Source organism: Mirounga leonina, unplaced genomic scaffold (assembly GCF_011800145.1).
Source record: "Mirounga leonina isolate KUSES-001 unplaced genomic scaffold, KU_Mleo_1.0 Mir_126, whole genome shotgun sequence".
In the NCBI taxonomy this organism is placed as follows: domain Eukaryota; kingdom Metazoa; phylum Chordata; class Mammalia; order Carnivora; family Phocidae; genus Mirounga; species Mirounga leonina.
In genome coordinates this window covers 13714261-13786349 of record NW_023270314.1, presented here as the reverse complement: position 1 = coordinate 13786349, position 72089 = coordinate 13714261, and positions in this window count along the sequence as shown.

The window sequence follows — 72089 nt, the reverse complement described above, 5'->3', positions numbered from 1 at the left end:
ACAGAATCACTTCTGAGTAAGAAGACACAAGAGCCTCAGTCCTCTGTTATTTGCTCCAAGTCCTCACAAAGGGTTTCTCAAAACTCTTAGTGCAATTTAAAGCTTTAGTAATTTCAGAGTTATAATGCTACCAATTTAGTTAAATGTTTTTTACACAGATTTTGTTTAGTGCGTTGGAAAGAATAAATTTTTAATTTAAAATTTTTGCCTGCAAACTGTTTCCAGATGGATTGGTAGAGGAAGCCCGACGCTTGGCTACCTCAGTCACCACATCTGCCTCCATTAGATTTTTGGGTTTTGTAGGTAATATCCAAATTGTTGTGTATATGACAAAATTGTTTTTTAGTGATTTTAAAGCTAGGATTACAAATGTAACCTTTTCAGTCAATGAGCTGAGCTGGTGAAAGTTCTTACAAAAATCAACTAGAGTGGTGTATAGCATAAGGTGGTAATTATGTCGAATTGTAATAAGAAACATCAATATTTTTAAATGTTAAGTAATCAACCTTTCAAGTGTTTCCTTTAAGTAATTATACTAATATAATTCTTAGGTTATTTGTTTCACAGAGCAATTATGGTAAAAAAAAAAAACATGTGAATTAGGGATGCCTTCAGCTCAGGTCATGATCTCAGGGTCCTGGGATCAAGCCCCATACCAGGCTGGGCACTGCAAAACATTTTGCAAAGGAAGCTTTTAAATAACATGCACTGCTATATTGAAACTGTTCTTTAGAATGCCAGTGTAAGGTAGCTTCTGAGATTTACATGCAAAAATTGTCAAATTAGGGCGCCTGGGTGGCTCAGTTGGTTAAGCGACTGCCTTCGGCTCAGGTCATGATCCTGGAGTCCCGGGATCGAGTCCCGCATCGGGCTCCCTGCTCAGCAGGGAGTCTGCTTCTCCCTCTGGCCTTCCTCCCTCTCATGCTCTCTGTCTCTCATTCTCTCTCTCTCAAATAAATAAATAAAATCTTAAAAAAAATTGTCAAATTAAACTGATAATCTTCAATATTCACTGTCAAAATTCAACCTCATCTTATTCTAGCATTTACAGTTAACATTATCAACCTGGTAAAGGTGAGTAAAATGAGCTTTTACTTGACATTGCTTTTTTTTTTTTTAAAGATTTTTATTTATTTATTTATTTGAGAGACAGAGAGCATGAGAGGGAGGAGGGTCAGAGGGAGAAGCAGACTCCCTGCTGAGCAGGGAGCCCGACACGGGGCTTGATCCCGGGACTCCAGGATCATGACCTGAGCTGAAAGCAGCCGCTTAACCAACTGAGCCACCCAGGTGCCCCTGCTTTTAAAATTTATATAAGATAATGAGTACTATAAAAATAGTGCTCAAGATTTTGCATCTCAGCCAAAATACAGAAAGTTATAGGTAAATAAAGGTCAATGATCTTTTTTCTACATGGGTACCATGAGTCCTCAATTTGGAAGTACCATGACATGAATTACATGGCTTTCCCTTGACTTCTTGCTTTCTGACATAAGAAACAAGGGGTATTTGTTTAGATTATGTTAGTAATTTTCTATCGTAGGTTGAGAAAAAAAGTGCAACAAACGTCAGCCTACAGAAATAAAAATATTATCCGTGTCAATACAATTTAGCCTAAGTTATGTTTTAATTTTTATTGGTGCTAACCAGTCTCCCTAGGGAAATGGAGCCAATGGTAATTAGAAAAATCTCTTACACATATTCATTCTTCTGGGCTTTGGAAACAAACCACTGAGATCATTACCACCACCCCCCTTCCGAAGTAGTCTTGTGGAAGTAGATGACTTCTCATGGACATGAGTAAGACCGAGTACTGGATGTGGATCCCCATCACAATGAGGGGAACTCCCGTGTACATTCCATCAAGGAACAAAAAGGGGGAGGCTCTGCTGCAATCCACTGTGATCTAAGAGGGGCTGTGAACCATCACGTCCTAGGCCAAGCACATTCATTCCAGGAAGAACTCCCAGATGAGGAGCATGTTTTATCTTGCACAAGAAATAGAACAGTGACTAAGTGATGGTGCCACCTTTGTCTTTTATGTATATGTGCACAGCATCTAATTAATGGGCTCCTTTTCCTTTCAAATACTTGGTGTTAAGAAAGCGTCATGCAGTTGAAACATGTAGGTGGGCTAGGAAGAAATTAATTTGACTGTAAGTGACATAACAAAAGCCCAGAAGCAATCCTGCAACATAACTACCTTATTTTCACCCATCATGCTTTATGGCTAACAAAACCTTCCACTTTTCCAGCATACCTGTGAAAGGTTCCAAAGGGCAGTATGCCATTTCACTTATACAGCCAAAGCTAGAGATGCAAAAAGAGGTCTCCTCTTGAAAATAGACCTGGTTACTAGTTCCAGCAGAACCTGCTGACCACCCGCATGACCTTGGGCAAATGACTTCACCTCTCTAAACTTGTTTTCTCAACTGTGAAATGAGGGGACTGAGCAACATGATGGCTTATGTTTGGCGCCTCCAAAATTCTACAACAATCTGACGATCTACCCTCAGACATGTAAATATGAATACAAAAATTTCCTAGAAAATTAAGAGAGTATCGCAGACGTGTTGTTTACAGTTATGTGTTCTTTGGTATGTGTTGGTAAATGGTTCTCGAGTTGCTGCCTTTGTTTTCATTTGGGGGGATTAAAATTCCTTGAAGATGGAGATCTCTTGATTTCTATCTGGTTAATTACCCAATAATGTCTAGTAAAGTGCTTTGCACATTAACATGCTCACAATAAAAATGATCAATGATCATTTAAAGCTTCTCTTGCTAAAGTATTGGTTTATAAGAAAATTATACCTCCACTAAGATTCATTTTTTTCCTTCCTCGGTACTTAGTACATACTCTGGCACCTAACAACCATATATATCCATCTGGGCAGCAGACAAAATTAAGACTGTGTACTTTGACCAAAAAATTAGAGACGTGTAAAAGCAACAGCACTGGAAATCAAGTATTTACTGAGTAAGCAGCACCTTAATACTACGGAACCATTTCTCTGTACACTTTCCTATATCTGAGAATCATGGTACTAACTTATAGCCGTCATGAGGTGTTGGACTCCTGGGGAAGGAGTTCTGAAAGGATTTTGGGGCGACAGCACAAGCCTCCCTCTCTTCCTGGCCTTCCACATGCTTTTTAGTGCCATGTGTGAACTAAATTTCTCATCAGTTGGACAATACGTAAACAAGAAAATGCAATGCCATCCTTCCCTCTGAAACGGGGAGTCTGATAATTCCCCGGTATAACCAGTGCTCATTCTGCTGATAGGTCAGTCCTCTCCAGGAGAGTAGGTAGAAGTGGGCCCCAGCTGTCGTAAGAACATACGTTTCATTCTGTGTGCAAGCCTGACAAGTTTGCAAATGTTAATAACATTAGCAATGATTTCCATAATGTAACCATGGCCGAGGTGCCCAGAGTCTACCAGGATTTTAAAAAAGGTGGGTGGGGCACAATTCCTAAATGCTGAGATTCAAGAATAAGGTATTTTAATCATCAACCAGAAAATCAGACGCACACACAAACACACCTGAGGCGGGAAGTAAAGACACAAGAGTTACTGGTTGAAAGGTGCTCTCCAAGAGGTTGTTCTGGGGTTTGAAAAAGGTAATGTGAAATAGTGACCAGAAAGATGCATAAAGGCATAGCATGCACTGTTGGAGCTCCAGACCCAGGTAAGTAAGGCCTCTGCAACACGAGGACCGCCTCCTATGAATGGCACCAAACACTTACTGTGCACCTCTGAGTTTTTACTGAGTCTTTTTTTCATTTGATGGACCTCAGAGGATTCCACAAGGCTTTGGCATTGCAAGTGGCCTTAAAAGTCACGAAGTCCACACACTACCTCCCCCCCACCAAGCTGAATCCCCTTTGCATAATCTGGACATGCAGTTGTCCAGTTTCTCCTTCAATTCATCAGAATAAAATAACTGTGCTTTGTCTACAGGAAGCACAAGGGGACTCATTATTCAAGGATAATTGATACCAAGAAAAGGCCACCCAAAGAGAACCCACTTAACACAGAAGCTAAATTTCATAGTCTAGAGCAGAAATAAGAAGGCTTGGAAAATGAACCTCCCCCCACAAAAAAAAAAGTTCCAAATTTTGACTTCAATGGTTTGGGGAGGGTGCATAACTTGAAATATTTTACTGGGGATTTGTATGACAGTGTACATTTTATGATAGCAAAATTTAAATCCTTCTCTTCAAATTGGGACTTTCATAGCCCAGCCTGAAAAAAGAACTTTTTTTTTTTGAGAGAGAGCACCTGAGTGGGGGGAGGGGGTAGGAATGGGGAGTAGGCACAAAGGGAGAGGGAGAGGGAGACAGAAAATCTCAAGCAGGCTCCACGCCCAGGGCTCACGACCCTGAGATCATGATCTGAGCCGAAATCAAGTCAGATGCTTAACCAACTGAGCCACCCAGGCACCCCCTGAAGAAAGGTCATTTTTGTAAAAGTTTTTAAGACTTTTATTAATTTTCCCAAAGGCCTCTCTTAATCCCTTGATACACAAATCATTTTTTTTTAGAAGTGCCCACATTGCCACTATTGTCTATTTTTCATCTTCAATTTTTAACTAGTTCAATTCTATCTTTAGATTTGAGCCGGTTGTCCACATCCCCTTAGCAGTCTCATGAAACTCTGAGTTTTTGGCAAGATTTTGAAATTTACATTATCACTGTCAAGAAGAGTCATCGGGAACTGCATATGTTTGTGGAGCTCTTAAAAAGGAAGGGAGGCTGACTGAAAAAGACTAGAGACAAGGGTAGAGAGTAAACACAGGAGGAATGATCTCCTAAGGACAAACTTTAAAGGGGTCAGCTCATAAGTGAATGTTTTTCATGTTATCACAAGTTTTGCTTTATAAATCATTTAACTAAGATTTTTATAACATAATTCTTGCCTTTCTCTGTGTGACTTTACATACAATGCAGAAGTTAAACATAGAGTCTGCTTATAATATGCATGATCATACTACTGAGTTCAAAGGGCACTAGCTACCTCTTCTCCTGGGGCAGCTAGCTGGCTGGAGAAATGCCTCCATCCTTATTTTTAGGGATTCGTAAGTAGGAAGATCTTAGGTTCTGACATTCGTCTTGTTGCCATTCTACTCTTCCAACTGCTGCATCTGAGACCTTAGGGAAGGCATTTACCATCTTTATCCCACTTTCTCCCCATCTGCAAAATGGACACAATACTAGCATCTACTTCCCCAGCTGCCTGCAAGGACTGTTGCAAGTAATCAGTACCCAGCCCATGTCAGCCGTCCCTCTCCTGCTGCTGCTTGTAATGAAGTGAGGAGGATGCCCTCCAGATGACTCATAAATCTCTTTTCCCTTTTTCAAGGAATAAAATCAGGTTTTAAAAGAGGTGAAAAAGCATCCTGTGTCTATGGAATAAAAATCTTGATTAGGAATTAAGAATTAAATCTTCCACTAATATGTAGAGCTTTTATGATCCCAAAGTACTTGTAGAGAATGAGGCTAATTGAAATGAAAACTTAGTGAAATGTTATTTTATGATAATTGGATCTAAGTCCTCAGTTCTACTGCTACTTCCCATGCTACTGGGGTTGGAGATTTAAAATGCCAGTGAGAGAAATCTCTGCCCTGCACCTATTCAATGAAAATAAAATCACTGAAAAGAAAAACCAACAATGTATTAAATTCTATCCAGCAACAACAACAACAAAAAACCTTAAAAGTGAGGAAGGAATGATTTTCCTCTAAAGTTCAAAGCTTTAACTGCCACTAAACTAAATTAAAATTGGGGTGAAGGTGGGGAGAATTCTCATGTTCTGATTATACCCACCAGCTCGACTCCTTTCAAAATAGTCATGGGGTATGGTCTCTGGTTTTTTGAAAACACATAAAAGAGTATGAGTCGAGGGAAACCAATATATAGACAATATACATCCTAAATATATTTTATATTTTCCAAAATGATCAGCAGCTTGTTTAATGTCTATGGCCTGGACTCCTCTCTCTCCTCCTGGAGGCAAGCTTTTGGATGTAGAGAAAAATCTAAATTCATTTTATCAGCATCTGTCGTTAAATAACAGTATCACCCAAACTTAGTGGCTTACAATAACACACATTTACTGTCTCACAGTTTCTGAGGGTCAGGAGTTTTATCAAGGCTTAGCTGAGTCCTCTGCTTAGGGTCTTACAAGACTGCAATCAACATGGTTGGGTTCTCCTCTGAGAACCAAGCGGAAAAGTGTCCACTTTCAGGCTCACTCAAGTTGTTGGCAGAATTAGTTCCTTGCAGTTGTAAGACTGAGAGTGTCAGTTGTCAGCTGGCCATGCACTGGTGACTGCCTTCAGCTTGTACAGGCTGCCTGCAGCTCCTTCCCACACGGGGTTCCTCAAGGTGGCGGCCTGCCTCCTCAAGACCAGCAAAGGAGAGGGAGAAGGATTGGGAGACTCCAGAAAACAGACACGGAAATCTTAGGTAACATAATCACATGGTTATGTGCATGTAATCATGTATATCCCACCACTGTTGCCCTGTTCTATTGCTTGGAAGTAAGTCATAGGTCTCGTCTACACTCGAAGGATGGGAATCTCACAAGGGCAAGAATGACAATAGGCAAGGGACCTGGAGGCCATCTCAAGAGTGTCTGCTACACTCGTGTATTAAAATTCCTATTCATAGATTCATCTTCAGTGGAAGAATGACAACATTGATTTTCAAAGCCTGAAAAAGGCTCTAGTCTCCATTTCCTTTTTTGTCTTCCCTCAATAATTGAGAATTGGCTCTTTTGAGATATTATTTTGAAATGATTATGAAAACTAGCTAAATCTTTGCCTATATATCAAACTTCAAAATAGATTCCTTTTCATAAGGACACATCTTGCTTATTTGACGGAGTACAGAATAAGAGTGTCAGGTTCCAGTTTTCCTGGAGCTTAAGAGTTCTATTTTTCTTAGTGCTTGTTCAGTGGCTGGAGGCTGCTGAGAAGGAAAAAGTTATGATGGACTTTCCATGGATCTTTTGCTGGAAAACAGTTCAGCCTGGACCAGGAGGCAGAGACATCTCCGTGGAACAATTTACTTGCCCTGAATCTGGCATTCCTATGCCCCAGGGTCCCAAATGGACCATATATTTGTGCAAGATGACATAATTCACCAGCATTGCGGTGAGACAATATTTCATCTTAGTTTAACATTTATGCAACACCACTTTTTCTAGAGGCTTTAATAAATTCAAAACAGTCCTTAAGAATTGTAGGTGGCATCAGCACAATTATGGATAATGCCATATGTGATAGTATGAGGTTCAAGCGATCACCTAAGTCTATACTAAAAAACAAAGCTAAACAAAAAATGAAACAACAACAACAAAAAACCCTAATAGGTAGGCTTAATACTTGGAAATCTTGACATTGAGTTCACCCTTCAAAATGTAAGGCCACACCATCCATTTCCTAGCCGACTGATGTGCAGGACTTAAATGATATGATTTGGAGATTACTGGCTAGTATTATTAATAACCAACACCTCACATCCCCATAGCTTTTACATTTTCAAAACATATTCATAACTATTATCTCATTTCAGATAAGTAAAAATAGAACTAAAAGTATGATTTACCCCCACCACTTTTTAAAAGTCTGACTTTTGTATACAATGAGTTTTCTCTCTCTTTTGCAATGAGAATGATATTAACACTTTTCTTTGAAACTCAGCTCCAACTATTCCTCGGGGGAGGAAGCCTTCTTTTTTTTTTTTTTTTAAAGATTTTATTTATTTATTTGAGAGAGAGAGAGCACACGAGAGGGGGGAGGGTCAGAGGGAGAAGCAGAGCTGAGCAAGGAGCCCGACATGGGACTCGATCCTGGGACTCCAGGATCATGACCTGAGCCGAAAGCAGTCACTTAACCAACTGAGCCACCCAGGCACCTGGGAAGGAAGCCTCCTAAGAGAGCCTTCTGTACTGTGCTAGTGCATCCCTCTGCCTCGAAGCACTTCTCTGCATGGAAGATTTCAGTGTTACTTTGTCTCCTACTCAGAAATTTGGGTTGTTGTCACGTGTGTTTTATATTTCATTTGCTAGATGGGAACCTCATCAAGGAAAGGGATTTCACTTGTTTTTATTTTTGTTTAAGGTTGCTCCTATAATGTTTCACAGAAGTGCTCTTGCCCACGGAGGTATTCAACAAAGGGTACCAATGGTCTGATGTTCAGCCACTGATTGAAAAATCTTTACCATTTCAAAGAGGGTTGCCCCCTACTTTCCCCATACCCGTGTGGTAGGCTGGAAAAAATGAACATCTTTGTTCACCACTACTTACTAGTACTCACTTTACAAAACTATTTGAAGTACTTTATTCATATTCTAAAGCCACATAGGCCAGTATATTTTCTGAAGCATGATTTTCAAACTTAAAAAAAAAAAACCACAATAGAATTATTTTTCAAAATCTTACATGGAATCATCAATATATAAGATAAATCAAAGCAATTTTGCTCTGATGGAAAGTGATTGGGGGTGGTGGGTGGAAGCAGGTCTAGCCTGCTTTCCCACTTGCCCTCCCACCCCCATCCCAGGTCCCTGGTCAGCAGCCTCAGGAACCACCTGAAAATCTCTGTCCAAGGAAGTAACTTCTGAATCTCATTCCCACCAACCACTTGAGAGCTAGCCACTTCATCAGGTTCCTACAGCGCAGTGAGTCACTGTTTTACCTCTACAAGGTGACACTTGGCTCTGTTTTTCCAGGAATGCTGATTAGTTCCTGTTGATTTATTCACATTAGCGTTATGTTAATGTTATTGATATTTTCAAGGACTTTAAGATATCTTACATTAGCAATTTCTCTCAAGAATGATAAGAGAAAGAATGAGTTGACTCGGCCACCCCAAGTTTAAAGGTAGAGCTAATGAAGGTCCTTTCAAAACGTCATTATGTTGACCCAACCAGGTTCCCTGGACATGTTTCAAAATTATAATGGCTAAGAGTTTATGCTCTCTGTGTGTCCTTACAAACAACACTTCAAAGCAGGTATTTCATTCTCCATTTATAGTTAAAAACAGATTTCGAGAAGCCAAAGAACTTCGCTGAGGTCACACAGCTGGAAAATGGCAGTAGTGGAGTCTGCCAGATCAGTCCATCTCTAAGACATGCTCTTTCTCGATTTCACACCAAGGAGGCATTGCCCTTGGAAGGAGCATGCTATAAAATCCATCTTTACCTCTTACTTACCAGGTCACCTAACCTCTCGAAGCCTCAGTTTCCTTACCTGTGAAACCAGGACAATAGCACCTATCCCATGGACCACAGTGAAAACAAAACGAGTTAACACATGTCTACTACTTGGCAAAGTCTCTGAAATAAAGTACATATTTTTAACCATTATTATTATTTATTCATAATTTTGAGTTATAAGTTAGACTTTCCTTAGCCATTCTGTATTACTCCTTGTTTTACCTGGAATCATATTTGGAGAAATTTTAGCCTCTGCAGAAGATCAGGACAAGTTGTGAATTGAGACAAGTTACCTCCGAGACTTGCTTTGTGTACACTTAAGACCTAGACATTCCTACCAAATTAGTTTCATGCTTAGAAAATATCAAGAGGTCACTGAGTTCATTTTCAAGCTGTGGCCCAGTCCCTTCTGAAATTATTCACCTCAGTTTGAAATACCTCCAGAGAAAGAGATTTTATAGCTTCCTGTGGTAACTGATTCAAATGTCAGACATGGATAGACCCAAAGTCATGAGCACAGTGCCTCATCTTTCACTTTGGGCTTGAGGTCAGGAATACATAATGCAATCTAGAATTTCCTACAGAGACCTGGGCTATTTTACAAAGAAGATTCTTGAACTTTAGCTGATATCCTTGCTTCCAGATTCACACTTAACGCATTCTTCCTTCTATCTTTCCTTGGAACTAATGAATATCTCAGTTTAGAAACTGTATCATCTGTTTATGGAAAATTTTTATTTTCCTTGTAGAACTGCAGAACTCAGTAAGAAAGCAATTTACTGCAAACTGAGCTCTGTTAACAGAGCAAGTTGGGGCCAGGGGCAGCGAGTACTTAACTAGTTGTAGCAAAGTGTGTAAGAAAATCTCTAGACTGGAAATAAGGAGAAACAGACTACACAAGCCATCTTTCATTTACTGTTTATCTGCTCTTAGGCAAACCCATAAAAAGGGTATGATGGCAACTACCCTGTTTATATTACAGACATGCTGTGACAATCGAGGAAGACCATGTTAAGTAAAGTGCATCAGTGACCGTCGAATACTGTGTAACAGGTGGCTTCCCCAGGGGAAGATCTTTGATGCCACTCAAGTTCAAATCTCCGACTCACAATGCTAACAGCATGATCGCAGGCACCCCAACTTTCTGAGTTCTTTCCACACCCTGCAGAATGCGGTTTGCTTTGATCTGTGTCCCTCCTGGTGGCTCTCTGGGTAAGTCCCTCCAGAGACACAGAGATGGGACTCAGTCAACTTAGGGGCAGAATTTGACCCTGGAATTCCAAATTTCACAAAGCCAGTTTCCTCCTTAAACCTGGGGTCCGTCGCTACACAATGCAGCCAACTGTCCTGGATACAGCCACAAGCACTGGTGTTAAGGAGGGGTTCCTGAATTAGTCTAGGGTGGGGGCGAAGGCTGTCTTTTTTACAGGGGCCCCTAGCTGCGGCTCTGAGGTAGGGTGTGCACTCCATGGAAGTCCTTCTGGGATATGCAACTGCTGTCACCCTCTTTATTCTGGCACAAGAGTGGGGCTGCTTTTCTCTTTCTTCTGAAGCATCTCCATATTCTCAAACATCCTCCCCTGGGCCCCAGGTGAGACCCACAAAACCCCTATCTTTTTCTCCACCATAGGGGCTCTACCAGGTGGCCTCCCTCTCTTCAGGGGAAACAGGCCTCTCTCCTGTGCCCCTGGGCCCGAGCCTCTCCCATCTCCTCTCCCCGCCCTTCTCCACTAGTTCACTCATAACCTGCAGGTTTATACGCCTCCCTGACCCCAAACTGTACCTTTATGATTCACTTAAACTGTGGCTTATTAGAATGCCTGCCATCATTATAGCAATTTAAAAATCATCCTGAAGCTGGACAGTGTGTGCAGCTGAGTACAACAAGTCACAACATTATTCTTCCATCTCCTAGATTTAAAAAAATTCAAGCTCAAGATTTGGGAGTAGAGAGAAAAGCCTTAACAGATAATAAAAGACAAAATGTATCAAGGGCTTCCTGTGTGCCTGGCATCAAAAAACAATTTTAATCATTTTTATTTACTTTACTTCTTTATCACTTACTCCTCCATACAGACCAATGAATTAGGTCTTACTCTTATTAGCTGCCTTTAGCAGATGATCACACTGAGGCAACGAGATGTTATATCACCCCTGTTACAGAGTAAGTAGGTGGCAGAGCCAGGATTCAAACCCTTAACACTGCACTGTCGCTGTGGAGTCGTTATGCAGTGGTCTTTTACTCCTTACCGACAGTTCAGTATGTGCATGAGGAGATAGTGACTTGGAATTAATATGGATACAAGATAAAGCAAGATAAAGGCTTACAATCCCAAGGGGGAAATGAAATTAAAGATCTTCCTTAGGATCAAGGAAAAACTAACGCTGAGTTAAGTAGCAATTAGTAATAGCCAAATTAGCAGCCAATATTCTTTATATCTTATTCTCCATTGTGTTTGCCTCAAAAAAGTATCTGAGGTATGGGGATGATTTATATCATTTTAGTAGAAGCATGCAATCGGCCGGACTGTATGTACAGGTAAAAATAGCCCTTTTATCTAAGCCAGCTACTACTATTAGTAAGGAGTTAAGGCCCTCAATGCAATAACAAATATGACATGATTGGTTTACCATCCTGATGTGTTGAAGATCTCTGCACCCATCTAGGATATCATGAGCAAGTATTTCTTATAGATAACAATGTCAGGCAAAACTCAACCTTTCTAAATGCTTGGAAGAGCCCCACAACCTCACTTCCTCCCTGAAGATGCCTGCCTCCCCTAGGCCAGACTTCCTGGGCCTTTATTCACGGCCCTTTTATATAAGTCCGCTACTAGTTAATGGGGGCTTTCAGGCAGTGACAGTGGCCATTACATTAGCGTGCTCTTCAATACATCTTTTAAAATAGGCCATAGCTCTTGGAATAGAAATGTCGTTAGAAGGATTCCCACAACCACCCTCCCCCACATTGATTTCCCTAAAAATGGAGAGAAAATACATCAAATATAATATTTTTGTTTCTGCTCGTGAATCTCTGTTTTTAAACACACATATCTGTTAACTTGTAAACAATGAAATAATGAGAACTCTTTCACTAGAAGGACGAGAGACTGGCATTGATAAAAATGCCTCCATTAATAACATGGATTAATGGCCAGCGGCAGTACTTGGGGTCCTCCTTCCCTTGTGTTTACATTTGCAGACTTGAAATTAGTGATATCATTAATAGGCCTCATTTGTAGGCCGGCAGCAGGTTGCCCCACCGCAAGTATGAGCGACGATTCGTTCATTTGAAGAGGATGATGTTTATCACTCACAGTTGGGAAGCTCAGCCATCAAAACAGCACACTGCTTTTGCAAAAAAAGAAAGGGTGCGTTCATGTTGTTTTTCTCTTCAAAGCCCATCTTCCAAATGAGCGTTATAGAGGAGGAAATGCATGCTTTTATCCAAATGATAATTGCTGTCAAGCAACCTAGTATAAAATACCTTCCATTGTGCACTGGATCACTTAATCCGTCACTTCCATTTATTTCCCTAGAATCCCTACTCATGGCTTTTCTCTTTCCAAGAAAAAGTTAGCAATGCCTTTATTCTCTTATTCAAATTAATTTAACACATATTTACTGAGTACCTACTACGAGCCATACCAGGCCAGCAGGATACAAAGATAAATAAGACATTATTCTAATCTTTAAAATCTCACACTAGGTAAAAAACTGAACGTTCTTCCTCTAAGATCAGGAACACGACCAGAATGCCCACTCTCAGCACTTTCATTCAACGTAGTATTGGAAGACCTAGCCACAGCAATCAGACAAGAAAACGAAGGAAAAGGAGAAGTAAAGCTATCACTATTTGCAGATGACGTGATACTATGGATAGGAAACCTTAAAGACTCCACCAAAAAACTGTTAGAATAAATGAATTCAGTAAAGTTGCAGGATACAAATTAATATTCATAAATCTGTTGCATTTCTATATACTAATAATAAACTAAAGAAAAAGAAATTAAGAAAACAATTCCATTTAAAACCGCAGCAAAAAAACAAAAACAAAAACCTAGGAATAATAACTAAGAAGATGGAAGACCTATACACTGAAAAGTATAAGACACTGATGAAAGAAATTGACTGGAAGAATGAATATTGTTAAAATGTCCATACTGGGCGCCTGGGTGGCTCGGATGGTTAAACATCTGCCTTCGGCTCAGGTCATGATCCCAGGGTCCTGGGATCGAGTCCCACATCAGGCTCCCTGCTCCTTGGGAGCCTGCTTCTCCCTCTGCCTCTCTCTCTCTCTCTCTCTGTCTCTCATGAATAAATAAATAAAATTTAAAAAAAATCTTTTAAAATGTCCATACTACTCAAAGAAATCTACAGACTCGAGGCAGTCCCCATCAAAATGCCAATGGCATTTTTTCACAGAACTAGAACAAATAATTCTAAAATTTGTATGGAACCACAAAAGATCCCAAGTAGCCAAAGCAATATTGAGAAAGAACAAAGCTGAAGGTATCATGCGCCCTGATTTCAAACTACAGTACAAAGTTTGGTAATCGAAACAGCATGGTACTGGCACAAAATAAACCCACACTTACACAGTCTTCACACAGGAAGCAAAAACATACAATGGGTAAAAGACAGTCTCCTTAATAAGTGGTGCTGGGAAAACTGGACAACTAACAAGCAAAAGAATGAAACGGGATTATATACAAAATGAACTCAAAATGGCTTCAACGCTTAAATATAAGATAAGACCAGAAACCATAAAATCCCTAGAAGAAAACATAGGTAGTAAGCTCTTGAACATCCGCCTCAGCAATATTTTTCTGGATCTGTCTTCTCAGGCAAGGGAAACAAAAGCAAAACTGGATAACTGGGACTACACAAAACTGAAAAGCTTTTGCACGGTAAAGGAAACAATCAACAAAACGAAAAAGCAACCTCCTGAATGGGAGAAAATATTTGCAAATGATATAACCAGTAAGAGGTTAATATCCAAAATATATAAAAAAACTCACATAATACAATATAAAAAAACCAATCTAATTAAAAATGGGCAGAGGAGGGCTATGCCTGGGTAGTGTATCAGACTCTTGGTTTTGGCTCAGGTCATGATCTCAGGGTTGTGAGATCAAGCCCTGCATTCAGCTCCTTGCTCAGGGCAGAGTCTACTTAAGACCCTCTCTCCCCCTCCCTCTGCCCCTCCTCCCCTGCTCATGCACTCTCTCTCTGTCTCAAATGAATAAATAAATTTTTTTTAAATGGGCAGAGGACTTGAATAGACATTTCTCCAAAGAAGATATACAGATGACCAACAGATATATGAAAAGATGCTCATCATCACTAATCATCAAGGAAATGCAAATCAAAGCCACAATGAGATACCACCTCACACCTGTCGGAACAACTAGAATTTAAAAAGGACAAGAAATAACAACCGTTGGTAAGGACGTGGAGAAAAGAGAGCCCTTGTGCACTACTGGTGGGAGTGAAAAATGGTGCAGCTGCTATGGAAAGCAGTATGAGTTTTTCTCAAAAAATTAAAAATAGAACTACCATATGATCCAGCAATTCCACTTCTGGGTATTTATCCAACGAAAATAAAAACAGTAATTCAAAAAGATGTACGCACCCCTATATTCATTGTAGCATTATTTATAATAGCCAAGATACAGAAGCAATGTAAGTGTGTATACATATATGTGTGTGTGTATATATATATAGAGAGAGAGAGTGCGTGTGTGTATTAAATGGAATATTACTCAGCCATAAAGGGGATGAGATTTTGCCATTCGAAGCAACCTTGACGGACCTAGAGGATATTATGCTAAGCAAAATAAGTCAGACAGAGAAAGACAAATAGCATGATTTCACTTATATGTGGGAGGTAAAAAACAAAACAAATGAACAAACAGAAACAGACTCACAGATACAGAAAACAATCTGGTGGTTGCCAGAAGGCAGAGAGAAGGGGACTTGCGGGGGAAGGGTGAGATAGATGAGGGAGATTAAAAGGTACAAACTTCCAGCTATCGTATAAATAAGACACAAGGATATAATGTGCAGCACAGGGAATACAGAGTCAATATGCAATAACTTTGCATGGTGACAGATGGTAGCCATATGTATCATGGTGATCACTTCATAATATACATAAATATTGAATCACCATGTTGTACACCTGAAACTAATATAATATTGTATGTCAACTACACTTCAATAAAAAAATTCTTTTTAATTTTAAAATCTCACACTAGAGTAAGGGAGAGGGAGATTTAGAGAGGAGTTGCATTAACAAAGGTATCTAAAACATATGGAGAAAGAACAAAGAAGCAAGCGATTGGCCCTGCTTGGGTGGGTCAAGCAAGGCTTCAGAAACAAGATGTCTAAGCCCATCACTGCTCTGCACTTAGTATACTTCCAGAAAAGAAAAGCATTCCCATAGCAGGAGCAAACAGCACCAATGCCCAGAGGCCTGTGTGGTACCTGTGCAGGAAAAGTGAGATGAGAACGGAGAAGTTGGCAAGGACAAAGCAACGGAAGGGCACGTTAAGGAGTTACTATTTGATCTTGCAAGCAATGAATGGCCACAGACTGAATTGAGTTTTTAGAAAATCATCATGTTGCCACATAGAGAGTGGACGGAAGAAGGGCAGTAGGGAGATCGTTAGAAACCTAGAGTAACAGTCCAGGCAGGGGGAGGTGAGGGTGTGAACCATGGCAGTAGGGGAGGGGTAAAGAAGAAAGGTCGACTGTTTTAAGACTTTGAGACAGAATAAAAAGGAAAGCATCAGGGATGAAGATCCAGTTTTAAGCTTGGTTCTTTGAGAAAGGGGATATGGAATCCAGTCGGTCTGGGGAGAAAGGCAATGAGTTAGTTCATCCTCTCCACAGCAGCGATAGCTGAGGTATAAGAAATACTCTTCTTCATTCCTTCAGCTGCTACAGGGTCCCATTTATACTTCCATGTATTTTAGAGCACTAATTCTAAAAACCTTAAAAAATACTTCAAGTGTTTCAGAGTGAGAAAGGTAGGTGAGCAATGGGTGGAATCATTAGCAGATAGAGAGACGAGGTAGGAACATCAGAATTGCATTAGTAAGACAGGACTCTCTGCCTCGAGGGAACACAGAAGACGCAAAACTCTGATCAGACGAGGATCCTGCCAGGAGCAGAGGTGTGACACACGCACTCGTGCATGGGGACAAATCGACTTAGACATTATAAAGCCAAAGAATTTGATTAGGAATGTCTGGGATCAGCGACTGGGTTAAACTAACAGGAAAGGGAAGCCCAAGGACAGAACGTCAGCTGATAAGAGGGCATAGAGTACTTTGGTTTGGATTGATAAAAATAAGTGAATGAGTCAGGTGATTCTTTCTGGTTTGGTACCAGCAGTGATTGGGTAAATGAGAAAATAGAAGAGGTTAAAAAAAAAAGAGAGGGAGAGAGAGAGAGACCCACTGAATAAGAAAAGGATGACAGACAAGGCATAGGATAACAGAATTGTCGGAGTAAAATATTGGGGTCACAGATAAGGGCAGCTTCCTATGTATAAAGGCCAATTTTAAACTTAGCAGTGAATAAGACATTTTAAAGGGCAAGTCAGAATGGAGGCAGAAATGATGAGCCGCCTCCATCACAGATACTACAAGACCTCTACCGCAGACGTGAACGTTCAATAGCAAACAGCAGTGAGAGCTAGACGCTAAGTGCTGGCCGCTGCAATAATGAGCATTGCTGTAAAAATGATTATTGCTTAGAGAGAAAAGCAGACTAATTTGGATTTAATTCGCGATATTTGAGGTAAAAATACAAAAAGAAATATAGAGGAAAATGGAAAAACTTGCATTTACTGAACAGAAATAATCCTCCCATTCACTGCCAGTGGATAATGGACAGGTGGAATAAGTTAGCAGGCAAAATTGCCAAATCTAATTCTAGAGTCCCTGATGAACCTATTAGAGGCCACTGTGGGCAAGTAATACAAATACAGATGCCCAGATGACTCTCTCCCATGTAACTTGCTTATGAAGTCAAACTGTAATAGACACAATTCTATGGGATGAGAATTTTCCAAAGCGTTTCACTCTGCAAGCTAATTGCATGTAATATTCATGTGTGAGTTTGCTTTAAATATATAGTTGTCTACACACACTAATACCTCGGTCTATGCATATATGTATGAGGCTATAGGAAGACTCACAGTCATGTAAGAAATGTCTGAAAAATTCAGCTCTGTTCCAGCAGCTGTGTAACATGAGAAACGACGAAGAGATGCATCCCCAAAGGGATAAGCTTGGGCTTCAAAGGCCAGAAAGAAAACAAGCATTCACGGCACAATGGATCCCTGAAACAGCATGGGTAGCTAAGTGACAGCTTACTTAAGGAGAATGGGTATCCTACCCGGTCAGACTGGGAGGGGGACATGGAGTTCATCTCAACAGGGGTCAATTTTGCACTTACTCTGTGCAAGGCTCTCTGCCAAGTGCGTCAGGCTCATAGAGAGTCGGGTAACTCCCAATGGTCCCCTGTACCAGTCTCCTCCCTGACCCTTGTATTATCACCACTTGTATTTGACAGTGTGTTCAGTAGATATTCTAGCTGGCAAATATAATCCATAAGGCTGCAAATTCAATAAACTTAATCCAGGACAAAGATGGGAAATTAATTTAAATACTGGTATTTCTAGGCTTTGGTCCCACGCTGCCGCTTCATAGTTCAGGCATACAAATTCTCTCCCAGTCAAGCCAATAAGCCAATAAATGCCTCAATCTTCAGCAACCTCAAGCACAAGGACAAAACAGCCCCTCAATGTGTAATTAAAGGAAAATCTCTATTACGTAGGAATTTAAAATAATAATTATAATAGTAATAGTCATAATAATAGGCTCCTGGTCTTGATTGTCAACTAAAACTACCTTGAAGGGCTTTTAATCTCCAGGCTGTCATTTCAAGTACAAAGCAATGGAGGTTATTCTTACCAAGCAACAATAATAAGCTACAAGTTTGGGGTGGTAGCTTTTAACCGCTAATGAAATTGCGACAACTTAACATTTTCCTAATGTTAATCTGCCAGGAAAATGATTAGGAAACAATGTAAGAGGCAGTTTTAAAAGCAGAATGTTTGTCCTAGACAAGAGCAGGGAAGAAACACGATCATTAGACAATGACTGTGAGGGCTGCCCATTAACGAGGCGTATGTACAATTTTTCCTAGCTGGTTGGCTGATATTTTTCTTGCCAGTGATGCTATTATTCACCTTGCAAAGTGATGTCATTTTACAACATCAGGGCAGAGTATTAACTCTGAAATGTACAAGATTTTTCATACTACTGAACAATCTATGGTTTAAACTGAAATGTACTGACCTCCTACTGTGTGCCAAACTCGATAGAAAGAGTCCCCACGCCCTCTAACTGGTCATATGGGCTGCCTGAGAAGCATGAAGGGGTAGGAGTTATGTCAGCTTCTGGTCCTCCAGTGCTTGATCAACAACCCTACTGTCAAAGGTGCACAGATAAGCCCAATGAGTCTTTTTAAATTTTAACTGGCTGGTCATTCAGCAATTTTTTTCTAACTAGCTGAAATATTTTTTTTAAATCCTTCGAAAATTTAAAAGAGTTGTCAGATAAAATACAGGACAGCCATTTAAATTTGAATTTCAGAAAGCAACGAATTTTTTACCGTAAGTATATCCCAAACACTGCGTGGAATATACTTCCATTAAAAAAAACTATTTGCTGCTTGTCTGAAATTCAAGTTTAACTGAGCATCGTGTATTTTAGTTGCAAAATCTGACACAGATGAGCGTTCAAAGACATAAGGGAAATCCTCAGGGTGTGGGGAGGAAGCAAAAAGGAACCCAAACTGAAGAACTGAGTGACTGACATACAGTGAACGTTTCTCATAGTTTCGTTCCTTCCTCCTTTCCTCTCTTCCTTCTTTCCTTGCTCCTCTGCTAGGCCTTAAAAGAATACCAAGAGGTTGATGTTCCTGTCCTCAGTGCGCATACAAGTAAAAAACAAACACAGTGTATAAGAAAATATGGAAAAAGGAAGCCAGGAGCAACTTCCTATAGAAGGAGAGAGAGAGAGAGAGAGAGAGAGAGAGAGGGCGCCTGGGTGGCTCAGTCAGTTAAGCCTTTCGCTCAGGTCATGATCCCAGGGTCCTGGGATTGAGTCCTGCATCGGGGCCCCTGCTCTGCGGGGAGTCTGCTTCTCTCTCTCCCTCTCAAAAATAATTTAATAAAACCTTTAAGGGGCGCCTGGGTGGCTCAGTCATTAAGCATCTGCCTTTGGCTCAGGTCATGATCCCAGGGTTCTGGGATCGAGCCCCACATCGGGCTCCCTGCTCGGCGGGAAACCTGCTTCTCCCTCTCCCACTCCCCCTGCTAGTGTTCCCTCTCTCGCTATCTCTCTGTGTCAAATAAATAAATGTCTTTAAAAAAAAATAAAATAAAACCTTTAAAAAAAGAGAGAGAGGGAGACAGCAAGTCTAGTTAAATGTGTATTTTTATCTAAGAAGCAAACACCCTTTAAAATTCTTCTAAAACACAAAGGCACAAGATGCAGCAGGATGTTACTCGTGGCTTTTGCACTATTTGTCACATTCCTGGATACATATTTTTGAGACGTATCCTTCCATTCCCTCAATTATTTTCTACAGGTAGCAGCTCAGTCCTCTGCTTTGGAAGTTGGGCTCAAATCTCCAGACTCAACTGGGTCATAAAGGTGGCCACAGTTAGGTAACACGACAAAAGAACCAGACCAGAGAAATGGGGAAGTTACTCCAGCAGCCCACAGAAGCCATTAGTACTTCTGGGAACATCTGGGGTAAATACGCTCCTTTCATAAATGCCAAGCACAAGGCTCATATTTTTTTCCCTCTTCTGCAAATTTGATTTACAAAGGCAGAGTAGGCCAAAATAATTAAAAACACACATGTTCAAAATACAGATTTTATTTTTAAAATATATACAGATCCAAAATCATCTATAATCTCCATAGCCCTGGTTATTTTTGCCAAAATAAGATCAGCGGTGGTTCGTCTTGTTGCCTCTGTGCTATGCCACTCTGACATGGAGTTTAATTCCAAATGCTTTGATTTTAGCCCTCCCATTAAGAAGAGGCAAATTTTAAAAATTCTTTTCCTAACAATAAAAATGCATGCTGACTACAGGGGAAAAAAAACTTTAAGTGCACCTCACACCCATTAGGATGGCTACTATAAATACAACAACAACAGCAACGAAGATACCAAACGTTGTTTAGGATGCAGAGAAACTGGAACCCTTATGCACTGTTGGTGGAAATGTCAAATGGTACAACCACTGCAGAAAACAATATGGTGGTTCCTCAAAAAATTAAAAATAGAATTACCACATGATCCAGCAATTCCACTCTGGGTATATGCCCCAAAGAATTGAAAACAGGATCTTGAGGAGGTATCTGTACACCCATGTTCACAGCAGCATTGTTTCCAAGAGCCAAAAGATGGAAGCAGCCCAAGTGTCCATCAATGGATGAATGGATAAGCCAAAGGTGGTGCATACATATAATGGAATACTAGTCAGCCTTAAAGGAAAGGAAATTCTGAACTATACTACAACATGGATGAACCCTGAGAATGTTATACTAAGAGAAATAAGCCACTCACAAAAACCCAGATACTGTATGATTCCACTTATATGAGGTACCTAGAGTAGATAAATTATAGAGAGACAAAAGAGAATGGTGGTTACCAGGGACTGGAGAGGGAGTGGGGAATGGAGGAATGGAGAGTAATTGTGTATAATGGGTGTAGAATTTCAGTTTTGCAAGATAAAAAGAATTCTGGAGATTGGTCGCACAACAGTGTGAATGCACTTACCACTACTAAGCTGTATACTTAAAAAAGGTTAAGACAGTAAAATGTACATTGTGTGTACTCTACTGCAATTAAAAAGAAATACACAATAAAAATGTTTAAGGATAAATACAGGAATGTTTCATGATATATTCCTTTTCGCATTAGTTTTTAGGTTCTACTTCTCTCTTTTAAATCTCTTTTTAAAGTGTAAGTTCTGTCTCCCCAACATAACTCTAATTTCCACAGGATCATGGGCTGGGTCCGATGACTTAGGTACATAGCAGACTTATAATAATCTTCAGTAGTTGACTGAAATAAAATTAACATAATAACGTTTGGTTAATCTTCTTTTGAGCCTCATACATTAATACTCTCTACTTGAGCTGACCATGATCAGCAGGAAAAGGAGAATCTCTACCCTGTAGGAACATCTATTCTAAAAGACAGAAAAGGAACTCTATTTAATTCTCTTCATGAAGTACCCAGAGGACTACCGGCACTCAATAAACTCCTTACCTGCAAGGCCTTCAAGGGCTGAATGATTTGGTATCTAGGTACTCTACACCTTTGCTCCCATCCCCATCTCCCATACAAATCACCTGTTTTTGTTAAACTGGACTATTCATTGTTCAAATTCGCAACACACATTTTGCTTCTGAACCTTTGTATACACGATTTATTTCTCCTGCTTAGTATTCTTTTGCGTCAACGCAACAATGCTCACAGCTGACTCCCTGCAAGAAGTGATTCCTCATGAATAGCCTTTGGAGACTGCCATCTTTGCTATGTGCTACCATCTGTAATTCTCACTTGCTGGGATTTTTAAAAAGTCTATTATTCAGATCTCACTGATATGAGGAATTCTTAATCGCAGGAAACAAACTGAGTGTTGTTGGAGTGGGGGGTGGGGTGGGAGGGATGGGGTGACTGGGTGATAGACACTGGGGAGGGTATGTGCTCTGGTAAGCGCTGTGAATTGTGCAAGACTGTTGAACCTCAGATCTGTACCTCTGAAACAAATAATGCAATATATGTTAAGAAAAAAAAAAGAAGAAGAAGAAGGTAGCGGGAGGGGAAGAATGAAGCGGGGGAAATCGGAGGGGTAGACGAACCATGAGAGACGATGGACTCTGAAAAACAAACAGGGTTCTAGAGGGGAGGGGGGTGGGAGGATGGGTTAGCCTGGTGGTGGGTATTGAGGAGGGCACATTCTGCATGGAGCACTGGGTGTTATGCACAAACAATGAATCATGGAACACTTCATCTAAAACTAATGATGTAATGTATGGGGATTAACATAAGAATAAAAAAAATAAAAAAATAAAAAAGTCTATTATTCATACATCCTCCTTTCTCAATGAGACCTAGTCACCAGTTCTAAACTGTAGATCTGCTTGTCCCCTTGACATTTCCACTTGAATATCTCAGAGTTACCCCAATATCAAAATACCCCAAACTGAACTCAAGACTATCCCACAATCAGAGCCTTTTCCAGTTTTCTGTCTTGATGAATGGCCGCTATTACCCAAGCCAGAAATCTAGGAGTCATCTTCATCACCTACTTTTCTCCCATCCTCAATATGGTCCTATCATGTAATTCTGTTAATATTCTCTCTTAAATACCTCTGATTCAGCAGCTTCTTGCTGTCTCTACCACTGACCTAGACTAGCACTGTTTTAATAGATTTTATTGTTATTGAGGTATGGTAAGGTCAACCAGATCAGGGGACAATGCCATTGAAAAGACAGTTTATTCTACTCAAGATTCCCAAAGGAAGGAGTACACCTCACACCACAGAGAGCCACCCAGGGAATCACTGGGGTCTGTGATGAGGCAGAGGGGCAGGGGGGAACTGCGGGCAAGTCTTTATTGTGGTTTTTATGAGAAAGAATGGGCAAGGCCAGGTAAGCCAATTTAGGATTGGCTAGTTTGAATAATTTCAGTGGGCTCTGGGGCATAGGGGCTATCCCTGGTTGTCTGGTATCTGGCCCTGGAGTGGTAAGAGCAGGTGAATAGTGGCTCAGAGTGTGACAGTCCAATAAAGAAGGTAGATGGTAATGAGGACTTAATCAGCTATTCTAGAAGAGGAAATGACTGGCCTCCAGCCAAGACGTCAAAACAGGGGCAAGACAGCATTTAAACAACTATGTTACAAGCATCTCCCCCGCACTGTTGACTTGAGTAGCTTCCTACAGGTCTCCATCAGTCACTTTCATCCACCTCTAGCTCCTCTCTCTCCCCTAAAAGCCTTAAGTTTTCCTATTTCCTTAGAATAAAGACCGAGGTCACTAACATGGTTTGTGAACCCCTGAATACTCTGGTCCTTGCTTACTTCCTGGGCATGGTTGCACCTTGTTTCCTGTAACTATATACTCAGTTCTGGTCTCCTTGTGTATATAATTTGCCATTTGCTCCACAAAAAGGTACTTCCTGCTGAGAAGATATCAGTTGCAAGAACTCTGATAAACATCTTAAATTAAAACCATTTATACGATTTATTTTTATTTGGCAAATTACACAATGTTATTTAACTTTAATTGATCAGATGTTGCTATCCATTATACATACTTACCTCCATCATTAATATAAACCCTGAAGTTGAAATGACTGAATTTATCACCCTATAAGAAGTTATGTTTCAGGTAGACATCTTAAATTTGGTTGTTGAATCTTGCGATGAAAATATTCTATTCAGAAATTCCTTGTTTCTAGGAACTTTATGAACTAATATAGCTACAAATTTTGCTTTAGAATGTGCCTGACAATTCCATCAGTCTCATAAACATCTTCAGGATCTAATGGTAACATGTTAAAAACTCACTTAAAAAATCATTTCAGGGGGCACCTGGGTGGCTCAGTCATTAAGCGTCTGCCTTCGGCTCAGGTCATGATCTCGGGGTCCTGGGATTGAGCCCCGCATCGAGCTCCCTGCTCTGCAGGAAGCCTGCTTCTCCCTTCCCCCACCCCCACTTGTGTTCCCTCTCTCACTGTCTCTCTCTGTCAAATAAATAAAAATTTAAAAATCTTTAAAAAAAATCATTTCAGTATAAAATTTTTTCCTAAAGCATTTAGATTGCAGAAACAGGATATGAGAATATGTTTAATTTCTTTTTTAATGATGCATTATCATCATTTTAAATAAAAAATGTCTTTGAGGTAGCAAGTAAGTTTATTTGATCCTTGGATTTGTCATAATTTCCCTAACTTGAAATTTTTTATTCATTTTACTAGGAGGCACAATCAGACATAAGAGCTGCATCATATATGACTTTCAAAGGCCATGATGCCAACATCATATTAAATCAACATTAATGGGCTTTGTGGAAAGATACATGAAGCCTAGTTGAAACAAAGTTCTTTTGTAAACCTTAAATTAGTTCTTTTACCTCTAAATCTTTAATCATTTCTCCTTTTCCTTTCTTCCTTCCTTCCTTCCTTCGCCCCTTCCTTCCTTTTCTTTCTTTCTTCCTTATCTTTGTTTAGCACTCTCTTTATTTCTGAGGAAAGGGAAACGTGACCTCTCTCTTGGTGATGTCTCTCCTTTTGGACTTACTGGCGTTTTAATTCCTCTCCCTGGCTTATTTAACATCTCTGAGCCTTGATCTATTCAGTAATTAATAATGTAGGCAAGGTATCTAGCACGATAGGATCTTTTATTGATTTCTTTCTTCATACTGACCTCATTCCAATAGCAACTTGAGGCAAATACTTGGCAAATAGTAGGTGCTGATTAAATGTTAGTTTTCTTCCCCTCCTTCCTCTCTTTAAATTACCCCTGGTTTTCTTGAGAGGGAAGGATTAACTGAAAATCAAGAGGAATTTAGGAATAGAGGCTATGGATGGAAAATATTAGTAAGTGGTATAGCTAATCTTTTAAAAAAGCTTCCGCATCTGAAAGAATGACACTCTTTCACAAGACATAGGACACCTAAAAGTGGAAACAGGAGGCTGTCCATGAAAAGCAGGGACACAGGCAAGTGCCTCTGTCTACAGGAAAAGAAGTCATAGGCAGGAGGATGTTTTTGTGGCTAGAGCAGGTATCCGTCCGAGGACTCAGCAGCCCAAAGCCAAAATACAAGGTTTTATTATAATTACATATGAAATTTATAGAGCCTTTTCACACTGCAAACAGCTACCAAATCTTCATCATGCAGGTCTCACAGCCATCCTGTAAGAGTTTCCCTGCTGAGCTTTTCCAGAAGCTGGAAATCAAAAGCTGATGCTGAAGTGTGGTTGGGCACACCACCTTCACCTCTCTGGACTCAGCTTCTCCATCTGTAAAATGGGCTAATTTAGTTCCCCTTCAGTTCTAAAATCCCATAATTCTACCTTCCTCACCATGGGAAGTGGGCAATTTCACCAAGCCTCTGACAGGAGTCAGCTGAGCAAGGTCCTGGATCCTCTCTCTTTGTTCTCAGAAATTTCCTCTTTGTAAAATTTCATATTAAACAAGCAAAGTGTTAAAAGACTGAGCACTCTTCTCCAATGCCAAATCATTTGTGATTTTTAGGTTAACTCCGTCTTTACAGATACATACATAATCATAAAATTCTATCAAAAGCAGATCGATCTGTCATGCCCGTTCACACCATTTACAATTCAGACTTTGCCATGATTAATATTCCTTTTCCTCAACACATCATCATGCATTAAAGTCATAATCTAAAAATAGAGGGTATACAATTTCAAATAAAAATTCAATTGCATTTCAAGTCTTCCATAAATACAACCAGTAAATTCAGAAGAGAAGGACTGGGTCAAGACTGTGAGAAAGGCTGTCTGTACGAACACAAGCCCCTTCTCCCATTTTTGGACACCTTCTCATACCTACTTCAGTCATAAAAATTATACCTCACATGAGCCATGCCAGGGAATTTTCTTTTCCAAAGGAATTTGATGCCTTCCCAAAATTGCATATGGTTTGCCTTAAATCAGTAAGGTTGGCTCTGTGATAAATTAGAAGCCCTCCCAAGGAGTTAAATTTGAGGTCAAATAAAAAGAAGCATCAGGTAGGATGAGATCACAGCAGAAAGCAATCTCTTAGTGCCTCCTAAGCTCAGTTACGATTTTTAATCACCCCAAACAAACAAATTAAAAAAAATGCTTATCCACACAGATAAATGTCACATAGTATATATATATATAAATGTCACATATTGTATCCATTAAGATAAACTTGGATATTTTTTCAAATCAGTATAAGTTGACATAAATCTTATAAATCTGTATTTTGATAAATAAAATGTATTTTCCAAATACCAATTAAATAGAAATATCAGCTCTAATGATTTTGAAACATTTACTTGCTACATTATTAATGGGAAATCGGGGCCAATTCCCATGTATTTCAACTAATGCCAAAAGATATAAAATTATTCCATTTATAATTCAAAGCCTGGAGTCACTGCAAGTAAAACAGTTTTACTGTTAAATATTGCAAATCATTACTGCTATCAGCATATATGTCTTTGGAGAATAGACTCATATCCTAACACAGATGAACCTCCATTTATTGCAAGCATAAGAGTAAGTAAAACATGCCAGGCTAGCAGAACGCGTCTTAACCCTCCCAGGCTACTACTCTCCTTGTTAAGGTTTCCCTTGATAAATAGGAAAAGTAACAGACAGCTAAGATGCTACTAGTTTAGAGTTCACATCTCATGGATCAAACGTGGGGGGCTTTTTCTTCTGATGGGGGGGAATTCTCAATGAGAGAGGTCCTTATATGAAGAGGAGGAAAAGGAGATTTTCAATCTCGCAGTTGCTGCGGAGCTCATGTACTTTGAAGAGACTCAGATTCTTCTGTAAATATCCCCCAATCTTTCTTATGTGAGGCAAGTTGTGTTTTTTCTTTTCCTGAAGACTTTATCATTACCTGCTGCAGCCAGCGATGCTTTTGATATTTGGCTTCATTCCTAGACCACATAGAGAAGTCGTCCCCAAAATGAATTATGGAGTAACTGGCAGTGCACAGTGCTGGACTGAGCTTCCCTTTTGAAATTTATCTTTTTTTTCTCCTTACATAATCAAAAGCTCCAGTACCTGGGGGAGCCATTTTAACAACCCTGCTCTTAAGTAATAATTAAAGCTGCTGCGAAGTTTTTTGTCTTTATAAATGTCAGTCCAATTCTAACAAATCTGAGCTCCTTCCAGCAGTTCTCACGCCACATCTATGAAGAAACACAATTTTGAAATGTCTTTTCGCCATTTAGGCATCTATAAATCACGGGCCCAAGTTAAAACCCCGATCGAGTGGGTGCCTCTCACTGATGCTCGAGCCAACAGCTACAGGTGTGCGTTCTAGCCGCAGAACTCCGCCCGGATTCCTGAGAGCCAGCGGGACGCTGAGGCTTGCGGGAAGACTGACGCACCTCCATTCACAAGAATATTATTTGAGAATTCATGAATATGCCCGGTTCCTGTCTTTAGAGTGGTTTTTTAATACACATACAAATTTACCTTTTTTTTCTAAGTAGATACTAAAAATAGGTTATTTTCTTTGGTTCACAAAATCATGAAAATATGTCTGGCTCTATTAGAATTCATAATGATGAGTCTTTTCACTCTGTTGGGGTTGACCGGCACAGGGGGGAAAAATAAGGTGAGAGACAGAATCCACGAAGCAAAGATTTATTGAGCACTTGCTGTATGCAGGATATTGTGCACCGGGAATATAAATATGAATCAGGTACAAGTTGCACCCTTAATATGCCGGCTTATGAGGGAACAGACGGATACACAGATTGCATTAAAATGAAAAAGTGCAATAAGGTCAAGAGCACAGAAGGGGGATACTCATGCTAGACGGGTGGGGCGGGGCGAGATGGGAAAGGCCTCCTAGGGAGGAAAAGAAATGAGTGACCATGACGGAACCAGCAAAACCCTAGGGTCAGAGGAGAGCACAGAAGTTTAGGGTGACCGGACATAAAGTGTGAAGACAAGAATGATGGGAAATGGGTTTGGAAATAAGCCAGCTCATGGGGGCCCTTGTATGACTCATGAGGAGTCTCAGTTTGATCCTGGGAGCACTGAGAACTACTGAAACACTGTCAACAGACGAATTCAGATTAATATTTTCTACTGGTGACTCTAGGAGTGGTAGGAAGGAGGGCTTTGTGGGAACTAGCGTTTAGGAAGCAGATAGTACATGCCAGGGTCTTTACTTCTAGGATCACCCAATGCTCACGACAATCCCAGGGAGCACTATCTCCATTTCACAGCTCAGGACAGGAGACGAAGCAAAATGAAATGCTTTGGTAAGATCACGCAGGTGGTAAGTGGTGAGACTGGAATTAAAATGCCGCCCCGCAGGCAATCCCCGATTTTTCCAACGACATCAATATGTTGCACAAAATGCACAAGAGAACACGAACAATCTATGGGCAACCTAAGTTTCATGACCAATCCATGGAAGCTGCTCTCAATTAAAACAGGAGTCATTGTGTATGTGTGAAAGGGGAATCGTTGAACACTACATCTAAAACTAATGATGCTCTGTATGTTGGCTAATTGAACATAAAATAAATAAATAAATAAAATAAAATCACTGAACTATACACTTCAAAGAAGGGGGGCAGGGAATCTGTGAAATGAGGCCCAGGATAGGAACATCACTATCCACACCGCCCAAGAAGGCAGGTAACAGGGAGAAACCCCCAAATGCTTTCACTATGGACTTTATATCCCCCAGCACTTTATGAAGAGAAAGTACTTATTCTTAAAACATAGTATCAACCTTTGTTAACGTCATCACTATTCGAAGTGATGTTTTCAGGCTATTCTTCCTCTCCCGTCTACTATTTTTTTGGGGGGGGGGTGTATGTGAGGGCAGGAGGGGGACCTGGGGAGAAATGACACTGGTAAATGAGTATCTCAAACTACATTACTCAATCATTAAGACTGAGTTGGAGGTATTAGGCTTTACTCGATGCTCCTACACATACGCTGTGTTATTAATGGGTCAGGTGTTATTAAGACACTTTCAAGTCACCTCCATCTTCTGGAAATGAAACTGCTCCCTGAGCGAACTGGCTTAAAAAAATATCCTTAAGAGTGTTACATCTGGAATCAGGCAGAGAGCAAACACAATCTCTGCATTGTTTGTTTGTTTTGTGCTGTATTCACACTTCAGGGATTCAATATCCCCACTCTGTAGGCAAGGAAATTAAGGGTCATGAAGAGAAATGACAACACTTCCATGGCATCTGCGAATGTCAGACTTGGGGTCTTTGAGTCCATGTCTGTTGACTCCTCTCACTTACTACTTTAATTTCATGCTTCAGAAAGAAAAATTAAGAATATATTTTCAAAGGTAAAAGCATTTGGAAATCAACAGGAAATTAGAGGGAGCCATCATTCCCACTATTCCTTTTTTTTTCCCCTCACTATTTCGACAAGGATATTATAGATTGTATCATTCAAAAACAGCGAAAAAGGAAGCCTGAGGTTTTCATTATTCCCAATACTGATAACTAAATATAAATACGTAAGTAACACAGGGTGGGGAAGACATGAACAGAACTATCTAGAATCTGCTACAGAGTGGGTCCTGGGGAACACTCGTCCCATAAAACACTCCTTCGTTGTTCAAATATGTCTGTGAAACACTAAATATTTTATTCTCTTCATGCAGATTCCTCATGTGCTCTGGCATAGAAGGGATTTGGTAAGTCTTGTGATGTAAAAGGAGCCTATATCACTTTATTTAACTTCAGAGTGTTTCAAAATAATGAAAGTACAACAACACAAATGATTGAATACCAGTGACTGAAATCCCGGCAAGCTCTGTAACATTCCTAGACTCAACTCCATCAGAATACTTAAGCCAAAAGCCAACGCCGAAGCCAAAGTCAAAGCATGGGTTTCGTATGATTTCCATTTAATATAATTTTTCACATAAAAATAACAGTGGCTGCTTACTACAAGCCAGGTGTTCTGTTACCAGTGGTAATAAGGAAGCTAAAACTAGCGTGTCAGCCACAATGAACTGTGCTATGTAGAGGCCTGAAGTGTGGTGTTCAGAAGTACTAGGCTAGACCTAGTCTCAGAGAGGAAGAGTGTCAGGATTGATTTGTAGTATCTGCTGCAGATGCAGAACTGAAGAGCGGAGGCCTATGTGCCACACATGTTCCATCATGAAGGAGGCACTGAAGATAAATGAATTAAATGTGGTTCCTGACTTCAAGGGGCTCCTCTAGGGGTGGGAGGAGGGCGAGGTATCTCATCATATAATTTCAACATAGTGAGACAAGAGCAAAAAGAGGAGGTCCTAACAGAAAGAGGAGGAAAAGAGTGATCCAAGGAGCTAGCTTCTCAAGATGAGAGGATACTCGATCTGAGTCTTGAAGGATATGAACAGGTTCATCACGCGTGCAGAGAGGAGGAGAATCAAAGTCGGTACTACGGGTTAATAACACACCACATTCCCGGGGCGCTTGGTAACACAGCCTGGCTGGACCGTGGGATTGCGGCAAAAACACTTAGCACCTCTTTCTGATTATATTTTCCAGCAACCCTCCCAACAGTCTTCGTTATGGTTTTTTGCTTGTTTGGGAGTTTCTTTCACTTTCAGTACTGTTCAGTTATTTAGCATAGTAAAGGAATGGATGTTCTGTTTAATCAAATAATATGATTAGTAGAGGATTCCTATATATACAAGAGACCATTTTTATTCTAATTTTCAACATGACCCGTATGCTCTTAACTGAAACAAAGCCCAACACACCTTTTATTACATAGGGCATTCTTGTTACATTTTGTGATAATTTACTATCACCACCATGATACACTATGTAACTCTGAGCATTGTATGTTTAAGAAGTTAAGGTAAATATGAACTGACTTTACGATATATTCCAGAACTACTCTTAAAAACAGAAGCATGAGGGGCGCCTGGGTGGCTCAGTTGGTTAAGCGACTGCCTTCGGCTCAGGTCATGATCCTGGAGTCCTGGGATCAAGTCCCGCATCAGGCTCCCTGCTCGGCAGGGAGTCTGCTTCTCCCTCTGACCCTCCTCCCTCTCATGCTCTCTGTCTCTCATTGTCTCTCTCGCAAATAAAGTCTTAAAAAAAAAAAAAATTAAAAAAAAAAAAAACAGAAGCATGAAATACTCTTAAAAATCACTCAAAATCATGCCAGTTGACTTGTTTTCCTTGGCATGTTTTTCCTCTTTTGTATATCCTAACTACTACAGCTTTCCCGTGGATAGAATACTAGGTAGCAATGTCTACTGTTCTGCTGAGCAACATTGCATTTTCTTACGGAGAAAGGTGAGGGTGAAATGATATGCTCAAGAGCCCACATTTGAAGGTGTCTCGAGACAATAACCAGACACAATTCCTAACAGGCTTTCTTTCAGAGTTGCTGTACCTCACCTCTATCCTTTTACATTTAAAATAAAAACCTCCACTCCAAGAAGACATGGAGTTGAAGCAAGATTAAGAGATAAGCTAGTGGTGTTGAGGGGCACTTGAGGCGGGGGTTACCAATGAGAGGAAGGAAAAGCTCATCCTGGGACAAAAAGCACATTAGCATTAACTCAGTGTCTTTTGTGTGGTTGGTTATGGAGACACTTTGGTGCATCAGAGTTATTCCTTCCAAGAATGAGAGAACTGTGCTCAATGACAAATTATCACTGTGGCCATCATGGCTGGCCATTTTGACCTAGTTACACTATCTATTCCCAATCCCTGTGAACTGGCGCAGGTGTGTTTTCCCCTAACAATTTCTAGAATATCCTATGCCACTTGGTATGTGGGAATATGTGCCACATTTGGAATGTGCATTCAGCACTACTAGCCAAATAATATAGAAGCAAAACCATTTTTGGCCCTAGAATACTAAATGCAACAAATTGCCTGGAAATAACAAGATGGGGTTTAAAAGATTAGGATAAATATTCCCAGCATTTTCTGAAAAAGACCAATATCAGCCATCAAAGACATAGAGGCCAGTCAGTCCTTTAGCAACATTAAATGATTCATAGGCTCCTCATGAGAGGCAGGTTTTATTTTTGCCAACTACGTATGATTCGGTTTTTAAACCGTTATTCAAACTTAATATTCAGTTTTGCTTACAGGTGTATATATAACACATGAATTAATAAATGATAATACAAAAGGAAAAAAAGGCTCTGAATGAAATAATTTTCTCAGACTGAGCAACAGTCCTCCCACATACAGTGACAAAAAATAGATATAATTTCCTTACCTTACTGAAATATCTAATTCCATTCTCTGCAGGAGACTCATCAATGAACTTAGATAAAACAACCAGGCTCATATAAGTGCAGGTAATTACAACTAGGTTCACCCCTGAAAATGGTGTTGAAGAGATCAGTGTCAATCTGGCCATCTCCTAAATATAGTGCTCTGGGGGCGAGGCAGGGCTCCAGGTTACCCAACATCCTGATGAATGCTGACTTGCAAGCAGCCCCCGGTTAGATGTGGGAGAAAATACCTGGATTCTTAGTTCTCCTGAACTCGGCAAATATAATCCCACTCTGTTACAAATTCTCCATCTGAAGGTCCCCTAGGGCCACCCATCTGCAGCCAGCCCCTACCTCCTCAGGACAGCAGGGCTCTATGTCCTGACGGAGGAACCCAGATGACCCACGTGCAAGGTATTAGGTGATCGCTGCCTTCATTTGAAGGAAGTCACTCTTAAGTGCTTAACTTACAACCTTTCCAAAATTTACATTTTAATGCGTTGAATGCAAGGTCCTCAGATCCTTGGTCTGCAAAGCAACACCTTCCTTTGTGATCTATAACAGAGATGACACAGATATATAATTTACTGAAAAAGCCTGGGTTTCCAGGATGCAGTGTATTGAAAATACTTGGGGGCTTTGGAGCCTGACAGAACTGGGTATAAGCTTTAAGCTCACCGTTGACTGGCTGTGTGAATGACTTTGTATCGTCTCCTCCTCTAGACCAGCAATTTCCATCTCTCAGAGCTGTTAGAAAGATGAAATGTGAACCTTAGCCAGATGCCCGCCAAACACACACTTGCAATCCGGACATACCCGAGGTAGCACCAACATCGCTGTATTGGCTTCGTTGTTTTGGTTTGTTTCTTTTAACATTCTGTTTATGCCCTTACTGTCAGCTCCTTGAAGGCTGGTACCCAGACTTGGCCGTCTCTGAGGCCCAAGCCCAGGATGCCCTGCTTGACACAGAGTGGGCTCTCAATATCTGCTTTAAATTAAAAGGAGAGGAAACACTCAATAGTCAGTGCTTGTCAAACTTGAATGTGCATATGATTCATCTGGAATTTTGTTCAAAAGCATACCCTGATTCATTACATCCGGGGTGGGCCACAAGACACTGCATTTCTGCTGAGTACCCAGGTAGACCCATGCTTGCAGGACACACTGAGAGTAACGGGTGCTAGTTTCCTTTCATTTCCTCTCTTTTTGGCCACCACAATATTCCATGAAGTGGCAAAGTGAGCTGTTTGTGAGCAGCTCTTTGAGGGCTGTTACCCTTAGCGCAACCACATCCCTTCCTGGACTCAAACACAGGGCAAGGGCACCCAGGATGATATTAGTGTAGGGATTATTTGCTGATATATCTCTACCCTATTAGGACAAGTTATTAAGTGAACTCTAATGTTAATAATCAGAAAAATAAAAAGCTCCTTAAGGAACAATGAACAGTTTGATTATATTTGTAGAAAGCAATACTACAATATTACAATAATAATGTGCCGGTATAAGATACAAATTTACAAATCACGGACACTTAATACCTTGTATTTCAAAAAAGTGTCATACTCTCCACTGTAATTTAACAGAACGAGTATTAATAAATATATACATGATAGAAATGCACACTGCCACGTTTGCAAAAGGAAGCTGTCATCCTATTACTACACAGTGCCATCTGCTGGACAGTGGCTGAACAGCAGAAAAAAATGCAAGATACCGTTGGGATTAGTAACATGAAATTTTTTTGCAGTTTTTCAAAGATTTATGCAAACTAAGGCAACTTCCTACACTTCTGCACTGGCTTACTTGTTGAGAATATTGTGTAGTATCTATGCCCTTTACGCTTAGAGAGTAGAACAGTTTTAGAGAGATACCCAAATTGATGCAAGACTAAAGGCTGAACACAGAAATTCCATAGTGCCGTGGAAAACAAACAAACAAACAAACAAACAACTTTCTTTCTCCCAAAGAAAAACCTGGTTACCTGGTTTCTTGAACACCAGTGGAGTTTACATGACTCTTAATAAAATGTTAGTGCATATTATTTTGCAGCCCCCCTCACAAACAAAAAAAAAATAGATATAACTTTGTAGAAATACAAATTCCTAACCTGCTTCTGAACACAGGTTCCTCTTGAATCCTAAAATTAGTCATAACTCTTTAGCGCAAATGGCAGGAACAGAGTAAGTGGGAAAAACCTACGGCTTATGTAAGACCTTGCTGCCAACTTCCTTCGAGGAAAACGCAACTTGTTCTATGATAGAAGTGGTATAATTTTGAAAATTATTTAATGATTCCCTACCTGAATATGCACTCTGTCTAGTTGCAAGACTGATCACTTATGTCTTAGGCAGTCTTTGATTTTAAAGAATTAAGCAGATGTGTGGGTTTAACTGGACATTTTACAGAATAATGATTAGTGCTATGAAAAAAATATATATGTAATCAGGCCCTTTAAAGCAATTTTCTGTGGAGGATCTCAAAGGAGAGTACTGGCTTTCACTCAATGACCCTTCGAATGGCTCTACTGAGGTTTTTGGAGATTCAGAAGTGAAAAGTATGAATAAAATATGGACCAATAAAGTACTTTTTAGGTACTCTAGAGAACATAAAGTGAATTGCCTGAGGTCACCAAGCCCTAATGGTGAGGGAAAGAAGAAACTGGGACTCCAGATCCTAGCTTAAAAAACCTAGAGCATTGCCTTCCATGGTATGCTTCTTGGGGGACAATCCCATCATTAATTTAAATGGCTTTCTAGGGCATATTAATTATGCATGCTATCTGTATGCCAGGCCAGTCTGAAAGCAGAAAATGGCGTCCCTGGGACTCATAAATGGATTGCTTTCCTCTTAGGGATACCAAGGTGCTCTCTGAGGCTCTTGGAAAGAAAAAGCAGCAATGCCAAAAAGGCTGGGAGCACAGGTGGGGCACGGATTTCTCATCCGGCTGTCTTACCTCGTCTTGGAGGATCTCCTTGGTAGCCCGGTAGCCCGGTAGCCCTGGAAAACTGACCTTTCTTTCCAAGGGTGAAGCCTCACCCCAACGCCCCCCACCCCCTCAGGCCCTTATCACCCTCCACAGGATGAATCCCAACCCTCAATTTCCAGAAACTGCAAGCAGTGCCTGCGGGCCCAGCTGTACTTTGGAAAAGAGAAGGCTCCCTGCGTTCCATCTCTACAAATGGTGAAGGCGGCATATCTCTCCTCTGCCTGCATCCATTAGAACTTCAAATATGCTGCAGTTTCAGGGGAGTTAAACCGGAGTTTTGGGAGTAAACTCTTACACGGCAAGATGATGATGAAAATTAAAAATATGAAGTACTAAGATTGAAATACGAAAACAAAACAAACACATCTAAAGTTGGTTAGGAAAAGGATCCTTGATGGTAATATGGCATCTGGTAAGGCTCAGGAAAAAAAGAATGTTCTTTTATTATATGTGCTGGAGTCTAGAACCAAAATATGGCTTTACCCACTGGAACTGAAACTAGAGCTGACCGAAACTCTATTTCTCTTCTCCCCCTTTCTAGCCAAATTAAATTACTTACTGTTCCCTAAAGTACATCTGCAATTCTGAGCCCCACTGCAATTGACCCTGCCATTCATTCGTGAGCAAATATTGATTAAGGCCAACTATGTATCACCTGGGTGGTAAGAATATAGCCCTGCACACTACAGTTGTCCCTCCTCATCCACGGGGACTTTATTCCAAGACCCCTAGTGGATTCCTAAGACCACAGATAGCACCAAACCCTGTGTGTGTGTGTGTGTGTGTGTATACATAATGTTTTTCCTAGACATATATACCAATAAAGTCTAATTTATAAATTAGACACAGTAAGAGATTTAAGATAACTAATAATAAAATAGAACAATTATAACAACACAGCAATAAAGGTTATGTGAAGATGGGCTCGGTCCCTCTCTCTCTCAAACTATCTTATTGCACTGTACCCCCCCTTCCTCTAAGGATGTGAGATGATAGAATGCTTACGTGGTGAGGTGAAGCGAGGCGAATGACGTAGTGTTAGGCTACTACTGACCTGACAATGTGTTAGAAGAAGCATCATCTGCTTCCTGACTGTGGTTCACTTGGTAACTGAAACCACGAACAGTGAAACCTCAGATAAAGGGGAACTGCTGTACCAGGATAAACCAGTCCCCGTTCTTATGCACTTGATGTCTAGTAGGGCGGGCCAGACAGTACATAAACCAATAAATGTACACAAGGGATTAGGGACTTATGGGAGGAAAGATAAGCAAGGTAAGGAGACAGAGTGACAAGGCAGGTATGTTTAAGTCATCAGGGAAAGCATTTCTGATAAGGTGACATTTGAACAGAGGTCTGGAGGAGGCGAGGAGAGAAAGGTGTAGGTATAGAGAGGAAGTGCATTCCAGCCGAGGGAACGGCAAGGGTGAGACGTGTTTGGGCCTGGCATATTCAGGGAATAGCTCAGAGGCCCACTGATGCGCCCATGGGAAGGTCATATAGCCTGGTGCTCCTCAAACACCCTGCTTAGGTAAAAAGCCACTTCTCTGTTTTTCGCAATCCATCGCAGACTAATTATTTTATAAAAAAGCAGTTTAAATGTCACGGTAATATCTACTGCTATGAAAGCTTCTGGATTGATCTCACAGACCCATGGCCATTGTCAGACAAGCAGTGATCCAGGAGCCACATTGCCCAGCCCTGAGATGGGTCAGGGAGGCCAGGGTCGGCGTTCTGAATTTCATTCTGAGGGCGCTGCTCCACCACTAGAAGGTTTTGATCAGAGAGACCTTTGTTCCTTCGGACTGAAATGCCCTTCCCTCACCACCATGTGCAAGATCTCACCCAATTATATGAACTGTATTCACCTTTTACAGAGAATCCATCACGCTGGGAGCCCTCTGAGCACTTCACGTCCTCCTCTACCCCCACTAAAAGTAATCACTTTCAGTGAAAATGTCTCTTTGTTTTCAGTCTAGTCTCCATGGCATTCATGTACACTATATTAAGATTTTTTAGAATAAGCCACATCTCTCCAAAAATTCTGTAAACTCCTAGATATCAGAGACTATTTTATAAATCTTACACTTACTATGTTAACCTGACACTCAATGCATGCTCTTGAATTGAGTTCTAAACTAGATCTATAAAGATCAGTCATCAATAATGTGATATGAGTGGATGGGACAATTTTTTTAAGGCCTGTTAATAGCATTTTTGGAAAGTGTGGTCATTTTTCAAGCTCCCTGTTAGTCTATAGACCAAATCCAGAACATTATTACTGTTTAAAACTTTTGTAGTCCTAATCTTTTGTCTATAGCATATTTCTTGAGATACATGGCTCATTGGCTGGAACTTGTGACCATTTTAGTGCTATATAGATCTCTTTTCTAATGAAATGGGTTCTAATGCAAGTTTGACCTATGTGGCTGAAGAATTTAAAGGCTCCCTGAAAAAAAAAATCAGTGACCAAGAAACACCACTGTTTGTATATGTCCCAGACCCACAGTTAATTTTCAAATTGGAAGTAATGATCTATGTTAAATGAGTAAGAGAATAATTAAACATCTGGATAAGGGAACTATAAGACAAAAACCCAGCAGCAAGTTGAAAATTTAGCTTTCAATATTTTAGCTCAAAGAAGCATGGCAAGAAGATTTTTGCTCCAAAATCCAATATGAAAAAGTTCATGGTGATTCTAACTTTATTTTTACTAGTACAAACACATTTGGCTGCGCATTCTTCAGTGTTTGTGTCTTTGGACTGAATCATGATTTGTGATGAAATTCTTGGTTAAAAAACAAAACACTTGTTCTAATCACAGAATGGCATTATTTTTCTCAAAACTACTACTTTCTCCTTTACAAAAGAGGAAAATCCCTTAAGAGTAGATAGGCAGTAAGAAGGACTACCTAAATAGAGCAGCAGATCTTTGCTATAGCTTTTTTAAAAAGATTTATTTATTTTTTATTTTAGAGAGAGAGGGCTGAGCAGAGGGAGGGGCAGAGGGAGAGAGAATCTTAAGCAGGCTTCCCGCTGAATGCAGAGCCCGACGTGGGGCTTGATTCCAGGACCCTGAGATCATGCCCTGAGCCGAAATCAAGAGTCAGACGCTTAACCGACTGAGCCACCCAGGCACCCTTTTGCTATAGCTTTTTTGTATGGACAGAACTATGTTCATTTCTAGCTGCCAAGGGACCCTCTTAATTTGACATATATAGTCTAAAAGGTCTTAGTTCTTTCAGGCTGCTATAACAAAATGCCATGGATTGGGTGGCTTATAAACAATAAAAATTTATGTCTCATAGTTTTGAAGGCTGGAAAGTCTAAGATTAAGGCACAGGCAGATTTGGTGTCTAGTGAGAGCCCATTCCTGGTTTATAAATGGCACCTTTTTTCTGTGTCCATACATTGCAGAAGGGATGAGGGATCTCTCTGGGACCTCGTTTATTAGGGTACTGACCCTATGTATGAGGGTTCCACCCTAATGAGCTAATCACCTACCAAAGGCCCCACCTCTTAATACCATCACCTTGGGGTTTAGGATTTCAACATAAGAATTTGGGGAAGACAAGCATTCAATCTATAGTAGTCAGCAATACAGTCTACTTATTACTACATCCATCCATCCATTCATCCATCCTGTTCATTATTATACATATCTCTCTGTCTGTTGATCTATCCATCCGTCTGCCCACCCATCCACTCACCCAGGTAGATCTATCAATCAATTGATCAATCCTTCTCTCTCCCTTTTGTAAACTTCAGAATGAAACCCAATATTTTCTTTCTCAAAATCACAAGATTTAAAACTAAGCACTAGGGGCACCTGGGTGGCTCAGTCGTTAAGCGTCTGCCTTCAGCTCAGGTCACGATCCTGGTCCTGGGACGGAGCCCCAAATTGGGTTCCCTGCTCGGTGGCGAGCCTGCTTCCCCCTCTCCCACTCCCCCTGCTTGTGTTCCCTCTCTCGCTGTGTCTCTCTCTGTCAAATAAATAAATAAAATCTTTAAAAATAAATAAATAAATAAAAATAAAACTAAGCATAGGCATATCTTTATGCTTATCTTCCTATCTCCCTGGTTAATCATCTTTCTTCAGCAATTTTCTTAATTCTGCCTTTTTCTCCAACCCCCTTTTCTCCTTTACCTAAATTTAATCTTTTTCTTCTATATGTAACTCTCCATTTCTTTCTGTCAATCTGCAGAAGAAAATTTCAATGAATCTCATACCTTTTGCTCAGGGATCTATGTAGAGCAAGAAAAGAACAAAGAGCCAAGGCCTTCCTTTGCTTGGTATTCTCTCTGGACCCCCTCTTGGGGTTATGACTTTATTTGCTGCTCCCAACAGACTTCTCACTCAGGGGCTCTTGTGCTAACACTTTGCCCAGAGAAAATGCATGAAATAACCCATGATACTATGTAAAAACCTAAAGGAAATAAGAGAAAGACCCACTCCTAAATAATTTAAAAATTATTTTAAAAATAAAAAGCAGTTATTTCATATTGTACATTTAAAAAATCCATGACCAAAATCTGATCTTCCTAGACAAATACTGGTACCCAGCTGATAAATGATTTGATACCCGAGCAGCAGGAAGCACTCAATTAACGTCATTGTTTTCACTACAGATTATAAAATAGAAAATTTAAGCATTTGGAGATTATCTTTGGACAGGGTTGGAATAGGCAAAGTGTAGGCAAGGGGCAAAGAGCTTTCACATGAACTTATGTTTGTTTCTTCAACTGGTTGGTGGGTATACAATGTTATCTTATTCTTTATATGTACATTATCACTATCCTGTCTACATTCATTATATAATAAAATTATTAAAGCCCATCTGATAAAAAAGATTGGAATTTATAATGTTATCTGTTTAGAAAATGGCAGAAACAACACCTATTTTCTGTAGGTGTACACTTTTAAATAAAAATAAATCCACCAGAAAACCACATGGGCTGCTAAAGATATGTCACATGATAAAGATGCCTCACAACATTTTGTAGAGTTGTGAGATAATGAGTATAAAAGTACTTAATACATTGCTTCATACACAGCAGGTGTTCAACGAAAGTACTTGAAGTCAAATACAGATTGCTAAACAAAACAAAAACCTTCCACAGGAAGACATGCAGAAGTTGGTATTAAGCAACACTAAATTTTCAACTCCAGATGAAAAGGAAAATATGATTCTTTTTTAAAAAAGATTTATTTATTTTTTATTCCAGAGAGAGAAAAAGAGAGAGAGCACGTAACTAGGGGGGAGGGGCAGAGGGAGAGAATCTCAAGCAGACTTCCTGCTGAGCAAGGAGCCCGATACGGGGCTCGATCCCAAGACCCTGAGATCGCGACCTGAGCTGAAATCAGGCCACTTCACCAACTGAGCCACCTAGGAGCCCGAAGAAAAACATGATTCTTTATTTTTATTATTATTATTATTATTATTATTATTATTATTATTTTAGTAAGCTCTATGACCAACATGGGGCTGGAACTCACAACCCTGAGATCAAGAGTCCCAAGCTCTACCGACTGAGCCAGTTAGTTGCCTTATGATTCTTTATTTTAATACAAATATAGAAATAGAAAAAAGGAAGCGGTAACTGGTGAAAAATGGCATAACATTAAGTATCACATAATCAGTCTCAACATATGTGCAATAAAAGGCAAACCGCTTAAAAATCCAACCTATATGGGGCGCCTGGGTGGCTCAGTCATTAGGCATCTGCCTTCAGCTCGGGTCGTGATCCCATGGTCCTGGGATCGAGCCCCACATCAGGCTCCCTGCTTGGCGGGAGACCTGCTTCTTCCTCTCCTACTCGCCCTGCTTGTGTTCCTGCTCTCGCTATCATCTCTCTCTGTCAAATAAATAAATAAAATCTTAAAAAAAAAAAAATTCCCACCTGTGGTTCACTTAACTTAAACAAAGGAAACTGGTTGTCTTAGTCCATTCAAGCAGCTATCACAAAATACCACAGATAGGGTAGCTTATAAACAACACAAGCTTATTTCTGACAGCTCTGGAGGGTGGAAGTCCAGGATCAGGGTGCCAACATGCTTTGGTCTGGTGAGAGTCCTCCTCCAGGACGTAAACTGCCCACTTCTTGGTGGGTCCTCACACAGTGGACTGGGGCAAGGAAGCTCTCCAGGACTACTTTTATAAGGGCACTAATCCCATCCCTAAAGGCCTTCACGACTTAAGCACCTCCTAAAGGCCCTGACTCCTTAATGCCACTACCTTCAGGAGTTAGGATTTCAACATGTGAACTGGGTGGGGGGAGAGACACAAATATTTGGACAATAGCAATGTAAGATATGGAATTACTTAGAATTTCACAATAGAAGATGAGATGGGGGTAATGTTGATTATGCTGTCGATGAGAATGATCAGGAAGTGACAGGAAAAATCTGTGCTGGTAAAGAGTGAGCCAACAGAAGCCATTACTAAAATAAAGGACAAGGAAAGAAAGGTCCCTTTACAAACATTACAGAAGTGAGGAAGATAAACGCGTGGGGAGAGGGCTCACTGAGGCATTTTTTGGCAAACATTTTATGTCATCTTAACGAATCTTCCCCAAACTACGAAATGTAGATGTTATTAACTCTGTCTGCACATGTGAGGAAATCATAGTTTTGTGAGGTTAGAAAAGTTACCCCAAAAGACAAAGTTATAGCAAGGACCTAAATCCAGTATATTTGACCCAAAGACTGTAATTTTTCTACCACGCCATCCCAAGAATAGAAAAGTCTACAAAATATATTGGGGTGAAGGGAAGAGAGGACCATCATCTATCCAAAAAAAATGGTGAAACTAAAGAATACAGAAATTAAACAAAATTTTTGAGTCCTCATTGCGGCTGTTATTAGGAAGATCTGAAAGCGAAAATCATCTTTTGAAGCAGAGAGGTCAAACTAATGTTAAGAATACGTGATGTTCTGCGTCTAATTGACACACCAGACATAAATAAATCACTAGGAGTGGTTGTAATACACTTTAGAGGTTTCAAGGAACTTCGGGATAAAACCGGGGAAACAGCGGGCCAAAATGTACAACTTGTCACTTATAAAATCATCCTTATGCGAGGAATCGGGAAGTCTGCCAGCATGATTCTAATCCAGGATATGGGTTCAGGGGGTCTAGGTCAGGAACTTGAACTTTCATGCATGACTGGCAGGCAGGCTCTGCAAGTCTGATGCTTTAGCCATAGCACAGAAAGGGCGGCCCTCACACATCTCTTTCTACAGTTATTTATGTACATATCTTACCCTCCTCCCAAGGTTTCTAGCTGTTTAGCAAGGGCTATTTTTTATTCATTTTCTAGCCCTGACAGCCTGGCATACTAACCTGTACGTAATAGACACTCAATATTTAGTTGAATCAACCCCTGCCCACATCAGGAAGCACCATGGCTGGGTCGTGAAGCCACCATGGTCTCTGTTGGGGGAATACTGTGTCACTGATCTACTAGAGTTCTTTAAGAAATTGACATCTGCTTGTGGCTAAGAAGGACCCGCGGACATACTTTTCCAACTGAATTGCATGGTAATTGGGAAAATGTTTTGTCAAGGGAAGGAAATGGGTTCGAAAATATAAACAAGAAGGAAGGATAAATGTGCAATTTCTCTAAACGAAAAGGCACTAGCAACAAAGAGTCTGTTGCAGCTGACCTTAATTAACATTTTAAAAAATATAAATCATCTAGCTGATGAAGCCATAAAATGTTCCAGATTGCAGATAAGAAGTCAAGCTGATGAGCATAAATGGCAAAGAAATTGGCAAAGAGTTGAGTGGAATGAAAAGTGACAGATGCGCTTCATTGAAGACAAGTACAAACTAATGATTAAAATAGAAAAGTATCGTATAGGATGATGGACTCCAAGCCATTAGTAACAATTGAGGAAAGCAACAAAGGCCCTAAACTCAGGCATTTTCTAAACACACAGACCCAAAATTTCCAAGGCAGGGTTTGGAAGAACAAAAGGTATTATTTTCCTTTTGCACCAAACCTGGATTCTGTGACTATGCCTGAAGACAGACATACAGGGTAGAAAAGGATCCAGAGAGATACATCGAAAGCAGGGTTCTCAATGGCAACGTTGTAGGTGGATAATTCTTTTTTTTTCTTCATTTTTAAAATTAACATATAATGTATTATTTGTTTCAGGGGTAGAGGTCTGTGATTCATCAGCCTTACACAATTCACAGCACTCACCATAGCACATACCCTCCCCAATATCCATCACCCAGCCACCCCATCCTTTCCACCCCCCTCCACTCCAGCAACCCTCTCATTGATATGTGGAGTTTGAGAAATAAGGCAGAGGATCATAGGGGAAGAGAGGGAAAAATGAAACAGGAAGAAACCAGAGAGGGAGACAAACCATAAGAGACTCTTAATCTCGGAATAATTCTTTGCTGTGGGGTGTTGTCCAGTGCACTGCAGAATGTCGAGCAGCATGCTTGACCTCTACCCACTAGATGCCAGGAGCACACTCCAGTTATGACAGCAAAAATACCTCCAGACATTACCAAATGTCTCCTAGGGGGCAAACCTGTCTGGCTTAAGAACCACTGCTCTGAAGTGACTGGGAGACTCCCTGGCTACAGATGAAACCTGATAAGCACACAACAGAAATAAACATTCCACGAGCGAGAGAGCTGTTGCAGATACACGTATCTTTGCCAAATCCCAGGACCGTGGATGTGGTTGAAGGGAGGCACTCTTAAGTGCCTTTTAAAGTCGTAGAAGGATTACTAAAGGGGATGCAAACTTACGAATTTCACCGCAGGAAGTGGACAAGGTTGAAAAAAAAATAGGTTGAAGAAATGTCTAGCAAAGCCACATGGGGATAGACCCCAAATCTTTTTTTATGTTAATCTTTTACAGGGCAATGCTGTTCTTCCACAAAACATTTCACAAAACATTGGTGCAAAAGAAGAATATCAGTGTAGTCTAACATTAAAATTCATAAATGTTAGGCTGAAATTAGCTGTGTTCTGCAGTTTGGAATTTGAAGTATTTTTTTCCCTGATTATTTCTGGGTTTCACCAAATGCACCTAGTCTAACTGCAGAAGTTATTTCTTGTGTAAGGTTAGCTAAATGGGGGCACAGACGTGCAGATTAAAAGAACAGCACTCGAATTCATGCTTCCGATAGGATTATTGGCAAGTGCTATCAGACTGGAAAGACTGGTACATAACCAACAGGACGTAAACTGTCCATAAATGCTGGAGTTTTAAAGTCGTGGACTTTGTATGTTGCATTTCATAAAGAGACACCTCATTTCCAAAGACTGTGCACCCCATGCGGTCGCCTTGCCACTGTGGCCTTTTGGCCTTATCTCCACTTATCTGGGACTTTGTTTTCCATGGTTTCAGCCACCCGCCATCAAGTATGGTCTGGAATCGGATGATCCCCCTTCTTCTGTATCATAGAAGGCCAGTGGTAGCTTAACACTACATCACAATGCCTGGGTCATTCCCCTCACTTCATCTCATCACGCGGCATTGTATCATCTCACATCATCCCAAGAAGAAGGGTGAGTACAGCCCCATAAGATATTTTGAGAGAGGGACCACATTCACAAAACTTTTATTACAGTATGTTGTCATAATTGTTCTATTTTATTGTTAGTTATTGCTGTTAATCTCTCACTGTGTGTAATTCAGAAATCGAAGTTTATCATAGGTATGGATGCATAAGAAAAAACATAGTATATATAGGGGTCACTGCTATCCACGGTTTCAGGCACGCACTGAGGGTCATGGAGTGTCTCCTCCACAGATAGGGAGGACCAACTCTATTGCATTTCACAGAGAACCTCAACAGAATAGCTTACACAGTAGTCGAGAATGTGGGATTTGCCTCGAAAGCCTAGTTTTTACCATCTATGGTCTATGTGATCTCGACCATAACACAACTTTCCGAGACTCATTTTTTCATGTGTAAAAAGGAAGTATTAACGACCAATCTCTCAGCACGGATGTGAGCATTAAAGAAGGCAAAATGTTGGAGAACCACCACTGGAATTGTTGTAAGTGGAGGAGGGAGGGTTTCCAGGGCATTGGGGTCCAGAGTGAAGACTCTTAAAAAATTAGACGGTGTTGCGATTTCTTAACTGTTGCTCCTTTTTTTTCCCAACAGAACCACCTAGTGAAAACCTGTGATAATTATTTCAGAACACTTTTCACTTTTTCCCCTAGTTAATATAGAAGTGCTATATATTCCTGGAATTCACTCAGAAAAAAGGGGGAAAGCACAACCATCAGGATACCTAGTAAAAATCCCTATCTAGGGGTGACTGGGTGGCTCAGTCGTTAAGCGTCTGCCTTCGGCTCAGGTCATGATCCCAGGGTCCTGGGATCGAGTCCCGCATTGGGCTCCCTGCTAGGCAGGGAGCCTGCTTCTCCCTCTGCCTCTGCCTCTTTCTCTCTCTCTCTCTCTCTCTCTCTGACTCTCATGAATAAATAAATAAAACATTTTAAATAAAAAAAAAAATCCCTATCTATCTAGGGTCAGAATACCTGAGTCCTGAGGCCAGCACTGTGTTTATTAGCGGTCCCTTTGTGCCAGTTTCCTTCATCTGTAAAATCATATAGTAATATTATCTACCTTGTAGGGTTGTTGTAAGGATTTAAAATAACTGACACCTGTAAAGTACTTACAAGGGTGTCTGGCACATAGTAAGTATCCGTAAGTGTCGTACCATCACCACCACCATCATCATCATCTTCATCTGTCCTCAGGATCACACTACGCCAAGAGACAGGAGCTGATGGGCAGGGGACCCCCATCCCCAGCCTAAAGTGTAAAGATTGCAAAGTTAAGCTTATTTATTTCATCTCCTCTTATAATAAACCCCTTATCTCCCTATCATGCCAGGTAGGGGTTTTGCTGAGAGGTTTGAAATTAGAATAAGATTGAACAATGTTGTGCTGGGGCAGGGGTTTTTCTTGAACTATTTATATTGGTATGAAATTTAACACCTGGCCTGCTGGTACACCTGAATCCTCCATCAGCTGTCTCTAGTTTTGCTTTTCGGTGCCACCAGAATGATGCAGTCTTCGGAGCTGTGGTCAGCAGGACTTCTTTTTGTCTTCTTTTAATATGTCCCATCTGTGCATAACTGTCATGCTTTCAAGCTACCTGGCACCTGCCAGACACTTTCACTATGTTTGAGGAAATAGCAGCCTTATGGATCTGGCTTCATCAGAGCAGAATCCAGAAAAATCAAATTCCCAGACTCCCTTGCAGCTAAGATACAAGCACCTGTATTAGATTTCGCTAGCCAGTCACATGCTCCCACATCTTTGGCTGCAAACAAGCAACTAAAGGAGACAAACTTTGGAAGGAGTCCATTTTGCTGACTTCGATGGCAGCAGACATACCCAATAATCAGGGGCAGCTCGCCCAGGGGTTTCCTCCTGTGTTCAGTGGGCGGCAGCAGTTACAGTTGACTCATCAGGCTGGGGCTGATGCATGCATTAGGATTGTTCCTGTAAGTTTAGATTCAATTATTCTTGTATGTTTGGACTCCAGCCTTCAATTCTATGAGCTACCTAATATCTTTATCCTAAAATCCTTTTCTGGTTGATCAGCCAAAGTTGGACTGTGTTGCTTCCAGCTACATCTATGAGTAAACTACACACACACACACACTACAGTAGATAGACAGATGATAGATAGATAGATAGATAGATAGATAGATAGATAGATAGATAGATAGATCTCCTGTTATAAGATCTTTTATTTAAAAATGACAGTTGATACAATTATGTCTATCCTAATTGTGCAAATTTCTTCTTCTCCAAATTTTTCAATAAATACTGCTTCTACAGAGAAGAAAGGAATCTGTTTAGCCCTTTGCAGTTGGCAATAATGCTTTGTTATCATAATGTCAAGTTTACCTTATCAATGATTTTTCTATTTAACTATACTACGAAATAAATTATGCCAAAACTTAGTGACTTAAAACAACAACAGTTTTGCTATGCTCACAGATACAGTGGGTCAAGAATTTGGATAGGGCTCAGAGGAGATGTCTTCTTTCTGTTCTAAGATCTGGGACCTCGGCTGAGAAAAACTGAAGAGTGACACATGGCTGAGAGGTGGAATCCTCTGAAAACCCCCTTTTCTCTGATCATCTTGGTTGCTTAGCCTGATCTACTCAAAGACTAGGACTATTGACTGCATCACCTACAGGTTTCCTGGCTCCCTCACAATATGGCCTCAGGGTAATCAGACTTGTCGCTTATCAGCTAAAGTATAAACAAAGGGGACAGTGCATTGTCTTTGATGACCCATCTTGGAAGACACATACCCTATTGTTAGGGTATTGTTAATTCCAGCATACTCTATTGGACAAAGCAGTCACGAGCTTGCCCAGAATCAAGGAGAGGAGAATTGGACTCCACCTCCTGATGGGGAAGTGGCAAAGTCGAAGAGCTTGTGGGATAAGAGTGTCATGGCATCCATTTTTGGAAAATAAAATCTGCCACAGTGATGCTAGAAAAATGGATTTAGAATCTAAGTGTTAATTTAAGGATGTCTAGGAGTCACAGACATTTAAACTACTGGGGTACTTTGAGGCTTGATATTATAATACTCTGCATCTGCTATAGGTCCCAAAAGGATAAGCTGACTTTCTCAATTTTGCTTTCTATTTTTCATCCATCAGTACATAATTTGACTACGGAACACTCATCTGGAAGAATCTGGTGACTACCTATATTCTGAATACTAAAATATCTCAGTAATAGTCCAAATTAACATATAGTTTGTGTTTTCTTCCAGCTTAACATAAGTCCCTGGTGCTATGGTTCCTTTGCAAAATAGTTATAAGATCCCTTGAAAAATCTTGTTTTGCTTTCACAGCAATGTCATGAATATAAAGTCCTTTTGATGATAAAAGGATTTTTATGATGCTCATGTATTTCCTCTAGTTAAATAGATGGAAGATGGTGTTGATAATGGCACGATAATTTATATCATACTCACTAAGCAGATCATTGCAACTGAGTTTTTCATTGAAAAATTCAATTACATTTCTCTACATTTTAACACCACTGCCAAAGGATGCACTGAAATCTTTCCTAACTCCCTTCCAGGCAAAAAAAAAAAGGTTCTGCTACAAAGAGTCTCTTAAGATTCTTGAAGGACATTTCTTCTTGTAAGTATGTGTTCTGGGGGAGATATATGCTGTTTCAAGATACAGGCTCATCAGTTATTCTCTTGGTAAATGTAAAAGCTTTGACTGTCTGATTGCAAAGGTAACACCTGAGAGCTATTACTCTTAAGGTACCAAACCCTTCCAGAAGAAAATATATCCACCATTTTTTAAATGTAATGTGCATTTGTTCCTCAAGGCTAGAGCTCAAGTCTTACCCATTGATGCCTAGTTCAGTACACTTATGTAATGGTTGTTCAATAACTGTCTGTTCGCAAGAATTTTGTGATTACACATCACCTCCATGAATATATGGTTCATGTACCACAATACTGACTTCTTTATATTTCGCTAGGATTTCAGATTTTTAACTTCTGATGGCTGGCCTTCTATAATACGGTCATTATATTCACATTTGAAGATATATTACACTTCATACATATACACACCTTATCTGTATGCTACAAAGTAAAATCCATCAGAATTGGTAATAAGATCCTGGTGATAGGTATTAAAGAGGGCACATACTGCATGGAGCACTGGGTGTTATACGCAAACAATGAATCATGGAACGCTACATCAAAAACTAATGATGTAATGTATGGTGATTAACATAACATAATAATAAGAAAAAAAATCCATGAAGATAGGAACCATGTCTATCTTACATATTCCTTGCACCTAGCACAGTGCCTCATCCAGAGTAGGTGTTCAATAAACATTTGTGAAATGATGCAATGATTGGTTGAGAAAATGAAAGAATGATATGTTGGGATCTTAGGTCTCCCTGTCTTGTTTATTCATTATCTCATGAACCATTCTCATCCTAAAAATTAAGCTGGTAATGTCCACATTGTTACAAAATGGGACCTCAGCTTCTTTAGAAAATAACAGGCTCAAATCCTAGACTCTCATCACCAGAAAGGTTTTAATCTCTATCAGCAAACTATGTAAATTGAGCTAGATTTCCAGGGACGGTTCTTGATGGGACTGAACAATTGGAAGTGTTGCAGTGATGTGTTAAGTGAACAGGAAGTGACCAGAATGTAGTTATCTGGTTGCAAAATTCCGTTTTCCTACAAGTTCCTCTATGATTTGCTAGGGCTCACCCGTCCTATGGACTATTTTATAAACGTTGCACATCCACTAGAAAATAAAACCCTGGCATCGTTGCCAGTTAGTCAGTAATTAAATTCTATGCACATCCAGAATTTTGCTAGTATGTACATTTTAATAATGAGGTTGTCTTAAAGGCTGTTGAAAGGCAGTGGAGGACTTCATTGCTTAACCAAAATCTGCCAATTATCTCTTAACTTTGCAGTTTTACTAGGATCAATCATCCATCATATTGTGGTGTTTTAACTGGTTACGAACTAAACAGAAGAAGTAATAAGAAAAGAAAACTAATTTTCCTAGACTACCCTAATCCTGCCAAGCATAAAAATGCACTTAACTGAGAAAACTGCTGAGAGATTAATACAGAATTTGTGTGCTACTAAAGAAATCATTACAGCAGCCAGGTTCTGGGAATATAGCCTCTGCAAAAGTGAAGAGAAATATCTTTTTCAAAAATAGTGGTGCAATAACATTAGGTATTTATTCTCTACCAATGTAAAAGGGATTTTATTAGTATAACTTCATTTAAAGTCACGTATGCAAATCTCCAGTGTGTCAGTGAAGAAAATGTTTCAATGGCTAGGCAATTTAAATTATAATATTAGCTAAAAGGAAAAGGATGAACATTTAACTTAAAACAAAGAAATCTGCAAAAGTGATAATAAGGATCAAGCTGAACTAAAAAAAAAAAAACAGGCTATCTAGCTGCTTAAAGAAAATAATTCTAGTTAAGTGAGAAAGAAAATCAAGGATAAAGAACATTTTTATCTCCAGTATAATTCTTTATCACTGTCCTTATTGTCATCATTGTCGCCATAGCTATCCTTTACCAAATGTCTACTCTATGACAAGCACCTTATATACATTTTCTAATTTAATCCTCAAAACAACTCCGAGTTCAGTTTTATTATTACCTGTGCTTGACTCTTGAAGCAACTAAGGCCCAAACAGATTAACCAGCACAAATTATTTACCTCAACCTTGTAACTGGTAGGTTCAAATTCCAAGCGGTCTGATTTCACATGTCCTCATAATGATCATCTGTCTAGATATTTCTGACAATATGTCTGTCTGACAGAGCAAAACTCATAAGCTACATGAAGCTTAACAAGGTATGTAACTAGTTTCGGGTAAAGGAAACTTTCTGGTTCCCGAGTTGCTCAAGGAGGTGGCAGGACTAAGCTAGAGATTTGCAACAGACCGGTACCAGATGTTGGAGAACAATCCAGACATTTATGGGTAGGTGGGATCACAATGATTGTGGTCAACTCTTGTGGGCATTTGGTGGGCAAAGGTAGGTCACAGAGGTTGTAACAAGAGGACAATTCCACTAACGGAAAAACTGTCCTGTGTTCTGCATGATTTTCCAAATGTACCACCAGACATTCAGGTATTAGATAAACCCTTTTTGTAACTACTTGAGCCTGCACATTAACTCCTTTTTCACATGTAAACACAAAATATTTTGCTATTTTAACACACAATGATTTTTTTCCAGGAATGCAGCCATAAGGTATGTGTGTGTGTGTGGGGGGGGTGGACTGTGTGTATACGAATGAATCTTGCTTCATTTTGAACTTTATCGATAATAGTTCACCATCTGGGGAAATTATACCATTGACATAATGCCTATTACGGTATTTGAGTTGCCAGTACAACACACCTATACCTGAAGGCATTTTGGCTGTTCCATTTATGGTGTTTCTATGATACAGGTACAAACATCTGACTACTTCATGTGTCTTCCAGAGACGCCATGCTCAAGCATTTATATATTGATACTGATACATATATAATTTTACATATTATAAATATAATTTATACATACATTATATATAATTTTATTTAAGTATACATATGTAATTTTATATACATACATTTAATTTTATTGCACATTATTTTCTTTTTATTTTTCCTCTACATCTCAGAGTGTGATATTGATTTTTTAAATATATGTGTGTTGATTATATTATTGGTGAAATTTATTTTAAGTCACGAAATTATTGTTACTAAATGTCAAAAAAGGGTGCACTGGTTGTGACAGAACAAAGAAATTCTGGACGAGGTGGTATCTAGGGTCTCACCTAGCTTTAAAATTCTGCTTCCTCCTATTAAAGAAAGCCATAAGCAGTGATTTTATCCACAAAAGTGACTATAGTCAAAATCAAAAGTAAATCGCACACTCCCGCTTACTTAGCACTAGTGCTCAAAGAACACACACTTATATTTCTGGAAATTCCCTAATTTGCAAATTTATATAATGGGAAATGCCTTTCTTAGTCTATGAGGCAGAAAATGGCATTTCACATACCTCCCTGCCTATCCATTCTTTCCTCTTAACCCACACATAAAACACACCTGGCAGAGAGTCTGGTGGATTAGAAAATGAAATGAGACTATGTTTATAAAATAATTTTTAATGAAAAAATATTAAAAAGTGAGTGAAAGGAGTAACAACAGAAACAATGAATAGCAAATGAGAGAAATGGTGTGGAATGAAAGTAATTTGATTACTCTGCACTGTGGACCAACATAATGGAAATATTCAGAGGATTACAATGAAGTATCATATTTTAAATAAGGGAGAGTTTAACGTTTCCCCAGTGCCTTGCCATCTGGAAGGCTCCCTTAGCCAAACAGCCATTAAACAGGAGTTCAGAACTCTTTCCAAAGGGTATGAATGGCCCTTCTGAAGTCCCTTCACACCTTCAGGGTCAGCTGACTAAACAAAGATTTTCTGAGCACCCACTGAGCACAGGGGCAGAGCACCAGGTTGGGTGCAAGGGAGGACGGTGGAAATCAGGAGATTCCTACATGCCAGATTCCGGCCGGACACACACATATACATAAATCTGAAGGAAGGAAAACTATGAAAAAGGTTATGAGAGGCATCAAGTGCTAAAGGCCTGGGAGAGGGAAAGACTCATTTCCATGGGGGAATCTGAGAAGGCTTCTTGGATGGGATAGGATCTGAACTGAACTTGAGGGAGAAGAAAAGCTTTGATAAGCAGAAATGAGTGGGAGAGGGGAGGTAGCCCAGATGTAGGAAAGAGTTTGAACCAAGGCCTGGGAGAGGAGAAGGCATAGGGCAAAATGGAGTGACGGTATTGGGGTAGAAAAGTGACACTTGGAGAGGACCAAAATAAAGATATATTTGAAGTCCAGGTTGAGGCATTGAGACTACAGTCTGTATATTCAACATTCATTAAACAAACATTACAGTGCACCTACTATGTATCTGACTCTGTTTTAGGCAGTAGAGACAGAGCTGACAACAAGGCAGATGAAAATTTCATGGAGCTTACATATTTAGCTGGAGAAATACACAAGATAAATAAGAAAGAATATATACTATGTCACAGGATGAGCAGTATTGGGGAGATGAAGGAAAAAGGGAAGAGGACTAGGGGGTTTCCAGTTTAAACTGTCCAGGAGAGGCCACCCTGAGAAGGTGGTGTTCCAACAGCAGTTTGTAGGAGGTGAGAATATATGGGATGGAGATTCAAGAATAGATTGTGACCACCACACAACTATTAGAATGGCCAAAATCTGGAACGCTGACAATACCAACGGCTAATGAGGATGTGGAGCAATAGGAACCGTTGCTGGTGGAAATGCAAAATGGAGCAGCCACTTTGGAAGACAGTTTGGCAGTTTCTGACAGAATGAAACATACCCTGAACCATAGAATCCAACAATCACACTCCTTGGTATTTACTCATAGGGGGTAAAAACTTAACACGAAAACCTGCACGCGGATATTTTTATAGCAGCTTTATTCATAGTTGCCAAAACGTGGAAGCAACCAAGACGTCCTTCATTCCATATCTGAATGGATAAACCGTGATGCATCAGATAATGGAATATTATTCAGCACCAAAAAGAAACGAGCTACTGAACCATGAAAAGCCATGAAGTTACCTTCAATACATATTACTAAGTGAAAGAAGCCAATCAGAAAAGGCTACCAACTCTATGATTCCAACTATATGACATAATGGAAAAAGCAGAACTATGGAGACAGTAAAGAGATCTGTGGTTACTGGGGGGGGGGGGGGGGGAGGGAGAAAGATAAATAGGCAGAGCACAGAGGATTTTTTAGGGCAGTAAAAATACTCTGTATGATTGATATATGTCATTATACATTTGTCCAAGCCCATAGAATGTGTCACAGCAAGAGTGAACTCTAAGGTAAACTATGGACTTTAAGTGATTATGATACTGAATGTAGGTTCATGGCTGGTAAAAAAAAAAAAAATGTACTAGTCTAGTGAGCAAGCGATGTTGATAATGGGAGAGGCTCTACATGGGTGGGAGCAGAAAGTATATGGGAATCTCTGTACCTTCATCTCACTTCTGTTGTAAAATAAAACTGCTGTAAAAAGAGTCTTTTAAAAAGAGAGACTGTGAACACTTCACAGAATCAGATTTATGTTTTGGCGTGATAACTCCAGAAACAATATGGATCACTGATTTGAGGAGTGCATTGGGGGGTGGGCAACTAAGGAAGCAGCAGAATGCATTGTACATCATATAGTGTTCACAATTTCTAGCTACATGGCAACGTATAAAAACATGCCTACAAACGATAAACACCAAATAGAGATCAGTGGTTATCTTTGAGATGGAGGAAGGGAGAAAAGGCAGGAACAGGGAGGAAGGTGAAATAGGAAAGGGTCTTCAAGTATCTCTTACTATCTTTATTGTTCTCTTTCCTAAACCAGTGAGGGGTACATAGATGTTTGCTATATTAATCTCTATTCCTATTTGTATTCTCTATTCACAAAAATAAAAAAGAGACAATTGTAAATGTGGAAGCTAGGAATAATTAAAATAATTCCTATGTAATTAAATGCCTGTGATTACCATTTACTATCACCAGGCACTAAGTGATACACAGGAACTACCTCAACTAATCCATACAACAACCCTGTGGAAGGGAGTCCTGTGATTATCTTTCTTTCACAGGTAACAAAACATAAATGAGGCACAGAGACTAGGTAATTCAGACAAAGCCACACGGGTAGCAAAACAAGCCACACAGTCTCCAAACCAAGGCAGCAAAGTTCCAAAGACTACACTTAAAACCACTGAACTAAACAGCCTTTCCAAAAACAAATAAAAGCTTGAGCTGGAGGAAACTGAACAGTGAGGGAAGGTTGACAAAGATGGCAACAGAGTTAAGAGGCACTGTCAAGGCAAAATGAATCGAACAGCAACTAGTTACAAGATTCATTCATTCATTCATTCATTCATTCATTTTTTTTTTCAGTGTTCAACTTTCAGTGCATATTTCTTGAAGCTTATGTGCCAGGCTCAATTCTAGATGCAGCAATTTAAGAATAGATAGGGTCACCTGGGTGGCTCAGTCAGTTAAGCCTCTACCTTCGGCTCAGGTCATGTTCCCGGGGTCCTGGGATCGAGCCCCGCGTCGGGCTCCCTGCTCCGCGGGGAGCCTTGCTTCTCCCTCTCCCTCTGCCTCTCCCCCTGCTTGTGCTCTCTCCCTCTCTCTCTCTCTGTCAAATAAGTAAATAAAATATTTTTTAAAAAGTAAAAAAAATAAGAGTAGATAAAGCAGCTTTGGGCAACTGGAATATGGTGTGATTAGTGCTATAATAAAGATATGCACAGAGGGCATGGGAGCCTGTGGGAGGCCTGTCTAAAACCCAAACTTCAGAGATAATTTTAGATGAATAAGGGGGAGACCAACTGAGCAGAGGCTGAGGTGTCTGCAGTATGTGGAGGTGTTTACACCAACGCTCACTTGAAGAAATGCAAATGGTTAATATGAGGAGACCGAGGGGACTGTAAGTATTTGCAAAAGATGAAGCTGGAGCATTTAGCAGAGGCCAGCTCTTGAAGGGCATGGTCAGCCATGCAAAGGTAAGAAGGAGCTAAGGATGGGTGAAACTGAGAGCAAATTTAGTGTGCAAGAGAGGGAGAAGATGAAGCCTGAGAACCTCACACTTTCTAGAATTGTGGGTGTAACATCATCTGCTAAGAGAAAGGGAGGTGGGGGCGGGTGAAAGCTTTAGGATAGAGAAGGTCAGAAATATTCATATTAATTAAACTGACAGGAAATTAACAGGAGATCCAGAACAAATGCATCTTGACAAAACTGAGGATGTAGTGAAGGTAAAATGCCTTGACATTGAGTTTGTCAGTCAGCACATACGTCGATCAACATCACAATTGGGAGATCCCGATCCATTCTCAACATTAGGAATGGAAGCGAAGAGATTGCAGGAATAACCAGGGAATAAAGACAACCAGGGTGCGCATGATGGATTCTTGGACTAATTTTAAAATTATTTATCAGGATTCAATGGCTAGTAGTAATAAGGAACATAGACTAGGGGTGCCTGGGTGGCTCAGTCGGTTAAGCAGCTGCTTTTGGCTCAGGTCATGATCCCAGGGTCCTGGGATCGAGCCCCACGTCGGGCTCCCTGCTCGGTGAAGAGTCTGCTTCTCCCTCTCCCTCTGCCTGCCTCTCTGCCTACTTGTGCTCTCTATCTATCTGTCAAATAAATAAATAAAATCTTTAAAAAAAAAAAAAAAAGAACATAGACTATATTGCTTCCAACTCAAAGAGTTTCTATTGTAATTGGAATAGAGCAAAAGTAACAGGAAGAAAATGCCAGCCATGGACAATAAGTAGTGGGAACATGGCCGAATACATATAACAAATTGATAGTAGCCAAAGATTAGCCAAATGAATCCCTAAACAATGTTGTACTGATTAGCTGACCTGTGCCATCACATAGGCAAACCCTTAAAAATTAAATAGCCTTTTCGTTAATGTTTCTTAAGGTTCATCCAATATGTTTCCCCTATGGGCACCATTTCCAAGTAAGCTGTGAGATGAGGGAGAAAAACATCTCTAGTTCACACCTGTGGCTCAATATGAGAAGTCAGGTTTTCAAGCATAATTTCTGCTGTTGCTCTGTTCTTTTCCTTTCCTGCAAATTACAGGTGTCTCAAATTAAGTGGGAAAAGGAAGATAAAAGGGGGTTTTCACTCCCATTCCCTGCATGTATTAATTCCTGCAGATATCGCTCCAAATAGGCTATCTGATGAATGGTAAATAGACTTCCCTTGAAAAAAAAAAAAAAGAACCCAGTGGGTAGGAAAAAAAAGAAGCAGGAGAAGCTTTTGTGTCTGGCAGGGGGGCAAGAAAGCCACGCGCACAGAACTCCCTTTTTCTGAATGCTAATACCAGCGGACAGTTGTTTTTTTTTTTTAAAGATTTTATTTATTTATTTGAGAGCGAGAATGAGAGAGAAAGCATGAGAGAGGTGAGGGTCAGAGGGAGAAGCAGACTCCCCGCCGAGCAGGGAGCCCGATGCGGGACTCGATCCCAGGACTCCAGGATCATGACCTGAGCCGAAGGCAGTCGCTTAACCAACTGAGCCACCCAGGCGCCCCTACCAGCGGACAGTTTTAAGCCTTAGTCTGTAAAGATGTGCTCCAGGGTTCACAAGGAAAGTAAAGGGTAAAATTCTTAAAGCATAGATGGAGAAGCTGAAGCTGCTAATTAGCTCTAATGATCTGAATGCAAATTAATAAATCTCTATGCTAAAAATTACATGCATATATAATTATGACTTTTATAACTTAAGAGCTCTGCTTAACCCATCATTCACTTTTTCCTTCATAAGACCTGGTAAGGATGGAGAACTTTTTTTCTCTGTATTCACTTTTTTTATTATTGAAGTACAGTTGACAAACCATATTTTCTTAGTTTCAGGTGTACAACACACGAGTATTCCCTTTAATTTTTTTTTTTATTTGAGTGTAGTTGACACACAATGTTACATTAGTTTCAGGTATACAACATAGTGATTCAACATCTCTATAGGTCATGCTATGCTCATCCTAAGTGTAGATCCCGTCTGTCCCCACACAACATTACTACAATACCATAGACTATATTCCCTATGCTGTGCCTTTTATCCCGGTGACTTATTCATCCCCTAACTGGAAGCCTGCATCGATAGTGAACGTTTTTTACTACCTTTCCTGCATCATCCATCACATGCACCATTGAGCTTTACAGCTTTCGAAGGTCTTGTTAAAAGAATCCAAGGATTGCAGAAATGAAAGCCCCAGACATTTTTACAAAAGAGGGGAAAAGAGTCAAGCACAAAACTGCGGAAGACTGAGCAGCTTCAAAAATGCCCAGCAAAGTTGTCTCCTCAAGAACTGTTGGGCCCAGCAGGAAGAAAAACTTAACATTGCAATGTGTATGGCTGCTGGCTGTCAGAAATAGGAGCCTTGTATAAGAACACGCTCTCACAAAGTGGCCAGACACCAGCATTTTCTTCAACAAAGACCGGAGTAGTTGTCAGGATTAACTGAGATAATTGATATGAAAAAGCCTGTGTGCCTGATACACAGCAGGTTCTCAAAAAAAAGTCCTTTCATTCATTCTTCCACTCGATCAGTCAGGGCGCATCTAATTCCTACTTCCAGTCCCTATTAATTCACTCTTTGCTTGTCTTCCTCTGTGTGTTTTTTCTTTTCCTATGTATACTTTTCCTACGTATGCCCCCTTCCCTCACCCCTTTTCTCCCTTCTTCTTCTCATGCCTTCCATCGCCCGTATGGGCACCCTTTAGTTCCTTTGGGGGCATGCAGAAAGAACAGGTACTGAACCTCAACATCAAACACTCACCAGAGATGCGGACCTTGGGCCCTATGGCCTCACCCCCCGTGGAAACATAGTCTGCCATCGCTTACCAGGCCACACTTCTCTCAACTTACACATTAGAGTACCTGAGCTAATGCTGTGTTAAAAATAAGTGGAAAAGGGAACTACGTCTGGAAATCTGGCAGGCAAGGCAGAGACAATGGGCAGGAAACCTCACAGTCACCAGAGACACCCTGCCTGCAAACGAACGGTTGTATTGTACTTGGGGTCTGACCAGAGTGGCACAGGAGAAAAGAGTAAGAGGGGCCAGTAGATCTGAACCAAAATTCATTCTAGGTCATTGAACAGTTGTGATCTTGAATAACTAACTGCCTAACTTCTCTGTGCCTCAGTTTCCTTAACTGTAAAGTAAGGTTATTGCGAGACTTAGTCAATACATCTAAAGCACTGGGAACGGTGTCGGGAATGTGTTAAGTGCCAAGCAAAATATTAACTACCCTTACCAGCAGCACCATCATCACGATTTTCTTTCAGGGTAAACCCAGAATGAATGCTAGCATCATTAATACTAATCATAGTAATATTCTGCTTATTTTATATTTTGCTTTTCAGTTCCAAAAGCACCTTCCTCGTGCTCTCATTTTGGCTGTTTTAAATGCTCACTCTACTCTGCCATTCTCTGCAAGGGTCGTAACTAAAGAAACACCTCTATTGGATTCTGGCTCCAGAAAGTGGGGAGACAAACACACAAGCAAGGTAAGAAACACAAACTTGGAGGAAGGATCTTTCCCTCTCTCCCCTTATATCCCACCGATCACCAAGTTATGTGTGACCTTCATTTTCCCCCTCTGTGTCCTTCATTCCTCTGCTCTCCTTTCCAGCCTCACTGGCCTAGTCTTTGTCATCTGTCACTCGGATAACTGAAAGCACCATTTCCTGTCCATCCTGTCCCTCCTGGCTCTGGCCCTCACGGCATTCTCCACATGAAAACCCATCCCACCACTCTCCTCCAGCGGCTCTCCTCATCTGCCCCAATGGACTCCTCCAGTCTTGGTCCCACAGCACGTGCGCTGCCCTCCTCCCCTGTACAGCTCTGCTCGCCCTATTCCAGAGTTGTTGGCTTTCTTCTCCACACTAGGTTATATATTCCTTGAGGCCACGGACATTTTCGTTTTCTCGGTACCCATCAAAATACCGCACCCATGGTCAGTGCTCAATAGATGGATGTTGCGCACACAATCTGAGATTCTATAATGCAAACATGAAGGGACGGGGCGCTGCCCTGACCACACTTACATGGGATTGCATCAGTGGGCACATTCATGGAAAGTTGCCTCCTTTGAGCAAAAACAGAGTCTGATGAGAGACTAAGGGCTTTCCCACCTTGGGGGAAGGATGCTGGAAAGGGCTCCAGAGTCTCCCTTTACTATCTCAATGATTAAAAGCTCCCCATCAGGAGGGTTTACAGTTAGGGTAAATAGATGGCCTGTCCCATTTCACTCTGAAAGATGTCCCAGTTCAGATACTATATTACACAGTGGGGAAGAAGGGCAGGATGGGTTTGAGCTCTGTCACCTTCCAGCTTGAGGACCTTAGTGAACTTCTCTGAATTTCTCGTTCTCCAGCTACAAAATGGGTATCTACTTCATGGGACTGTGAAAATTAAATGAGACAAAGCATGCAAAGTCATGAGCATAATGCCTGGCACATTGCTCAAAGATGGAAGCTACTGCTATCATCACTGACGTTGATCACTCCGATGTGCCTGTGTGAACAGAAAAAATGGCAATTACTAAATGTTAATTCTCCAACACATCTGGCAACAAATTGATCAGGTTTTTGACTCAAACCATGTATGAGTGCCTTTTGTGCAACATTACAATAGCACTTTTAAGAGTAGGGAAATGGGGAAAAGCAGGACAAAAGGCTGCATGCTTGACCTGTGTATTTTGTTAATAATTTAAGTGAGACCACTTAGTGCTTTTGCTTACAAGAGGGAGCAGAGATCTGCACCGCCCACTTATATATATATCAGAACTCATCAGCCACAAGGGAATAGAGAGCTGTTTGAGAAATTGCCTCTCTCCAGCTTCTAATAATAATATAATGAGTATCAGTGAGGATCTATAATTGGTAAAGAAGGCTAAGACTAGAAAGTAAGACTCCTACTTTCTAGAATCTTCTTATGATGAGTGATACATTTCTTTTAAAGGAATCAGAATCAAAATGCATAGAAATAAGAAGAAAAGGGGGCACCTGGGTGGCGAAGTCAGTTAAATGTCCAACTCTGTTTTGGCTCAGGTAGTGATCGAGTCCTGTGTTGGACTCCGCGCTCAGCGGGGAGTCTGCTTAGGATTTTCTCCCTCTGCTCCTCCCAACCCCCACCCCCCAACCCTGCTCACATGCTCTCTCTCTCTAACAATAAATAATCTTTTAAAAAATAAAAATAATAATAATAAAATCCTCCAGGGCGCCTGGGTGGCTCAGTTGGTTAAGCGACTGCCTTTGGCTCAGGTCATGATCCTGGAGTCCCGGGATCGAGTCCCGCGTCAGGCTCCCTGCTCGGCGGGGAGTCTGCTTCTCCCTCTGACACTCCCCCCTCTCATGTACTCGCTCTCTCCCATTCTCTCTCTCTTTCAAATAAATAAATAAAATCTTTAAAAAAAAATAATAAAATCCTCCAAAACATACATGTCCAATCTATGAAAACTTAAACTGATAACAACTTTGTTATCGAAGTTAAGACTGAAAAGATGATTGGAGATCCAACCCAGAGCAAAATCTAGTTCCTCCTGACTCCCAGGAAAAACTCTCCATTTTAAAGTAAGAAACTAGAGCGAACACGGGGGGTGGGGGCGGGGTCGCAGTGTAGCATACATGTACTGAAGGCCTTCTACAGCCCTGCTAATGCAACACACTCTTTATGCAATCCTCCCGACAACCTCCTGACATGACGGGTATGCTGTCATCCCCACTTCAGGAAAAGCCCGAGGTTCACAGAGGTGAAGGAACTTGTACAAGGTCACACAGCTGAAAGGTGGCAAAACTGGGATTCCAACCCAGCTGTCCCTGACTCCCCAAAGGCCAGGCCCTCTTTTTGTTGAAAGCAGACTCAAACTTGATGATGTCAGCACAGGAAAATTAGAGGGGAAAAGGCTGAGCAACAGAATTCTGGTGTGGGCTTTGCTGTATGCGCTATGAACATGCGTGGCGCTAATTGAGATCTCAAAATACCTAAAAACTGAACTTTCTGAATCATTATGAAGCAACACTGGAAATAAGATTATTTTTATTTGCAAGGTTTAGAGCTTGTTTGCTACCTCCTCTAAGCAAATATTGAGCATGTGTCTGAGCGCTACATGGTATTATTAATATTTTAGTGTGGATTCTTTCAAACTCAAGTGAGAGTACTCCCTTGAAAGTAAATTATTAAGCTGAGAGTTAATTTCATAACTGAACATGGGCCTTGATATAAAATAATGGTGGAAAGAAAAGACTACCCTTACATCTTATAATAGAGGCTTTTCAGGTGACAATGCTTATAATAAATAGAACCAAAATTCCTAGTTTTAAAAGTGAAAAATTGTGCATTCGGACTGACAAATTAACAACGACTGATATCTTGAATGGCTTCTAGTTTTCAATTTCCACTTACTCCTCAAGCCCAGTTACAAGCTCCCCCATCTCTACTCCCCCTGCAGTAAAAATTCTCTTTTTTGAAAGTTAATGTAAGTAAGAGATTTCCCTACTGAAAAGACGTTCATGTTCCTAAGCTTAAAATCTCCCAACGGTCTTACAAGGGTAGATGTCTGAGCCTGGCTCCTTTCCCCAGCACTCATTCATCCTCCCCTCCATCTACTCTAGAAAGGCGGGACCATTTGGGGTTTGTGGCAATGATAAGCAAAGGTAACAAGATAATAATAGGAACAATAGTAACAAGATAATCGTAGTAAGAAAACCTAATATCTATATATCATTATATAGCCCAGAGCACTCTCCGACAAATAGTCTCATTTGACCGTGACAATAATACTGTGAAGAGACACAGTGGGTGTTGTTGTCCTTGTTAATTACTGCCATTGCCACTACTTCTCTTCTATTTGACAGCGTATACATGAAGTCTCAACAGGTTCCGGGAGTTTTGCAAGATAACACCCCTCAGTGAGAGTTGGAACAAGAAGTCCAAGTCTCCCTGTGTTCTTTCCACTTACTTCACTATCACCCAGTATCACTTGCTAGATATGAAATGAATTTCAAATCTTGAAAGTTGGGGAATTGAGAACACAAAGCAATTAAAATTGTGGTGTGTGAACCACTTGATCTTACCCCTTTGTTTCTCTGGCTTTGTTAACTATTGTAGGCATAGGAGATTAAATTGCTTTGAAGACTTTGCCTTAGGAGTGCGACATATTTTAATAAAGGTTTGCATTTCAAATCTAGCAGTACTCAGAAATAATAGGGACTACTAAGGTTTAGAAATTTGAGAAAGAAGGTTTAGCATTCAAATTGTAATTACTAATGATAATATTTACATAGCATTTATAAATGTAAATTTGCTCCTGTGTTCTCAACGTTCTCATGGGTAAAACGTGGTAAGATGGTACCTACTTCATAGATTGTTGTGAGGATTGAATGAGATCCTGCCTTATGGTGCTTAGAATACTGTGTGGCATAACAGGAGCCCATTAATGTTAACTAGTAGCTCATCATTTTGATGATAGATTAAGAAACTATAGATATTTTCCTCCAGGTCTTTTGTTTTTCTTTTTTTTCCTAGGTGTCAGGATACTTATATCTGATATTTAGTTGTCTTTTAACTACCTTGAAAATTCTATATACTTTACTATAGACTGAATGTTTGTGTTCCCCCAAAATTTATATGTTGAAATCTTAACCCCCAAGGTGATGGTACCTGGAGCTGGGGTCTCTGAGAGGTGATTAGGTCATGAGAGTGGAGCCTGTGTGCATGGGATAGAAATCCCCTGCCCCCTCCACCATGTGAGGACATAGCGAGAAAACGACCATCTATGAAAAAGGGGTCCTCACCAAGGCACCAAATCTGCTGGTGCCTTGATCTTGGACTTCCCAGGCTCCGGAGCAGTGAGAACTAAATTTCTATTTTTTATAAGCCACCCAGGCTACCATATTTTTGTTACAGCAGCTTGAATGAACTAAGACACATATTTGACAGCATGTTTGCATTATCCTCTTTTATGTATTGTTATTCTAAGATATAAATTTTGGAAGAAACTAACCATTAGGATGTGATAATGGTAATTATAAACATTTCTTTGTAAACTTTAAAGTTCACTTTACTAAAAGAAACAGAGAGGTGACTCCCAATTAAAGTGCTTCTCCTGAACCAAAGATTTTTACTGGGTGAAGATATTTGTTCCTCAATGCATCCCTATCAAAAAAGTGCTACTTTAATTAAATGTAAATTTAATTTAGATAAGGATAGGCCTAAATCAGCAGTTCTCTGTCCACTGTGTGCATCAGAATCATCTGGGTTCTGGAGAGTTGTTTTTTTTTTTTTTTTAATTGAAATGTGGTTGACATACAATATTATATTAGTTTCAGGTGTATAACATACTGTGATTCAACATTTATATACATTATGAAATGATCACCCACAATAAGTCATTACCATCTGTCCCATACAAAGTTATTACAATATTATTGACTATATTCCCTAAGTTTTTAATAAACCCAGAGCACAGGTCCCACCCCTGGTGATTCTGATTCTATCGGTAAAGGGTGGGGTCCAAGAACTGAAAAATTGTAAAGCCTACTCGGGTTATAGTAATGTATACTCAGGGTTGAGAACCATGGATCAAAATTAGATTTCCAAGTCCCTGTTTTGCTAATAGGAATGAAAATTTTGTTTCTGTGATGTTTTTCCACTGAACAATACAGTTGTTCTCATCAGACTTTAAAAGCCACATTTAAAACAAATCAAGCCATATTTCGATCTGAGGAATAGTACCCTAAAAGCTTTAAAGACTACATTTGAATAAACATTCGAGACTTATGTAACTACAGTGGGATGTTAATGAAGAAGTAGTGCTAGAAAACACAGTTGATTTAGAGAATAGTGAAGCTCTATGAAGGAATAGGATTCGTCCAAGGGAATAAAGCCAGCAGCAGACTCTTGTATCAAACCTGTTTCTTCCAACCATGACATACTTCTTCTATTGGAAGTCTACTCGCTTCATGCATACTGAATGCACACAATAAATTTTTTAACAATGTCATAGATTTGAAGAACTGTGATCCAATACTGAACATTGTCTGTTCTATGTTATACATGTTGAATATTTTAAAATATATCTATAAAAATCAAAGTGACTATGCTACATGGGCAGTGACATAAGCTAAAATATATCCTTTATATATATCTAATCAGAATAGATACGGTTAATGGACCTCCAAATTTTAATAAAAGTTACATAATACTAATTTTCTCAAGTTTAATTTTATGCTATTTGTATAATATTTTAAGCACAAACATGGGACACCTATGGGGTCTGGGCTATTTTCTTGGGTAGAGAATGATGGCAAGTGCCACTATATATTATGATGTGCTAACCTATTTCCTATCATTGAATTTGGAACCACATTTGCAACAATAACAACAATAAATTGAAACAATATTATTGTAACAATAATAACTGCCATTTACTGAGTGCCTATCAGATACTATGCATTGTATTAAGTGTTTTACCTATACAGCCTTTAAGATTATTATATAAATTTCACAGATGCATAAATTGAGGCTTAGAGAACTCAAAGTGCTCACAAACACAGCCATTTGGTGGCAAAGTAAGGATTCCAATGCAGACCAGTTTTGTTTGAAAGTCAATGCTTAATCTACAAATTTATACTGCCTTAAAATAGTTACTTTGAGGCCACTCAAAATTCAATTTTGTTGGATGTAAAATTACATTAAAATTTTTGGATAAATTTGAACTTAGGTATAAATGAGGTTGAAAAAGCTCTAATTGTTTGAGAAAATACTGATGATGATGAAGATTAACACTGATAAAACCAGGATGTAATGATGTTAAAGAACCTCCTTATTAGTCTGAGTGACAGAGAAAGATGACACAGGGTTCAGCAGTGATACACCTGTAACTAGATACTATTATCTGCTCTGTACCTGAGAGTGACACCAGGGAATTTAAAATTAGAAAAGCAGGCATAGAGAAAAAATTTTAAATGCAAGTAATTCAGATGATTGTAACTGGAATACGAATAAGTTTATTATACATGTTAATGGCTCGACCATCTTTAGATCTGAAAAATAAATTATCTGACTAAAGATAAATTTTAGTAGGAGGGCAGGGAATGTAAGAGAGTAACAGAAGTGCCACGTCTAGAATGAACTGCATCAGTGTGGGAACTGGAACTAAGACTGGGGGTCTTTCGTCTTGTAGGATTACCAGTAGATGCTCAATGACTTTATGATGTTTCTTAGAGACTTCAGTAACATCACAGAGAACATAGAGATTTCAAGGGGAAATGGGGAAACAAGTAAAATGTTGCTATATTTTAATGTTGCTCTAAAAACTATATAGTTGGTTTTCTAGTAGCTATTTCATGATTGTTGTAAGGTGCCTAGAAGTCAATGCATACTTTGATAAAGAGTTTGTTTTAATGGAATAAAAACTGATGGATCTCAAAGCAAGCTAAAGCTTTTTTATTTCTGCATAAAGGTTGAGTCTATGTTTTGGAAAGCAACTGGCAAGAGTCCCAATCTTTTTCTTTTTGAGATAATGCCAATGATGATTCAAAATTATACAAGGCTTCCCATAACCTTACTAAGAAATAGGCTGCAGTTATGATTCACTGGTCCAGAACTGCTCAAGGACTTAATGCAAATTTTGTGTATCAAGGACCTGGCAGGACTGTCAGTCCTAGAAAAGTGTTCATATCTGAGTGGTCACAAAACCTTCAGCACATGCTTTTAGGAGACTGGGAAGGTGGAGGGCCTGGCTACAGCCAGAAATAACGAGAAGGAATTTATCTCCCAGCAGAAAAATGCACCGGAAGGATCTGGGGCAGTGTGTTGATAGTAAAATGATGCTTGAAGGATCGGTTGCCAAAAACAGAAGTGGGGCAACTGCATCCTCCACGTCATAGGGGATGGAAATTGGGATGACTGAGCCTTTGCAGTCATTGAGCTAATCCATCATCCTAAGAGAGGATACATACCATAAAACTAGATCAGTAGGGAGGAAAACACTTTAACACAGAGGTTTTCCTTCCTTCTCTCACTTGGGAATATGTCTTGAGAAAGAGATGAGAGATTTCCTCATTGGAAAATATACCCAAGGTGAACTCTTCTCCATGGATGTGAAGAAGGAATTAGAAGCTTCCTGAGAAAGAGGGAGTGACAAGAGCAGAATATAATCCACCTCCAGTGGGAAACAGTCCAGTTCAAACCACATGGGGCGGGCTGTGGTCTCCCTCCTAGTAGATGAGCAGAGAAAATACAGCTCAGACGACAAAAGTCAAGGACTTGGGAAGGCTCAGGCCATTCTGGCACAAATCTGGGCATCACCAAGGGCAGCGAGTGGCACCCACACTGGCTGTGAGGCTCAAATGTCAGTCACAATGGCAAAAAGTTGTGCTAGGATCAGCAATGGGTAGAAGACTGGAACCAGAGACGATAGTAGAGTTGGCAACAGAGCAGGGACAGGCTGGGAGGCTGGCACTTCTGAAAGCTGCTCCCTTGCACAGCCCAGAAGGGATGGGTAGGAGCTCCATCACCAATCCCAAGCTGGCCCCAGGACCATCGTCTCTCATGCGGATGGTCTCCTTGCTGCCCCCTTGTTCCTTCAGTGTTGACTCAACATAATTGCCAGGGAGACCCTTTTTTAACTTTAGTTAGAAATAATTTTAGACTCACAAGAAAGTGGCAAGAACAGTACAGAGAGACTGTGTACCCTCCACCCAGGTCTTTCAATAATAACATCTTACATATCCATAGTATATTATATCAAACGAGAGAGGTTGTTGACATTGGTGCAATGATATTAATTTAACTACAAACCTCATGAGAATTTCACCACTTTCTTCATTTTTTACTATAGAGTTCTATGAAATATCATCACAGGTACAGATGTGTGCAAACACCATCACAATCAGGATACAGAACTATTCCTTCACCACAGAGACACTCCCTGTGCTATTGTTTATGGTCACGGCCAACCCCAAACCTCACCCCCAACAACCACTCACCTGTTCTCCATCTCCATAATTTTGCCATTTGGAACATGTTATATAAATGGAATTATATGGTATAAAACCTTTCAAGGTTAGCTTTTTTGAGTAATGTCCTTGAGCTCCGTCCAAGCTGTTTTAGGCGTGTTGAATTGTTCTTTCTTTTTAATCTTGAGTAGTATTTCATGGTCTGGATGTACCAAAGTTTGTTTTTCCATTCACCCATCGAGCAATGAGTGACACTGAGGCCATTTCCAATTTTTGACTTTTACAAATGAAGCTGCTATGAACATTAATGCATAGGATTTTGTGCAAACATAAGCTCCCATTTGTCTAGGATAAACACTCAGGAGTGTGAATGCAGGGGTATATGGTTAAGTATATGTTGAACTGCACTGGGAATCGCCAAACTATTTTGAGGATCATTTTAAATGATAGGTCATGTTATATCACTTCTTGCTCAAAACCCTCTGGTGGCTTCTTGTCTTACTGCAATAAAAACCAAAGCTCGTTCACTCACCTGACCTTACACAATCTGCACCCCCTGCTTACCTCTCATTACTTGACTACTTGTTCATTCTGCTCTGGCCACACCAGTCTCCTCTCTATTCATTCAACTCACCAACCAAGCCACTCCCAACTCAGGGCCTTTATAGCCGGCTGTCCTCTCAACCCGAACTACTCATCCCTCAGAAGAAGTCCTCATGCCTTGCTTCCTCATTTCCAGGGCCCAGTCTTTAAAATTATAGTACCTCCCTTTCCTGCTTTATTTTATCCAGAGAGGAGACTTTTAAGATTCTTTTTCCAAGCTTTTCTGTGAGTGCCCATTCAAGCTCCTGGAGAAAAACCATGAAGAGAGCGTGTACTCCCCCAATTTCTGCCATCCCCCAAGGGAGGCGTTGGGAGGAAATATATGACCTTGCAGTTTAATGTGCTTTTTAATTTTTTTCACTATAAGGACTGGCACGATGTTCTTTCCAGCTGTCTACATGCCAGAAGGAAAGCTAAGTTCTCCTGTATCCTACAGTGTGTTCTAAATGGTGTTCTGTGATCACGGGCCCTGCCGCCTTTCCCTGTCCTTCGTCTTCCCAGGTCTTCATACTCCAAGCCTTCCCTGGTTCCTGAGCTCATCATGAAAGTGGCCAGATTTAGATCAGAAGACACAGATGGCCTCTCAGACAGACCTGGTAATTTCATTATACTGTCAGACCTCTCAAGGGACAACCAGCATGCATCCATGAAGCCTCCCAGTAGCAATTTTTCTAGCTACTGTGATAATTTTTTTCCCTATAATCATGGTTATATACTGACCAATAAGCAAGGCTCCCACTAGGACTGGAACCCTAGCCACTGGGCTTAGATACTGCACCCTACATAACCCCTTCCCCCCTTCAGGGTCCTGCTGCTCTCTGAAGCCTGTGGCTTTGACTCCACTGGGAAGGAACAGAGTCTTCACATGTGGCTCCGCCGTGCCTGATTGTGCCCTCGGTGCTCCCCCTGGAGCCCGTCGTGTACTTTGGCTGCCAGACGACGGACTTCCGGGACCATGGACTACCTAAACACATGCATTCTGTGCACGCACCTTCCGATTGCTCAGATGCCCACACAGCAAGCAGTTGTCACAGCCTCATTTGGTCTGAATCCATTGTCTCTCCTGTTTCTGCCTGAGACCTGTATGTCTCAAGCTCCCTGCATGCTCTACTGAGCACCATTAATAAGCCAAAATGAGATTCGATTATCAACCATTGCCTTACTCAAGGATTTGTCCTCAAAGGGAGTGGTAGCCCCAGACCTGCCACTACCTCCCACAGCTAATGTACGTGGGCTACTGGTCTCCTTTCACATTCATGTTCATTTATCAGAAAGAAGGGAGGCTACGCACATCTTATAGTAGTACCCTGTGGTTCCTAGTATGTGTCTTAATTACGTTAATAGTCCTTTGTTGCTAGTTTAGCCCAAAGAATAAATGTATTTAAAACTCAAACTGACTGTAGTCAATTTCTGCCATCTAATGGGAGAGTCAAAATCCAGATCATTGAAAAAAATGTGTTTTCTCCTCTGATCTCTTCCACGGTCAGAAACTGAGCAGAGGTCAAGAGATGGGATGGAGAAGGGAGAGACAGGCTGAAACTCCAAAGTCATTGCCAGTTCTCCTATACTGAGAGAGACTCAGTGGCCACTCTGTTTAGTGAAATAGTAATGAACCCCTTAGACAGACACGGAGCTGAAGAGTAGGCTGTGTGGCTACAGACAACGCTGCATAAAAGGTGCGAAAAATGGAATTTGAAGTGTAGAGAGAACTGGAGTGTGGTGAGGGTGAGCAAGATTCTGGAGCCTCCGACGAGGGTGACCACTGAGAAAATTGTGTGGGATGGAGTGGCTGAGGGACACTTCGGGAAAGGAATGTCTAAATTCAATTCTAGGTTATTTGTGTTGCGATGATGGAACTGCCAACTGTCTCCTGTTGCCCCCAAACATTCAATAAAGTCTGTTACACCTAAAAATGCCTTGTATGAGGAATCAGGGAAATCTAGAGGTGAAAAGCCAGGTAATAGGTTAACGTGGCAGAGGGAAGAAAATGTCCAGGGAGGCCAAGACTTCACTGGGAACTAAAGCTCAAAGCCAGAAGTGACTGGGAGAATATTACCTCTCAGGAATGTGTCTTCCCCACCCCAGAAAAAAAGTCTTTGGTGGGCCTGGATTCCCCACAACATACAGAAGAGACAGCTTAAGGCAGTGTTTTGTGAATCCTAGCAAAAGAAGGCTCCTACAGGGTCATCTGGGACATTCGTTTGCATGTGTATGGACACCCCTTCTCAAACAGGTGACATAAAGAAAGGCAGGAAGGGGTTAAAAGAGCAGCCTCGGCAGACTGAAGACTAAGTGTGGAGGCTGTTTTTAGAATCAAGAGAGTTCCAAGTTAACCAGCCATAATAAATTCTGTCTTCTAAGTTAAGTGTCATGAAACAAGGATTAGGAAGGTAGCTTGGCAGTTTCCTGGTTCCAGAATTTCAAAAATATTCCCACGATAAAGGAACAAATAATTAGAATGTGTCAGGACATTTTTCAAACACTTCCAAATGCCTGTTTCCCCAGCCGCTCAAACGGAGAGGCAAGGGAGCATGGAGGGAGGCTCAGTGTGCAGGCTCAAGATCCTGGCATACAACCTGTATTCTCTGTCTCCGTATTCTTTGTTTTATTCTTATCTATAAAATGGGAACAATAATCATTAGGACAAATTCATGGTGCCGTTGGGAAGATGACATGAATTAATGCACATAAAGCACATAGATGGACACCTGGTACCTAGAAGACACAGACACTCAATAGGTATGTGCTCTCTTTATTACATAAAGGACACGGCTCACTGAAAGTACTCCAAAGCCCTGCCCTCAGAGCTAGGAATCACGCTCTGCAACTGAGCGAGAAAAATTAGGATCCCGGTCTAAGACTCTTGGAGGTCAAGGCCCAGCAACTTCGGGAGTTTCTGCCACTTCTTTAATTCGCCTCTGGCAATGCAGAAAACTGACACTAGTTTTGCATCTGCACATGCTTAAATATCATTTAGGTAAGAAAAATCTATTCTGTTCCACTGATTACGACCCAGAGGCTAAAGCCAAGGCAGGCAATCAGCAGCTTCAGAACGCTTGCCTCGAAGACCAACATACAAATGAAAGGGAGGGCGTCGGTGAAGATGGCCCGTGAGACCAAAGAGACCAGTGCTTCCGCGACATAGAGATTTTTACCAGGAGTTGACAAAGCGACAGTAATTCTGGTAACATGAACGGATCCTGTATGGCAAAACAGGGGAAATTAATACTGAGCCTCAGGCATGTAGTGCTCATTTTAGACCAGTGATTCTTTTTGAGACTTATAATTCCTAATTTTCTTGGCATTGATTTTGAAATACCTTTCTTCTATTGCTTTGTTCATGCTGTAAGTATGAATCCAAACACATACACACATACATCAGTTACGGCTTTGTAAAGCCAAGTAATAATAATCACCTGCTACAAAATGCTAGGATCCATTTTTCTATAAAAGCCAGCTCCTTGCAAAACAAAGAAAAATAATCAAAACTGACAAGAACACATTGGCTAACCCTTGAGCTGTAAAGTCTCAAAGAAATGATAGTTCAGAAGTTAAGGGGGGCGGGGAATCATGTTTATTTATCACCTTCATCACCTAAATGCTTGTCCAAATACTATATTCCATAATGCCCGCAAATCCTGCAAAATGGAGGAACTTTAAAGACCATCTTATGCATGTCAGCTAAGGCAAGAACTGAGATTCAAAACCAGTTCTGAGCTCAGAGCCTGTGTCCCGTGCAGCACGCTAACATCTCGAGACAGGTCCCCCTCCCTCCTCAATAACTTTATAGTTTGTGACATTTTTTCCTTTAATGATGCTCACTTTCAAGAGATGCTTCCTAATACTTAATCTAAATCCCTCTCTTCTCCTCTATTTTAAACAGTTCCTTTTATTTATGTTCTCTGTGGGGAGAGAGTGTGTGGGTCAGTGACCCCTTTAATAACAGTTCTTTAACAATTATTAAATCACCTCTCCTCCAGGCTAAATGCATTCGACTCCTTCAACCTTGTGCTGAAGTCCCGATTTTTTGATAACTCCATCTGCTCTTCTCTGGACCTCTTGCAAGCTCTT